This window comes from Thunnus thynnus, chromosome 7, assembly GCF_963924715.1.
Source record: "Thunnus thynnus chromosome 7, fThuThy2.1, whole genome shotgun sequence".
Lineage (NCBI taxonomy): Eukaryota > Metazoa > Chordata > Actinopteri > Scombriformes > Scombridae > Thunnus > Thunnus thynnus.
Window position 1 is genome coordinate 7675060 of NC_089523.1, and position 71790 is coordinate 7746849.

Below are 71790 nucleotides of genomic sequence, written 5' to 3' on the forward strand. Positions count from 1 at the left end.
CAATATTCACTCTCCTTCTGGCTCTAGTTTGGTCTCCATCAACTCCTGAGGGAAATGTCTGTCTCTCTAGCTTCTAAATATTCCACCATGTTCATCAACAAGTCGCTATAACTTTGTCTGTCTGCTGTTTGGTGCTGGGCAGGTATACAGCAGGTATTTTGCTGAAAACAGATGCCTGCTTTGACTGGAAACTATGGTATGAGAGCAATGGGAGTTCAAGTTGACCAGACAACCACAACAAATCAAACTCAAAGACGCCCTAAAGCACTGAGGAGAACTGCAGAGTAGGGTAATTATTCATCAACTCATCCATGATTCATTCTTATTATAAAAATATTGATTATTTCTGCTTTAAATTAACAATTTAAGAACAAGACATGTTCAAAAATGTAATACCTCCAATCCTCATACTATACTGTTAACTCTTTGCTATGTGTCGTGTGAAGCACATATCAGTTTCAGTCATAGTGTGTGATGTACACTTCACGTAAAGCTCTTTACTATGTGATGTACACATCTCACTTAATATGTAATGTAGAGTGCGTGTAAGTCTGAAGCCTGTGGCTCAGTGGTGCTTGAGAAACAGGCCAGACATACCATTGAGGGCCTGCCAACTGACCTGTGTGTTTGACTGTGTGTGTTTGTGTGTATGTGTGTGTGTGAAGACTTCATATAAGGTCCCACGAAGCTCCTGCCAGTATGTGTATGTGGATGTCTGTGAAGTGTGTGTAAGTATAGTTGTGCCAGGATCCCCTTCAATGCTTCATAACTGTGTGCGTGTGTGTGCACGTGTGCTGGTATAATGTATGTGTGTTTGTGCTGGCGGTCAAGGAGGGCGCCTGGGAGGACTGGTGTTTGATTGGCGCGTGCCGTCGAGATCTGCTCCTTCCTGTTAGCGTACGCATCACTTCCTCTCACCCAGCCCAGAGCTACTGCCTCGCTGTCTCACAGTCACTCTGACACGATTCCCTCTCTTCTCCTTATTTTTCCTTCCTCTTCTCTCTCTGTTCCTCTCCGTCCCAGACTTACTGTCCTTCTTACTTTGTCTTTCATTGTCTTACTGTTAAGCATTTCTTTAAACTGCCTCAGGCATCTCTGCTCCTATTTCATTATCTTCTCCCTCTATCCCCCTATTTTCTTTTACTTTTCCATATCTCCTTGTTTCTGTCTTTCCATTTTAGTGCCACTCTTAGGGTGCTTCTTCCCCCCCAGTCTTTCTCCATTTGTCTCTCTCTGCTCTCCCTCTTAACTCTCAGAAGGCCACTTTTGTTTTAACAACTTGACAGCCAGTTCATCATCCTCAATGAAGCATGTCTTCGCCTCTTGCTCCCTATTTCTCTCACCTTAATCCCTCCCCAATTGCTCCCACTCCTTCCCTAACCTCTTTGTCTTTCCATATCTGCTCTGTATTCAATCCTAGAGCAACCCCCACTCCTCTTCCCCTCTTCCTCACTCTCTTCCTCCCCTCCTCAGCTGCCCTCCCTGAAGACAGAGCAGAGGCAGCCAGGCAGAACAGCCAGCATGTTCCCATGTTCTCTTACTCCAGCTCTGTGGCTGCCGCAGCCCTCATAAGCCTCTCTATTTCTCTCTCTCCATCACCCCCTTTTCTTCTCCACACCCCCTTTCCTCTGCACACCTTCGGCTTTTCACCCTCTTCATTCTCTTTCTCACTTTTTCATTTCTTAATTAACCAACTTTCCTCTTTCTTCATTCATTTTTCTGGTTATCATTCCTTCCATGCGCTGTGCTACTCCTCCTCCTCTGCCTCCTTTCCTTTTCCTTGCCTCTGGGCTTTATCCTTGGTCTTTGCGTCTCTCCTCTATCTCCTCCCACCCTGCTAAACATTGCTCAAGGCCATCCTTGTCTCCTTTTTCCTCAAGCCTTCTTCTCTAGTCTCATCTTCAGCTGTTTTCACTGTTGACAGTATGGCTCCTACAGTATACGTCCTCTTTCTCATCTTCTTTGCTTCGTTTCCACATAGCATCACACCAACTCTCCACCACTCCTCCCCTTTGCTCTACTCAGTTTTTATTTACTCCCCGATTCTCCTCATCTCCTCCTTCCTTTCTTATGCACTTTTTATCAGTGTCGAATATGGGTTCATGTTTATGGTAATGACTTTCTTGCCTCCTTCCTTCGCCTACAGCTCTGTCACATCATGTAGAGCAGCAGATTGAGGGGCAGAGCCTCAGTTCAGAAAATAGAACATGTTAACTTAACCAAAAGATGCAGAGACAAAAACACTTACCGGAGTTAAAGTGTGTTGTAACTGCTTGACTGATATTTCAGTCATAATAATTCATCTGTTGGCTGGCTGCTGATTTGAAGCCAGTTTCCTTCAGTTGCCTCTCTCAGCTCTTTGTCTCTCCGCCTCTGTCACCTCTCTCTGAGGTCATAGTCACTGCAAACAACGTGCAACAAACTTCATTCAGGGAACAATTAGCATGCAACTTATCTTATCTTAGAAATATTAGTACAAAGTAGGGCTGGGCAATATCTCTATCTTATATCGATATCATGACATGAGACTAGCTAGATATTTGATATCGTAATAACATGATATGGCATAAGTGTTGTCTTTTCCTGGTTTTAAAGGCTGCATTACAATAAAGTGATATAGTTTTCTGAACTTACCAGACTGTTCTAGCTGTTCTATTATTTGCCTTTACCCCCTTAGTCATTATATCAAAATTACTGATGATTATTTATCAAAAATATCATTGTGTAAATATTTTGTGAAAGCACCAATAGTCATCCCTACAATATTGTCGCAATATTGATATCAAGGTATTTGGTCAAAAATATTGTGATATTTGATTTTGTCCATATCGCCCAGTCCTAGTACAGATGTGTCTAATGACATTTCATGAGGTCAGTAATGATGGTTTTTCATTGTATAGGCATTTATGCAAGAAATTATAGAGGAATTGAAAAAACACATTACAAGGACTTAAGTGTGTGGCCAATGTCTGAGAGGCGTACAGCAAATTCATTTTTCAAAATCCCCACAAAAAAGGTGGTGCTGGAAGCTTGGTGACGTAGTTGTGGATCAAGCAGTAGCTGCTGTTGGCTGCAAAATGTATATGAAGAGGAAAGTTCTTTTGGTTTGGCTTTATATTTAACAGAGCAGGATAGTATGAAAATGGATGGAACAACACAGCTATTACAATACCTTCTTCATTTTGGACTCCTCTTCTCCATCCCTTCAGTGTCCAGCACCGTTTAATCAGTCTGAAGTTGCTAAGTGGTTTCAATTTGTGTTTTGTGTCAAATTAATTCGTCTCTGTGAGCGGATCTACTGATCGTTGCAAATTCAATGAATTGACTCGGATTGATGAGATCTGGAGGTTCCCAGATGTTGTTGTTATAAATGCTGATGTTATGAACCCTAACAAGTACTAAATCCTGACCAGATACTGTAATCAAACTACTAATACAGTAGATTAACAGATTAACAGATTAACTGATTAATGAGTGCTAATTAAGAAACAGTTACGTTTATCTGTTGTTTCAGGCAAACATGCAAACTAATTATAACTACTGAGTAAATCAACTACTTAATAATAAAAATCAACTGACAATGTTTGATAAAAGATCTTAACCTGAGGTCTACTTATAACTTCTTTCCAAAGCTTTCAGCTGCATCTCACAGTCTTCATCAATGGGTGCAGTTTTCTCAGATTTCACATCATTTCACATTCAACTGACAACATTCACACACAAAGAAAAAAAGGGGAGGAAAATGTGGTGTTCTTGGTCTCTTCTCCAGAAAAAAATGTCACTGCATAGCACTATCCAATGACAGAAGCAACACCAATAATGCTTGTTGTAGTTATTATAATAATGATTTTTTATCATTTGGTCCAGGAGACATCTCAGCCAAACATGGTAGTTTAACCTCCACAGCAATTACACCTCTGTATGTCTCTGATGTTCAGCATGTTGATGCATGTTGCATTTTGTTGCATCAGACACTACAATAGACTGTTAGAAAACACAGGACCCACCAACTGTCTGCTTTATGAATAAACCTGTTAACTTTCAGCAGAGGCCGGCATGGTCAAAGTGCAAAGATCTACATTTGTTGAACAATGAGCAGCAGAATTACACATATCCAGGCAACTAGAGATGCTGCCTGCTTTTTTAAAATCTGACTACAATCTGCACACAGGTTCAAGGTTCACAGTGATTATACACACACGTGTGTGTTTCAGCATTCACAATGTAGCGTTCTCACCTTTGAGCTTATGGAAATTCTCAAGAAAGTAAATCAAGAAAACTTTGGGCGGATGAGGTGCAGGCCCTGTGAACCATGAACTAAGGTCCTGCTTCTATTATCATGAGGCAGCGCTGATGAATGAGCGCGCTGCGTGGCGAGGCACACAGTGTGATTGCTGTATTGATCCTCATGGGATGAAGGTGGTTTTAGGTAATGACCATGGTGTTTGAGATGATAGTGGTGGTAATGGATATGATGATGAGGCAGAGAGGAGAGGTGGCTGTGGCGAGTGAGGATGAGGATGGTCATGATGAGGATGATGAGTAATGATGGTGATGATGAAGGCTGCTCCAGTAATGATGATAATGATATAAGTGATGCATCCCGGGGGATGGCTTCTATAATAGCGCTGGTGTGAGGAAGATGATGATGAAGGCAGAATAATGGTCATACACAGATGCTGGCCTTATTCTTTGCATAAGTGTGTGTGTGTGTGTGTGTGTGTGCGCACGGGCACGCGCACATATGTATACCTTTGCATGCAATGGGATGTGATGGTAATATTTAAGGATAAGAGGACAATGATGATGAGGATGATGATGGTGAATATGAATCCCGTGTGTGTGTGTGTGTGTGTGTTTCAGGAAGTGACGCTGAGCAGCCAGCCATCTGTCGGCAGATTAATCCTGCCTGTGCTTAGAGATATTACCGGCTGGCTTATCGCCGTGGCAACAAGCCTTCAATCCCAGTCCAGCGTAGCCACCATGTGACCTTGCTGAAGAAGGTGGGTGGGGATTGGACACATGCACACTGGCGTGTGCACACACTCACACACACACACACACACAAACACACACACATAATATGCACACACCATAACACAAAAAGGTTCAGTAAAATGATGCATGCATGCATATCAGTGTTTCAGGGACACACACATACTGCTGCATGCACATAAAGAGTGCACTGACTGTGAGGGGGGTTTAAGAGAAAATATTACTACACACACACACACACACACACACACACACACACACACACACACACTTCCTATCCTCTCATCAGTGCCATGGTCTAAAGGTTTTAATCCTGCTGAAAGGTTTCAGTGTCACCTATTGAGTTCAGAAATGTCATTACACCAACCAGCTGGGCTGCATGCAGCTCTCTGCAAATATTGTTTTCAGCCAGCTATATATAGATCTGTATCAATATAACTTGTAGCCACCTTTGTTCAGTTTCCTTCACACCACAGAATGATTTTTTATTTGATAAATTCCATTAATCCCACGTGCACAGATATCCACCTGTTCATGTTTGCCATACACATTGCATGTACAGGAAACAATACACACAGATGCATGAACACACCCGCTTACCGGTCATAAATCAACAGCACAATACCAGTTCAGGCTTGATGTAACATTCAAGGTTTTATTCAGTCTTTACATACAGTACACCAGTCAGAAATATACAGTGAACCTTCAACAAAGGTTCATCAGGTACACCATAAAATCTGCATTCCGAAAGATTTTCAGATGAAGTTTACAAAGCGTGAGTGTGTTTGAGTGTGTGTTTCATTGTTCCTGTTTTCAGTCCATGTTTTTTCATCCATACAGATGTCACAGATAACTGCAGAAGCTATGCTGACACTACAACAAGTTTCTAGGGCTAAGATCGTTAATTATTGTCCCTTTCTGATCCCTTAAATATTGATCACCAACCAGGATGCCAAATATTGGCTAAAGTTGATGTTGCTCCCCCACTCCCCTGATGCATCACTATTCATCTCTCTCACTGTGACAAACAGCTTCTCACACAGTTTACAGACGCACGTCATGACGTAAAGGTGATTTGGTCTGAGCTCATGAGGTGTCTGTGGAAAGGTGAGAGGTGGACTCGAGGTTTGTGTTATGGCTAAAAGCCATTGTTTCCACTGTCACACTTGTTCATAATCACCCTATTTCCAATTAAACCTGCCCAAATCAACCTTGTACATTTGGAATTTACTGAATTTTAGAGACAGAGGCTAAAGCCAAGTCAGGTCATAATCTCACATCAACAAGCTCGCTGCCAGTAATGGTGGCGGTGCTGCTAAGAGAGAGAGATGCACAGGGCTGTTTGGTCAAATCCGGATGGTGGTTTAAATTCCTTTCTGCATGGATCTGCCACTCAACGTAATTAGATGAAGTAATCATGATTGATATCATGACAGATTAGTGAGAGGTTGAGAGGTCCTTTCCTGAAACCTGAAATGGTTATAATCTGGCCCACAGAACAGCAGCACCAGTATCAGACAGGGCTGGAGGGGGGAGGAGGGAGCATTTTATTTCAGTTCACAGAATAAAATGAAAATGGAAGCTGAACATCTGGGAGAAGGAGCTTTAAAACTCCCATTTTTTTCTCATTCAATTAAACACAGTAAAAATCTTTTCATGCAAAACAAGTTGTCTAATTTTCAATTTAAATAGAAAATGGCCACCTAATTGATTATGTATAAATGAGGATCATCTTGGCCCATAAGTGCACAATGTACTCTTTCAAAGAAATGCACAAAGTCAAGTTTGAAATCTTTCTTTTTTTAAAACTATGGCTTTTTGTTTTGTAATAAGTATAAGCCCTTGAATGTATAAGAGGGGCGTTTCAAAACTTACGCAAGGGCCACCAGCCCTTTAGGATTGGCTACATAATGTCATTACTAAATTAATCTAAGGTCCTTGTGGCAGTGCTATAAAGAGTAATCTAGTAGTTCAGTGAGATCTGTGTTAATGAATGGAGCAGCTCAATTACAGGCTGCAATCCTGAGGAATCAAACTGTTTGCTACTGTACTTTAGTACAAAGTCATTGGAGCGTTTCATGAATATGATATCATTAACCGCTGTAGGCTTTTCCGGACATGCCCATTTGTTAGTAACAGTCAAGAATAACAGCTTGTTGTTAAGGAGACCTGCATTGCTACATGACCTGTGGTATGTGGGACAGTAGTGTGCTGGACAGAAGGGAATGTATCTGAATAAATGGTTTTGGTAAAGAGTCCAACCTCAATAGCACCAGTAGGTAAATAATCAGGCTCAAAGACTATTTTCTTGGGTGGGTTTTACAGTACAAGGTAAGATGGTGAATGGAAAGTATGCTGACATGTCTTAGTACCATTTCTATAAAAGCATTCTTGTGTGTTAACTTAGAAACAGCAGTTTCACTACAAAAGATTGTTGTAAAAGATCAGCGTTGTTTTCTTTCCTGAGTCTGTTGTCAGTGTACTGTACCCAAAAATAAGTTGTGTCTTAAAGGAGTCTCACTGAGGATTTAATTATATTTCACATACTAAAAGTTTGTAGATTGTAGGTTAATTAGTCATTGTGCTGGGGACTAAACCCTGGAATGTTGTGATGTCTGACATCTCATGTTGCCAGCCTCTAACCTGCATGCTTATATTCCTGTGTACCCTGTGTTTTACAGTAGATTGTTTGACTGATTGGCTTGTAAATCAGAATATCTTCTACAACATCTTTTAAAGGTATATATTTATGTGCAAATTTCTTAAAGTAGAAGATTTACTGTATGCAGGGGTCTTCAAAATCTTTTGGGAGTTGAAACTGAGACTGATAAACCATAATAGGTAGTTTGAACATTGAGTTGGTATTGTCTGCCTGGCTCTGTACCGTCTGAAGAACTTAATATACACACTTGGCATCAAGACGTAATAGCTTCGCTTGAAAGTTTGGGCTAAAAAAGTTTTTCTTTAAAAGTTTCTGTTGGAGAAAACAGCGAAACATGCTTATTCTATCAATTACACATGCAGTTAAAAAATCTTTGAAAATCAATTGGATTTTGCATATCACTTTGGCAAGGGAGGAAATATAACATATTTTCTGCTAGTCTTACATTTCAGCTCTCTACCCTTGATTTTACACATTGAAATAAAAACTTTTTGTTCCTTTACATAGAAAAAACATCTTTCTTTTTTGATATGTCACTGCACAGAAAGAGCAACAGACAACAAAATGAATCCACAAGTCAAAAAGATAAGCAAATGAAAAAAAAAAAAGTTGCATAATTAATTTCACATTGACAAATAGAAAAGTAGACTATGGAGAGTAGTGGACTGCTGGAAGAACTGGGGCCTGCTTTTACTTTGAGACGTTGTGCACCACGGACTGTATAACTGCAGCTCATGAGTCATTAATGAATGCTAGATAAATGTAAACCATAGAAAACTAGGACACATTTATGGCCCTCTACGTCCTCACACTATGTGTATGTGTGTGTGTGTGTTTCTGACCTGAATGAAACCAGACATAACGACAGGAAAACCAACTTAAACTGCTGTCCCCACGTTCAGATTTCCTTGTTTTTCTAGAATGAATATATGTTCAGCATGTGTGTGTCTACTATTCACCTCACACTGGCACTGACCTGTGCTCTGTGGAGATTAGATCAGTTCTGTACTGCGCAGTGACTCTCCAACAGGAGCTGTGTATAGCACAGGACATTGGCTTGGCCTTTAAGCTCAAGGTCAGTGTTTAAGCCTTTGTTAGAAGTACAGGTTCTCAGTAACTAAGGGGGAAGCCAAGACTCAGACTCTATTATTAGGCATTCTGGTGTGCCCCATCAGCGCCTTTGTCCTTGCTAGCATACTGCATACCGCATCGATCCCATTGAGCCCCATAGAGATCCACAGAGGAGTCTAAATCTGGGGATAATCACCTGTAAGAATCACAGAGATTATGACAGTGGGAGTGAATGGAGAAAGAGAGAGTTGGGGGGGGGGATTTCTTTGGCTTCATAAGCTGTTGCTGTAGCTCCAAGACCTACTGCAGCTCTGCTTACAGATTGTAAGATGCTTACACAGTATTGTTTATTGTCATGACAATTCCATGTCCTATCAAGATGTTTTCCATGGAGCTACAATTGTATTTATGACACATTTTGAAACAAAGGCGATCAAATCAGCTCTAGATCCTTAGTGAATTTGTAGAAACTGCACTTCTGAGTGAATGTAAAGTAATCTAGTCTAATAAAAGTTTGCCCTTTACTTTTAGCTGTGCTAATGCAACGCATTTTCTTTATAAATGCCCTTAATGACCTGGGAGTTGTCCAAAGGCATTGTGGGAAATGTAGGAAGTCACTGACTGAAGTACAACAGATAAGGCAAGTCGAAGGAAAGTGAATACAACAAAAGGTTCAATCACAAAGGTTATATCTAAGTTACTGTATATCTATACAGGCGTTTTTTCCTTCACATTTTGAAAAAATGATATCCCAATCTGGAGGAATAATATACTTAAACTGCAATCTGATGTAAAATACTTGCCATTTGGTTAATGTTTAGATATAAATATGTCAACCTCTATGAGACAGGAGCATTTGTGCACGGGTGGTCTCCTAAGAATCAAACCCCCAAACATGGCAGTGATAAGCTATCGCTATGTTCCATGTAAGCTACATAAGGCAATTCAGTTTGCAATTGTGGATAAGATTCCCAATTGACACACCTAAATGTCCGGGCTAAAGCACAGAGCACTGATCTGTTTTGTTCTCAGACTTCTGTGTACTTGGGGCAGCATTGGCTTCAGAGTTCAGTCTCGGCTATATTTAGAGCAGGTTAAAGAAGCATTTGTGGAGTTTTTCTCCGTTAGCTCATAACTGATACTGTCACTGTACGGAAACATCCTCATATCTTTGTCTCTGCACCAGAATGAATGAAAACAGTTTGAATTGATCTGAGTTTGAGTTTGGCGTTCTTCACTTTGCTTTCATTTACATGTCCCCGTCACACAAGCCTCCTCCACACAGATGAACAGGGCGACAGCATGCTGATCCAGTTAGTTTTTATGTGTGTGTCCATGTCAGATAAATAATTTAATTTTCTTTTACCACATGTAGTTCACTGAACTGTCCCTATATCTGGTTTCACAGGCTTACAGCACTCTGTTTTAAATTATGCATTTGTGTACTGTGTTTATGTGCCCAACAACACAGCCTTTATCCCAATAAGAGTTCCTTCAGTCTGCCACTCTCCCACTTGTCTGCGTTAATCAAGGTGCAACACTCTCTGTCATCTTTATCTTTTTCTATTTCTGTCATGTCATTCTTTTACTTTTCTCTTACAAGGCATGCATGCTGAAATCCAGTCAGGAAAGAAATGCAAAATGAAAACCACTGAGATTCAAAAACACAACTGTCCCTAGAGAGTTACTACTCATCGGTTATATAGCTTGATCATTCAAGAAACAGCGTCGTGTAAACATGCCTTTTTCAAATGGCTCACAGGCCTTAATTTGCCCGAAGCTGTGCAGCTGATTTTGAAGAAAACTAAGACTATCTGTAGAAAATACATATAGATGTTGAATCTAACTGCTGCATTTTGAATGCAAATTAGTTACAAACTTTAGTTACCTTTTCCTAAATTGTTGCAAATAAATAAATCTGTTGCACAGCCTCAAAGCGTGTCAAAAACAAAGCTCTCAAGCTTATCCCTTCCCTCCCCATACATGTCATTAATCAGTTCCATCAGTGAGAAATGCTTTAGATAAACAAAAATGAAAAAAGACAGACAGTTTATACATTTGAAAAAACAGCAACATGATTTCCCAACCAACCCACCCACAAAGATAAATAAATCTATTTGGATATATTCTAAATGGATAAATAATATTAGCGTGATATACTCTATATAACTTTTCAACATTAATTAAATATTTCAAGGATGGCACCATCGCTTTCTCAAAAAAAAAAAAAGAAAAAGAAAATCATAACTCATGGTGATATATTTTATAAAATTTGTTTAAAGTGATCTGTTCCCCTCTCATTCCCTTTCCGTCTTCTCCTTTCTTTCTGTCTCTCCTTCGTCTCTCAGCGCACTGGAATGCTGGAAGGAGGGACGTTTGGTTTGTGCTTCAGAGGAGACTGACGTTTACACACTGTTTGTCCATTTGTTCATTAGTTCCTCTCCAAAGTTTACGCAGAAGGGGAGCAGCAATGGTCATTACTGTCATCCGAAGCCCCCGGGGTCTATGTAGCTGCCAACCGTGGAGCAGAGAGAGTGAGAGATAGGGAGGAGGAAAGAAAAAAAGTGTTTATGGTACTAGCTGTGTGTTTGTGTTAAAATCATCTTTTGCCAAGAGACAAAACATAAACATCGTCAGTCTTTTTCTCTTGGTTTTGGCTCGTGACGATGTTCCAGCAGCGGCTGACAATGATCAGAGGCAGCCCCTTCTCTCTTGGCTTCGGTCTCAAGTCTCCGGCAAGGAGAGGAAGCAAAAGAAAAACGTCCCCTCTCTTCCCTCCCTTGCTCGGTTGTTTCATATGTTTTCCCAGAGTGTGAAGTCCTCCTCCTACTCTCTCTCACAAACTTGCCTTCGTTCTCTAGAGTCTGTCACGACTTTGACAGTTCTTCCGTTCCTCTTTTAATGATGTTGCTTCTCATCCTCCCTGTCCCATCCCCTATCCTGTCCTCCTTTTTACATTGAGGCTGACACAGTCCAGAGGAAAAGCACCATGGGATGCATCAAACACCGCCATCATCTTCCAATATCCCAAAAGAATACAGAACAGCCTCTCCTCTGTTGTCCTCTCCCTCCCCCTCTTCTTTCATCTCTAGTCCTTCGTTCTCCAGCCCCTTGAGGATTTATTCCTCCCATTAAAAGAAATGAGGGGCGGAGGATAGGGTAATTAGTAAAAAAAAGACAAAGTATAAAATGGCAGTTGGAATAACTCCCCATGAGACCAAAATATGTTCATCGTGTTAGTTTGCACAACAGAACTTTTTGTCCTTTTATGCTTTTTTAATGTTCTTCCTCCTCTACTCTCTTGACTCTCACAGTGGTAGAGCAGGAGGTTTGGTCTTTTTACATTCTGTTTCTTTCCATCATCACAGAGGAGAGGTCATCTTGTTTTATCTCCACACCATCTTCATTAAATTAAAATCATAATTAATTAATTTTTTCTCTCTTGCACATTCATCCCACTCATTCCTCCTCTTCTGCGGCGCAGCTCCTTCTCTTCATCATCAGACGTAGGCTGATTCGCTGGACTGTGTGCGTCCCAGGTTGGGTGGCTGGGACAGATGCGCCATGTCCTTCTTCCTGATCTCACAAATGGACTTCCTGCGGGCCTGGACGCCCCTGATGGCAGCCTTGATCTTGCGCCAGCCCAGATGGTTGAGCTCGGCCAGGTTGAGGACCACACAGATGCCGCTCACCGCAAACATGAACACCAGGAAAACCGTTTTTTCTGTTGGGCGGGACACGTAGCACTCCACCTCCTTCAGACATGGGTAGCGGTCACACTCGAAAATCCCTGGCACGCTAAAGCCGTAAAGGAAGTATTGACCCGCCAAAAAGCCGATCTCCAGTGCGTTTCTGAACACTACCTGAATGATGTAAAAGCGGGAGATCCCTTCTTGCCGACGAACCTTGGAGCTCTTCCCATGGGTGAGGCCCCGCGGAGCGTTGGGGATCTCCTTCACCTCCAGGCAGTCAGGTTCCTCCTTCCCTCCTCCGCCATCACCACCATGCTGAACTAGAATTCCATTTATGTTGCGGAGCTTTCGTGTCCCATCCCTTCCCCCGTAGTCCCTCTCCATGATGGGATAGAGAAATGAATAGCGCCGGTCTTTCTGCTTGGCTGACTGGTGGACTGAGTAGGTGATAAAGCAGAGGCTGGGCGTGCACACCAATATGATTTGGAAGACCCAGTAGCGGATGTGGGATATGGGGAAGGCCTTGTCGTAGCAGGCCTGGTTGCAGCCTGGCTGTAGGGTGTTACAGATGAACATGGTCTGCTCATCCTCGTACACTGTCTCCCCCACGATAGCGACGATCAGGATGCGGAAGATCACAACCACTGTCAGCAGAATCCTAAAGGAGAAAGAGAGAGATAAATGGGGTTCATACACTCAGAGACATTTAGTGATTTACTTTATTAGGATGAGATGTCCTGAGATATCCTTCCCAGCAAAGGTTCTAAAGATATGCTGAGTATGAGAGGAGAGTGTGAGAAAGCAGGAAAGAAGAATAACGGAGATAAGGAAGCCTATGAAGGCTGAATGGAAATGTATGGCTTGAAGATTTTTAATCCAGAATTTTGAAAGATCAGCTTTGAAAAGAGTAAAGATGCCCAATACGGCTGCAACTAACATTATTTTTATTATCAATTAATAATTTTTTCAATTAGTTGTTTGGTCTATAAAATGTCAAAAAATAGTGAAAAGTAACCATCACAATTTCTGATGAGAAAGCTGTTTTTAAATTAAACCAATAGTCCAAAACCTGTGATAAGCGATTTACTATCACATAAGACATAGAAAATCAACATTTTTTTCCTTGAAAAAAAGCTTGAGTGATTAATCAATGACCAAAATACTTGGTGATTAATTTTCTGTCAATCAACTAATACAATGATTGACTATCATTTAAGCTCTACTGCACAGTAAAACACTATACAGTGTCAAAAATGTCAGTGGTCACATCGGCATTTAAAGCTGCCAAATTTTGCTATAAATCAATTCAATTCAATGGAATCTGTGGATTCTGTCTGTGGGACATCTGTGGGAAAAGTTAAATAAATGCATGAATGTTCTGTCTCGAGTTGAATTTTTGTGAACTTTGACATGCAAATTTGTGCTGTTGACCAACACCATCTATAACCATGTTTTCATCACTGAGCTTTGAGGAAACGGAGAGCAGGAGAGTCCAAAATGGAACAAGCAATTGAAGCTGTGTCACTCCATCTTTTATTTAACCCTCCTTTGTTGGAGTGTAAACTGCTCCACTAAAGAGGAATAATTTGCAGACAGTTACGTGACAGAAGTCGATGGTACAAAAACAACTTTTGAATAAACAGTGTGAACATATTGGCCCATTAGTGACTGAGCTAACCAGCTTTTTTCCTCCTAACTCGGCCAAGTACAGAGAAAATAGAAAGAAGGTTGAGGAGATATTGTGACTGACTAGCACCAGCATGTTTCCAGCTCTCGTTGTTCGTTCTTGTGTTAGCTGTTAGTTCACCAGCAGTTTTGTCCCTCAGTCACCAAGCTTATAGTCCTAAATATTTTTTATGAAAATGTATCAAACAATTAACTAACACAACTACAGAAAGGACAACTGTACTGTGCTGAACTATAGATAACAGAGATTAAGAAGTGAACGAAAAAGGGAATTGCATATCACCTTCAACTGTACATAAAAGGGCAAGATAATTACGGAGGAAACACAGGAGAAATCCGATAGAGGATGCAACATATACATTTTTAAGAAGTCAGAATCAAGGTCAAGGAATGAAGGAGGGAAGTGAATTGTCAAATCACAGCAGGGGGCTTTGGGAAGGATTTTGAACTCTATCAGAAAGAGAAGTGAGGAGTCTCCTCAGCCAGCTGGTCCTGAGGCTCACCTCCTCTAACAGCACAAGGCCTCAGGACAGCCCACACACAATCTGGCCCAACCAAATTATAGCTAAAGAAAAAGACAAGTACATTAACTGTTGGACATCTACCCACAAAAACTCAAAGCAAATGTCAATACTATTTGGCTCTAAACAGACAGTACACAGTAGCAGACTATCTGACCACTGTGACTGATCAGAAACTAAGAACGACATTAACTAGCTCGGTCATAGAGACTGGCTGACACAGGCAGACCTGGCTGCCTAGAGAAGACACATATATGAAGACATTAGAACAAAGTTCTTTACAAAAATTAAATGTAAATTCCAAGATGCAAAGGTTATGCACACACACAATCTTCAGTCATCAAACAATCTTTCACAAACACACACACACACACACACACAAAAACCACACACACGCACAAAACACATTTACTGTTTTCTGCCATTTTATTGTTCTATTTATTTATTTTATGTAATGAATTTTTTTTCATCTCATTATTGAATTGTATTATCACTTGGTACTATTGTTCATCAGACATTCATGCTAATAAAGCATACTGAACAGAACTGAAAAAAATGAGTCACAGAGGCAGAGAAAGGAGAAAAAATTGTACTAATGACAGAGAGGGACACTGTCAACGTTTAGTCACTGATCATCCTGATAAGAACCAGAGAAGAAGGGTGCTCCGAATCCTTTTTATCAGCCAGAGTAAACACAAATAACAAGAAGAAAAGCAGTTAGTATAAGTGGAGCCTCGATGTGTCATCAGTCCTCATAACTCACAGCCCTATTATCTGTGACTTAAGATACAGTTTGTGTGTGTGTGTTTTGTAGGAGTTTTACAGGTAAAAAAAAGAGGTGAGATGACACATTTCATCTTATTTTAGTTTCTTCTGCATCATTAGGCCCAGTTAGCATGGCAACCTCGGTTTAGACTCATTCAAGTTCAAACTGTTATCTGTTCCTACACACGTCCAAACGCACATACGCAATCATACAGAGTAATCTCAGTTGTTGACTTTGTTTTGAACAATACCTGCACTCTCTGTCCTTTCACTGCCTTAGCAACAGGTGAAACTGAGTTGAACCCTGCAGATTAGGTGCTATTTCTGTGTGGGGTGTGGTAGGAGAGAGAGAGAGATTGTAGTTGTTGAAATTAGGTTCACTTCAATTCACTCTGTGTGTTTTTGTGCACGTTAATGTGTGTCTACCCAAGTATATGCTGCTTACATGTGCTGACTTTGGTATATCTGTACATTTAGTATATCTGTGTGTTTCCATGATGTTAAACATAAACAGCAGATAGACGACAGGTTTCTATTCCTTCCCTCTGCTCTGCTCTCCTCTCTTGCAGACATCCTTCCCTTTGTTCTTATTCATCCCTCATTTATTTTTCAGATCTGAGAGCAAGCAAGCACTTTAGATAGCGGGCTTCTTGCTTTTCACAGTCTGAGTGAGCCTGCTGGCTGTCTCATATTGTAATCTATGACTAAACTAAGTCTGGAACAAGGCTGCAGACTGCAGACAGGACTGGACATTGCTGTTAATCTGTTGATTGATTGCTGACTTGAAGTTGAATCCCACAGATATGAGGGAGTTCAAGCCAAGTTCCACATAAGATCAACTCTCACTAATCACCACCATTTATATTAATGATAATCTCATAAATAACAGTATGATAAATCACTGTCATTATTTCATGTGAACCCAGAGTACATGCCATTACAGTGGCCCATCAAAACCTGACCTCATTACATTTATCATGGATTTATGGGTTTTGTGTGCATACAAGTCAATAGATTGTGACATATAAAAATGGCTTTGCAGGCAGCGCTGATGGGCAGTACGGCGTGCTGCAGAAAGAGCAATTTGTTCCTGAGAAAAGGTCAATGTGCATAACAGAGAACATTTAAATTTAAAGAGATAAAGCTTCACAACAAATACATTGTAAATGCCTTTCAGACTTTAACAGTAAACCATAAGTCAAGCAGTTTTACATGATGGTATCATGTTTGAGAGGTAAATGTTTTCCATAAAATTTGCTCTGGCAAACTGCCTACTTAGCACCTAGTAATACTTCTGTAACATTTTCTACACAGCTGAAGTGTACGTAAAAGCAGGTACATTGCCAGAAAAACATGCAAAAGAATAGAACATTCTGAGGTTATTGCATATATTGCATATATTACATACTGCAAACCAATAACAAGAAGCAATGAAGGGGCACTTTAAGGGCTGTCTGGTGATTACAGAATCATTTCAAAGGGGTAAATTGACTCTAAAGTGAGATTTTTGCGAGCTGAAAAAGCCATACTACTTTTGTAGAAATGGCTGGAAATTGATTTGGCATCAATAACCAATATTAGTGATTTGCTCTCACAGAAAGTCATGAATTTTAGATAAAGATAAGATTGTAATGTACAATACAGAGTTTACATGGTAAAAATGATTAAAATATCTTAAAAATTTTGCACAAAAGGTTTAGTATCAGTCCCTCTCAAAACTGATCAACAGTCAAACCAGGACATTTCTCTTAACGCTTTTGCATCCTTGAGACAGTTTCCATTTAAAGTCCCACCATAACCTCCATTTCACTCACAACTCTCCCTCTAGATAAATCTGAATTTATTAGATAAAACCAACAAGAGACTGTGTCAAATTGACCTCAGGCCAGTCCACTGCGTTTCATAGAAAGAGAAGATGATCATACACTATGTGTACAGTCAATACAGATTGATTAAATAAAACTGACTTGTAAAATCTGTTAAAAGTCCATCTGGACAGCATTGTGACGGGACAGTGGCTCCAGGGGGAGGCCCATGCCACTGCACCTTAGACGTTGCCAGATAATCATTAGATGACATTTGGCTGTGTGAAGGGTAATCTACCAATCGCACAGTGGCTTTGCCAGTCTTGTGTGGCGCAGATGTGGAGTCGAAGGGCAGAGTTAATCCTTTCCAGAGTCTGACGGCGTGCGGTTCACATGTACCTTTCATCAAAACAGCAGGTCACCAATGATGAACTCCAAAATGAAAAATAAAAGACTTATTGCCAGTCCGCCCACCTGTGATCAGCCCACCATGTGGAAGTGGAGGGGAAAAATAAATGCAAAAAAATGAAAATGCTTTTGCCCTTGTAGTGACTCCATTAAGGAGCTTAGTGAGCAGAGAATTCACAATACCAGAGTGAGAGAGTGCTGCACTAAATGTGTGCACGTGTGCACATGTGCACATAGCCACACACACATATATATGTTTGGCCACACACATGCATGCTCGCTCACATATCCATGCAGCAAAACACCATCCAAACAGTGAGTGGAGACTGTTAAAAAGTGACTGCATGGCTACTGAAAAAGACATCAAATTACTGTTTAAGATGAATTAGTTCCAGACAGGGATAAAAAGATTATAAAGTCACTAAAAACCCCCAGCGTGGCTCGGACATCTTCTCCTTAAATTAAAAGAGGAACCTGCCAGTGCTGGGACAGAGTGCAAGAGATAGAGGGGGGTAGTGAGGAAAACCAGCAATGGAGGAAAATCTCATCATAGAGAATGAATTATATAATAGCTTCCACACGCAAACCCACTGCTGTAATCTGTGGCTGGGCCAAGGGAGGATTCTTGCATTAGGTTTTTTTTTTTTGTTAATGCCATCGAATAGCTTTAGATTATCGTACCACACACAGCAACCCCCACCTGTTTTTTCTCTCCTCTCTAGTGTATCTTTCTTTCTTTTTTCCCCTTTCTTTCATTTGTCCTCCCTCTTTTCTCTGCGAACAGACAGAGCAGGCATTTAAAATGCCATGGTGGTTTCCCACTGAAATGGAAGACACCATCCCAAAGTCCACATAATGCACTTTTGTGTGGAAATTGCGCACACACTCTATACTCACCAGTTGTCTTCACTAAATTGTACAATTACACTACATTTGTGTTGCAGAAATCTAAATCACAATAACTTGATTGATCATCATTTATCAAGCAAAAATGGAAAATATTTGCTGACCTCACCTGGCAAATGTGAAGATTTGCAGCTTTATTCTGTGTCATATCATTGTAAATTTGATATCTTTAAAAATATTTAAGATTGGATTCTTGAAACTTGTAGCAGGTATTTGTCACTGTTTCCTCACATTTTATCGAATAAACAATCAGTACACTGGCAAAAAGAAAATAATCAAGAAAATCATTAGTCTCAGCCTTACGTTGTGCACATATGCTTCAGATATATACGGCAGATATATTAGCACATTTCAACACACTCACACCTTCTGTTCCCAGCAGACATTGTTTGTTGTTCCCCTTGACTAATATGTTGCCAGTGTTACCACACAGGCGGTGGTGATTATGCAAAAACATTATGTCAACATAACTCAAAAAAAACGCCTCTTCTCCTCCAGCAATTTTGTGTCCCCGACCCGCTGTCTTTCTCTCTTTCTCTTCCATCATTATCTGACAGTGGATATCTTGCACTAAGGGGGCGTTTGTTATATTCAAAGCTCTCATTACGGATGTGCAGTTAATTGTCAAAAATTAAACATGTGCAGTAACGTGAAAACATATTCATAGATTCTGCCTCTGACAGGAGAAATCCAGTTCCATCTGCCCCCTCCATATGCATGCACATGTGTGTAGACACGCACATGCACACACACACACACACACACACACACATACACACAAACAAACAAACAAAATGTTGCTGTTGCCCCTGCACCCTGCATATTCAACTTCAAGAGAAATTGAAATGCCATTCACAGAGCAGTTCCCTTAATATTATTGAAGATCCTTCTGTATGTTTAATGTCAGCCTCTTATAATGAAACCTTGAATGTTGTTTACGTGGCAAATGGAGAGGATGAGATGAATAAAAATAGAAGTAGAGGTAAGGTGGGAGTTGTTTGTGGCTCAATATGGCTAGAGCTGGAATTGAGTTTTAGGGGTTAGTGAGGAAAAGCATATGAAAAATGCCCACACTTGTGTTGCTGTAAGGCATTCTGGAGTATACTGTTCACCAAAAATGCTCACAGTATGTTGTTCTCTGTGGAGATGTGGATAGAGACAGGGAAAAGCAGAAAATTTTGGAGCAGCAGAAGAAGACGATTTAACCAGGAAAAGGCAAAAATGTGGGAGAATAATGAGGAAGAGGAGGCAAAGGACAGGAAATGACTGGCCAGGGATCGATAAGGAGCGAGATGTTTTGGAGAGATAAGAAGATGTAACAGTGGAGATTAAAAAAAAAAAAAGAAAAAAAAAGCAGTGGCTCCTTTACCCAGAAACCCGACACAACCCCCCCCCTGCCCCCCTTTCCTTTTCTCTCATCTCTCCTCCCTCCCTCTCTCCCTTCAATCTCCCCTCCACTCAGCTTCCCTCTGCTAGTTACCACGGCAACAGGCGAGGGGCAGAAGGGAGATGGAGAGAGAGAGAGAAGTGTGCCGACTAGCAGCTAAGTCAACTAAAGAACAGCGTATTTCTGATGAAGAGTGGAGCAGATTTGTTGCACCGGTTAGAGGATGGCTTGGGTGCCTTCAAAGAGCCTGCTAGTTTACTTTATGCAAAAGCCTGAAGAAGAGTTCACTGAAACAGCAAATTATGCCAAGAAGGCAAACTAAATTATGCTGCTGTGTGGAAGTTGCTTAGAAGATAATTCAGAGGGGAAAACAAGAACATGTTGGCCCTCTTTTAAGAGAAAAGAAAATCAGCTGCTACTCTTGTTCAAAAGCCACCTAAAAGAACGAATGTTGAAAATACGCTCTTGAAAATTAAATACAGTTTATTGTTATGTTGTTTTTAGGGATGATAGGTTCAGTGATAAAAAGTGCAGCTCTGAGCTCTGTCTTTGCAGGCTGAGGAGCCTGTTAGCTGCTCTTGACTGTGATGTAAACAAGCCCAGTGTTGTGGCTGACCTGCTAATCCTTTTCAGAGCCTCACCTTTAGCCTTTATCAATACCTGTTCCCTTACTGCTTAGCCCTGTCTTTTCTCTGCACTGCTCCCCTCCCCCACTTGTATCCCTGCTGCCTACCTCTGCCTCTACTGTTCATTACATCTCTTACCTGTATCTCTCTGTAATTTACCCCCCGGTCCATGTCTCTTAAATATTCCCCAATCAGCCTCCCATCTTAAATCTTTTGTTTACAGCCTGTGCTTCTCATTTATCCTAATAATAAGACCGAGCTGCAATTTCTCTGCAGTGCAGTTTCTGAACATATCAGAGATGTGGGAAGTCAAAGGTCTGGAACTAGGTTAGCCTCTCACTGCAGTTTCACACCAAATTCAATTCCATGAAGCAAGCAGAAGTCAGAAGACCTATAACCATGTGCACACAGCATGATGGGTTTGGGATGAAGACATGAGCCAGATGTGCTACGTACAGATTTGAAGCTAATGCTAGCTAATTAGCTCTTCCAAATTGACTGTTACATGACACTTTTGACATGACTTTGAAAATGATTTGATCTACCACCACACAAAGACTGTTGTTTCTCTAGTGAGTAATATTACACGAAGTAGCCTATACTGTTTTAGCCGCTACTTTGGTTCTGCTACGCTAAATACCAGCGCTAAATACTACAACAATGTTAAATTACGTAAAAAAAAAATGTTCCTTCAAGCTTATGTTTTCTTGTTGCCATGCAAAACCTCCTACTAAAAGTCAGCACTGGTTTGTTTTAACCACAACATTTCCCTAACCTTAACCAAGAAATTTTAGTTGCCTAAACCTCAACAGACCTTTGTGGTGGCAAATCAGAAAATACTCATATGAATCATTTTATTGTTTAGGTATGAGGAGAAGTTAAACATGCAATACCCATATATACAAACAAAAAAATCCAATGACTTCATGGTGTGAAGCTGCATGTAATTTGCAGTAATGTTTAGCCATCAGTGTTCGCAGTAATTTATTTACTCCTACAGTACTCTATCCTGCCTTTCTTCTCCTTATTTCTTTTTCCCCTCTTCACATTTTGATCTTCTGTCTGCCCTGTGTGTCTTAAGGGTGCCAGTTGGTCATCCAAACATACCAGCGGCTCTGACAAATCTAATCCTGTCACATCAAACATGGACACTTGTCATACTCTCTTTCTCTCTCAGTCTGTGTTCCCTTACTTAGGTTTATCAATAGCTCATAGTTCATGGCGGGTCACCTGGCACCAAACTGTATCCAACCTTACACAGGAGCCCTCACACACACACACACACACACACACACACACACACACAGACACACACACACAACACACACAAGCACAGACACACACAACCAGAAGGGATGTTCCGGTGCTTCAGGCCAGTGACATAAGGACTGAGGGGGCTGCACTCTCCCCTGCTGACAGACCTTTATCCTGCATGGCGCACACACACACACACACACACACACACACACACACACACACACACACACACACACACATACACACATACACATACACACTCACAATCACACTCAAATGCTAAGGCAAATGTGTGTGCTTGCATCGCACAAGAAGAGAAGGAATACTCTCGGCTCATGCAAGATAAGAACACCTCTCCATCCACATGTGCACATACACACATTTTAATCAGAGACACACACACACACACACACACACTCTTCCAGCTGTTGCGGGGCGTCACAAAGCCGATTGTGTCTGACATTGCCTGGGTGTTAGTTCCATCCTCTTGGGAGAAGATGAAGATGAATTTCTGTCATACCGACCAGTAATAATGGTTTTACCCTCATTGTCTAGTCCAGAACCCTTTGATCTCCAATCAGGGGGCTTCAGAGCTTCTTGGGTTCAATTTGGTTCAGTTCAGGTAAATCACTAATGACATTTACCAGTGTAGCTTATTTAGATGAATATTCAAGGAGCAATATTTCCAAAGCAACCAAATACAAATAATCCCAGAAGCATAAACATTAAGATATTTGAGGGCTCATACTGTAAACAGTATGTGGGTGGTGAAGAATTGGTAGGGAGGTATTTACTGTAGATAAATTAGTGAGCAGAATCACTTTTGAATATTATTATTTGTATCATTTCCAAACAGTTATGCAGCTATCTATTCTTCCTCTGCATGCACTGCATTTGCACTGTATGTACACTATATCTATTTCTGCTGCATTGGTAAGGTTGTTGGTGACAGTGCTCTATTTATTATAGTATAGTCTCTGTGTGTAATCCTGCATCTGTAAGCTGCTAAAATGGAAATCTAATAATAATATATTCTAATACTGTTCACTTATCCATATCTCTCCCTGTCTCCCTCTGTCTCCCTCTCTCTCTCTCTCTCTCTCTCTCTCTCTCACACACACACACACACACACACACACACACACACACACATACACACACACACACACAGGTATTTAAGTGCTGTTGATGAATGTGAACTGACTGGCTGGCTCTGGAGATAAATTGAAGAAGATCAGCCCTACTGAGGCAGACAATAACTCACATCTAAGACAGTAGTAGCTCACATAAACACACACGCATGCATGCACACACAAGAACACACATGCAAACATTTTATTATTCTTATGTGTTAATTAAAATGATGTATACCCATTAGAAAACAATTTCCCATTGTATTTTTTAAACACTAATAAATAACAGATTGATCCTGAGAGAGGTTAAGTGTGTCCCATTTTCCTGCCAGTACACTGCTACATAAGTGTACTGTATGCAAGGATCTCCATGACGATAATAACTGTGGCAGTTACCTTGGCAACAGATTAGGCAATCAAGTGAGAGTTAAATAGGAACACAGGCATTAAAAATAGACTTTCTAAAATCTACTCTGAGTGATCATTCAGAAATGGATCAATGGCAGGAATGGAAAGAAGTGACACAAGCGAGCGGTCACCATGGCAACAGAACAGCCAGCAGGAGCTTTGTTTTTTTGGGTACGGTTGTAAGGTGTTGATGGAGGGGTGAAGCATGAGCAGGAGAAAGAGCAGCAGGAAAGAGGAAGAGAGCGAAATGCGTGGGCGGGAAAGGAGGAGAGGGGGGTCAATGGAGGGAAATACAGAAAGAGAGAGAAAGAGAGAGAGAAACGATGGGCATAATCCGGATTAAATCTGTGGGTTTTGGACAATCCCGAGTTAGGGCCATCACGTCCATGCCAACTCCCCACCCACAGCGGCTCTCCCGTGCCAAGCCCCAACCCAAATCAGCCGCTCTGGCACATGCAGGGAGCCTCCATGACACACAAGCAGACAGCACATGGCCGTGCAGGGAACATCCCAAACACACTCAAATATTTTTATAGTGTTTTTTTATCTACCACTGAGGCTACAATAGAAAAGAAATCAGAAATATGATTGAGAAAGGTCCTTGTTATATTTTGTATTAACACATCTCATTGATCTGTATATAGTTGGATTCAATTTACACACTAAAATCTTGCTGTATTTGTTTTTCTTGGATAAATATTGTATGTAAATGTAGAAAAGGTGATTATTTATTATTGTTTATCATATTATATATATTATACAGTTATTATTATATATTTTATTATTATTATTGATACATTAGCAGTTAAGCAACATTTTCATATATATGAATGAATATTATAGCTGTTTGAGGAGCCATCAAATTTTTATAGAGTTCGACTGTTTATATGATTCAACATTGCATCATATTTTATTGACTGATCGTATGTTTTGTATTCTAAATCTAATGTACTATTCAGCTCATATGGGACAAACTGACATTTAAGCTTACCTATATTTGAACAATTCTGCATTTTTATTGCTTTATTTGCTCATTTTTACACTTTGTAAGTTATACATCTGAGTTCATTTGAGATCCAAGGTTCATTCTTGACCATGGAAATTCCCATTTGTCATGGAATTGTACTGTATATGTTTAATTGAACATGGATGTCCTTAAACAAGCTAAAAATGCATGATGAGGAAGACTGTGTGATTTGATCAAAAGCTTCAGAGCAGCTACTCACTGGACTTTGTGGTGAGATATATTTTATAATGTTATAATAATATTTTAATGTCATTCCCTATACTTCACTACCATGTCTGAATTCCAAATACTGTATCAAGTCCATCGAATACCGAGTTCACACATAATATTTACTATCTGAAAGCTTAGTAAAGTGAATAGCATTTGAAGTGAAGCTCTATCTCTACCATCCACCATCTGATAGGACGTGAATGCTGCATCGTCATTTCATAATGTCACACAGATGCCTGTTGGGAGATACAGCTCCCTCCACTAAAATGGCATCCAACACTATGAGTCCTGCTGTTCTCATTCGACAGGTTTCGAAGGCTAAATTTATCTGCTTCACATTACAGCACTGTCTACCAAGAAGCCTTTTCATAATTGGCTAGGAGAGCGGTGTGAATGTAGCATATTGCCGAGAGACAAACACACTCCCTGCGGCTCCACTTCACTGCTTAATTGAAGAATCTGTGAATGAGATTGTGTGTGGAGCGTATGTGTGGTGAAGAATGAATGCATTGTCACACATTATCTGGTTGCTCATATGATCAGCTGCAAAGACGCAGACTGTGAATTTTGGCAACATGCACGTGTGTGTGTGTGTGTGTGTGTGTGTGTGTTTCTACCCCTGAGTAATGAATAAATATAGTAACCTCGCTGCAAGTTCGCTTACGTGCATGTTTGTATATTTGGATGACCATCTGGTTATGAGTGCATGTGCACACGTGTGAGGGAGCAGTGAATCAGATGTCTCCTTACAGTATGTTGGTGTTGATGTGTGTGTTTTATCAAGGTATAAGGTGCTTGACTGGTGTACTCTCATGTTTTTTTTATTCATGTTGAGTCAATAACGCTGTGCAGAAGCTGACACTACCTCTGAGGAACAGTCATTACTAACACACACTCAAAAGTGCTCAAAGAGACGAGCATGCCGTTCAGCAGTCTAAGTGACTCTTCACCCTCACCTTGTTCATTAGAGACCCCCAGTAAAGTGTGAAGATGCAGCCAATGATGGGAGCTCAGGCGGGTAGGGATAAGGAGAATAAATCAATGGCAGAAGACTGCGTCCTTTTCATCTTCAAAGAGTGAGATGGAGTGAGATAAAGTGCGGAGGCAGAGTGAGAGAGAACAAGACAGAGAGAGAGAGAGAGAGAGATGTGTAGAGGAACGGTTTTATCCTAACATAATGATCAATCAAACAAAACAAGAATGTCAGCTTTATGATCCCCGCCTAGAAATGCTGTTAGTCATCTGTAATAAAAGCAGATTGTATAAATAAGACAAGTTCACAGCCACAAGCTCACACAAATAGAATCAACTGAGAAGACTTCAAAAGCCGCTGCATTTCTCTGTACCAAACAAAGATCAAAGTTGGCTATTTGTATTGGTTGCATTCCTCATATTTTATATAATTTTGTTTATTTCACTGCACAAGAGAGTCAGATATTCTGTATCAGTGAGCACAGCCGGTGCAGCATGAAACTGATTACCATCCAAACATTTCTTTACCAGCAAACCATATATGTACTGTGTGTTTTAGTAATCACACTTCTCAAAGATCATCTGCTAGGAATGTTTGCTTACATTTTGAGTTACCATAAGTCCTTTAAAGGGCACTCCACCTATTTTAGACATGAAGTTCAGTTTACTCCGTCTGAGGAGTGCTAAGCATGTGAAAACAGTTGTATAATCACTCCTGTAGCGCCGAAGGGAGCTTTCCAGTCTGAAAAAAATGACCCTGATGATGTCATAATGATGTCATCTGGGTTGTCTTGGCTTGCTTGAGAGATTTATCAGAGCCTGCATTGAAAACTGGAGGTGTGGGGTTTGAAAGAATTTGGCTTTAATGTGGCATGGGGGTCTAAGGAAAGGTAACCAATTGCATTATGGGAGTTGTAGGATCCAGTGATTTTGGAGCTTTCACCTCACTCATTTATGTTGTGTAATTATGCTATATGATATACTATACTGCATGTTTTACCTGAAATAACAACATTTTAATTAATATAACTCTACTAAATATTAAATCCTCTGTAATCTGCCTTATTACCAGGTTTAAAAGGACTGACAGCCTTGTAATAAAGATGGCATGTAATGTTTTTCATTACATCATTAACACATCCATGCATTGTAACACCCCACTTTCACTCCACTAGAGACGGTCTCCATATTCTGTCATTGAGAAATCAGCTCTCTGTATGACAATGCCGATTCATGTTACAAGGTAAATTCCCCCTCTAAGATAAAGGTGATGCCAACATGGCAGAAAAATCTAGTTGCAGAGATGTGAAACGTGTCTGAGGTAGCTAAATCCTGACATCGCTCTTATCATCATGTGGTAATGCAGATGAGAGCAGGGACTGCTTGTCAGGTTGGTGTGTTCAAGTATTGATTTTTCTGACAACATACTGTAGATCTCAGCAGGTGATTCTCAGTCTTTAGGTGTCAGATCTGTCCTTGAAAGCACCATCAGGGATGAATACTCAAACTGTATCATGCTTTCAAACTGCATTACCACTTTAAAAATAACTAAAAATATAAAGGCAACAGATTGATCACAGTGATTGATTAACAATTTCAAGTAAATGTGTGTAGTGCAAGTTGATTTTCACTGCCCTGTAGTCAAATGAACTGCAAAAATGGCTCGTTTATCAATCTAAAACACTAATGAGGACTAATAGCGCCGCTGGAGTAAAATATATAACTACATTTTTAAGGTCTGCTACAGTCGGCCATATTGAAGCTTTAAAAATAAAATATTCTTTACATATGAACATATGACTGGCGGCTAGTGTTGCAGGGTTGCTCTCCTGTGTTTTTTTGTGTGTATGTGTGTGTGTGAGATAATGTCCGGGTTAAACTAACCCCCCAGTATCATTCTAACACTGACCTGCTCTGTCCTCCAGCGAGGTGCTAACACTAAACCTATAAGCCTGCTGAGTCACCCTGCCAGAGACAGCTTCTCCCCAAGGCCCTGCAAGGTGAAATCTGTCTGAACTCTGACCCTTTCACCTGCTCATATCTCTGTCTTTATCCATTCATATCTTTCACTCTCTCCCCTCTCTCTCCAAATTCAAGTTATTGTATTTCAGCTGGGTCTTACGTGTCTCTCTCTTACTATTATCTCCACTCGTATCTTTGTCCTCTTTTCTCTTTACTATAGTTTTTGTATTTTTTTTTAAATCTAAATTACTAAAACACCTCTCTTTTTGCTCTTCTCCTGCACAGCCATGTATTAATTTCCATTCTCTCCTCCTTCTTATTCTTTATTGATGTGTCCTTCATTCATTTCTATATCTCTCACACACAAGATTCCCTGAGTTTTTCCATTGGCTAGTGTTTCCTCCTCAACGTATAATGTAATAAATGGTAATGTTGCACATTACCAACATTTATCGCAGATGTCAAATTGATGTAAGATTAGCAGTAACACAGCGTTTAAAGATGAGGATGTAGGGTTTATCTTCCAACATAATGTCTGATGAACACACACACACTTGCATTAGGAGCTTAATCGATTAATCCATGAGCCAAGTAAACAGCATGTCAACCCTGACCTTAGCATATGTGGATTGTGAGGATGAAGAGAGGGAGAATAAGGAGCCGAGACACATAGGGAACGAGGGGGGGGCGAGTGGATGTGAGGTGTAAGCAGAAAGAAATGAGAACACAAGCTGCATAATTACATGCAGTTGCTCTCTCTTTCTCCTCTGGCTACAACTCGGCATCTCCAGCAGTCCCTATGGAGATTGGTTGTAGTATTCCAGTCGTGAGAGGCTGTGAGCAGCTACAGAGCTTCTCTCCTCTGCTCCCGGGGCTCATTTTCCAAGATGTTTGTAGTACAGCTAGAGTAGATCCGTTCCACTATCAGTGCTGATGTGAACAGTAATGCACACTCAGGGAGCATCTTCAATAATAAACGTATCTTTGACATTATGATTATTTTGCAGAGTGTTGTTCATTAATTTGAAGTTTTATCAGCAGATGGATGCTATATGTTTGATATGCATCTGCCTCCCACCAGTGACTCATAATCTCCCTATGGAGCATGTGAGGTCATTTTAATAACCACCTTCTTATGGCAGCACGGAGAAGGCACTGACATTACAGCTGACAGCATCCCGGAGGTCATTACATATAGATGGAGGAAGTGTGAAAGCAGGGACAAGGAGGGACAGGATGAATAAATGTCAGAGGTCTCACATGGCCTTCTGTAAGTGTTTCTTTTTAACAATCTCTCAGGGGACTCTGCCGCAAGCCAGGCGATATCACAGCCTCTTTCTCACTTTCTTTTTTTCATTTTCTCCCCTGTAGTATCGCATACATTTGCTAGATAAGCCTCATACCGTACAGACAAAATCATCCATCACCTCCGTGCGGGTTGCAAGCGCTCCATGGGGATTTGCTAAATAAAAGCCTAATGATCTAAAGGTCATGTGACGACAGAGCCGTACCTGTCAACAAACACAGGCACGCTGAGCCTCATGTAAACACTGCTCACTAATAAATATTGGTTTTGACTCGGTGGCTTGTGACTTGCGTTGTACTGTGCTGAAAATGTGGCGCACACACGTGCTTTCCTAGACGAATGAGCTGACAGCATCTGAGTGACAACACTCATTTGACTCAGGAGAGCCATGCTGAGAAGTCATGCTGAGCAGCTGGCCTACGTTGAGATTGAGTGTATGGCTCCTGATCACCTCCTGTAAGGTGTACACGTGCAAAGGCATGCTGTGATGCAAAGAAACCTTCAACTATTTCTTCTTCCTCATGGATTCCACCACCTATTCCATATCTATTGCTACTCCTGGGACTTTTTGTGTGTAAGTGCAACACCGTAAATGCTTTAGAAGAGAGACTATCCAAAAGTGTAAGCTGTTATCCCTATTTGTACGATTAATCATGTCAAGACAACACAAGCTCTTGGAGAGAGATTGGGGAAGCAGTGTGATGCAGCCAGGACAAGACTATGATGACCAGCTTTTCACCCTGCCTTTGAGTATGGCCATTCGGAACACGTATAAACACTTTTGCCGTCAGACATGGTCAGCAACACATTGTGCAATCTAGTTGGTTTGACACATACGGATGCCTCTCTATTACCGTATTGACCCTATGTAAGACAATTTCTTGTCCAGGATATGTGACAAGAAATATGTTTGAAAAAGTGAAGGATGTATATTTGAGGACTAGACAATTGCATGTTTACAACATCAGATATTCTTTTTGAGGAGAGAGAGAGCAATATGGGTTATTAGTTGCTAGGCTAGTGAGCTTCTTTTAGTCTGTTTATAGCAAGTCTTTTGGTGTTAAGTCAGCCCTAAAAGAGTTTCGGAAGCCCAGTTTCTGACAACTTGTGTAACATGTTCTTTTGCCACAGAGGACATAATTCCTGGCGAAGCATCTAACAATGTCTGTACTGAAGAAACAAAGAAAGCAGCCAAAAATCATAGATGCCAGAGAGTGACATGATAAGCGGCTCAAAAAGACAGTCTGAAATCTTCTAACAGCCAGTGAAACTTGCCAGAGCCTGACAGGAGAGTGTGTGTGTTCTGCTTTTTGCGTGTCACTTTAAGAAGAGAGTAAACATCAAGGATTCATCTTTAAGTGTTTTCTAGCTTCAAAAACTTTTCTTCCAAAAGCAGGTTTTGGAAAGCGGTCTGCATCTTCTTTTCAGAGTTATCTTATGCTTGAGCCAATACGGTAGCAACACTGATTCAGCAGTGTCGCTTTAACTTTTGTTACATGGTGCTCAAAGTGTTTAACCACTGGTTCTGTCATTGAGAAAGATATTGCAAAAATAAATATTTGGTCTGCTAATTACTGTGATGGTTTATTTTAATGGGCACAAAAGTCAATGAGGTACTTACAGCTTTAATCACTCACTTAACATTCCAGTCGCTGCGACCCATGAGTCCATTTGTATTGCAAATGGACAGGCGTAAAGACTGTTTCATTAAGTGCCCCGTCTTCTATCAAGCTCCACTTCCTATTCCATTATTGGAGATCAATATCAGGGTGGTGGGAGGATGGACTTGCATGTTTAGCAGTCCCACTCTGACCAATGGCAGCTCACAAATGGGACTAGAGCCTATGGGAGCAGCAACAGCATGAGTGATGTGTTGACAGTAGTTAGGTAGAGAGTGCTTCATCACGGTTCATCCTCAGAGGCTGTGTCCCAACGCGGTCCCACAGTCCATCAGATGGTCCCAGGGAAGTCGATTTACACCCGGCCCACTGCCAGTAATGGCAGGAATAAATCACAGGTAGCAGGTGAATACACAAAGACACACACACACACACCTCACAGACAGGACCAAAACCCATCCAAGCAAATGTGATATGCCCACAAAGTACACCGAAGCTCACATTTTACACACAGTCTGAGTATCTGTGCAGATGCACACACACATACACACACACAAACCCTGACGGTGGAAGGGAATCTCTACAGCCGTCTGTAATCTTACACAAACAGCGAGTGTTATATTCCCACTAATGTGTGTGTGACTCATGTATGACGAATCGACTCGGGCCTGCAGGCTGTTGTCATGGTGGGCTCATGAGAACACATGCTGGCATGGCCTCAGGGACAGACGCGCACACCACAACCTATCCAATGCTTCCTCCTGCAGGACGGCACCTTCACTGGCCAATAGGATGCATGAAATTGCAGTGCAGGGACCAATAGGTTTTAGGATTGAGGGAGTATTAGTGTGCGTTTATAAAAATTCATGTCAGCAGTGATGGCCCAGATTAGATGGTTTTGAGCTGTAGAAAAGCCAGATGCAGGGAAGGCACTTTACTGTGGGAACATACAGACTGTCACACAGAAAATAAAGCTATAAATGGTTGACTGGCTCTTTTCATATTATCAGTAATCACACTAAGTAATTAAGAGTTTTAATAAATACTATTAATGACATCCTCAAACAATTTATCCCAACAAATATACAAGAAATAACTCATGTACCATGAAAAACAGTAAAGTAATTCTCTTTGTAGAGTTAGTAAGAATCTTCAGAAGGAAAGGACAACCTATACTCAATCAAGTAGTCAATTGGACAGTCAATCAATATGTCAGTCAATTCAGTTTACAGCTGTAAAATTGAGAGGGAATACCAGAGTTACACTTGCAGCTTTGCATTATACTGTACCTTACAAGTACTACGGGGTACATTGGGTCAAATCATACTTCACGATTAATTTCTTCAATCACTGTCTAGCTCACATCAGTGTCATATATGCTTTCTGTGTATTGACGTTGATTAAGACAAGCGTCTACAGACATGCTCGGAGCTCTATGAGGCTGTACTGAGGTGCAGTGCTTTGAGCTTAGCACCAACCATAAAGTACAGTTATGAGTTGATGGTCATTAGTCATCATTAGGTTTGTAGGTATTTGATCATAAACCCAGTATTGGACAAATTAAGATCTTGACCTGATGATGGTTGTGACAAAACCATAAATGTCAACCTCAAGGTGGCACTAGAAAAAAAGTCAGGATCTCCAAAATCAGTAGGATTCAGGAGTCTCTTTCTGGGAACTATGAATGTAAATGCAAAATTTCATCTCAATATATATGAGATATGTGACACATCCTTTAACGTGTCGACCTTAGTTCAAGCCACTTGACAGCAAACGTTCACTCTGTTGAGGGTCCTTGTGAAAACCATTGAATAGCTTCTACTAGCTGAAGAGATGCTGTTGATCTAAACCTGATCTCTACACTAAAAAACTTTTATGTAGTTTTCAAAAATGCGCAACCTCAGTTTCCTCAGAGAGAGAGAGACTGTATATAATGGCTTACTGATATTTGAAAACATTTCAAAACCTATGACTCTTTGGTTGAAACAGTCTATATTATAAAATCTAAAATATTATTGTAAGTGGCTCTGGAAATGGAAACCAAATGTATTGAGGCTAAACAAATACAAGTGAAACTATACAAGGCTGTTTATAAGACTGCGTGCAAATGTTGATATTTTGAAAAAGTTGTGGCCGCTTCCTCTTGTGGATTCCTGTCATCTGAACATTTCAACTGTCTGGACAACAGATATAATCTGTGAAAAGATGATCTGAGGCTTTTTGCGGCCGGGTGTCCTGGGTGCCCTGCTAAGGTCATGACATGCAGCACCATCTCGTGACGAGACAGTCCTCTTGGCTTCCTACCAATGCCCCGCAGGCTGAGGCCATGTGTCTGCTCGCTTGTCTGTGAATAACTGCTCCTCGCTCACTTTGCCTTCACTGTCTTTTTACTCTTTCTCCGTCATCTGCTTCGTGTCTCCCACATCTTGCACTCTTATCAGTCGATTTCTGCCATTAAACTTTCTTGCTTTTCCACTCTCTTTTCCTCGAGTGCCCTTGGATATTTCATTTTTCTTCGTGCTTTTCCTCCTTAGCAACGCTCCCTTTCTCTCTCTTTGCTTTATCGCTCTCGCTGAGACCCTGCAGCCAGTATGACTAGTCCAGTTGATGAGTGACACTGTGCTTCCAGTGTCTCATGAATGAGGGACAACAAACACTGACCAATCATTTATCATAATACCAAGGGAAAGTCTAACTCACTGGTTCCCAACCTGGGGGTCCCAACCCCAAGTGAGGGTCGCCAATGCTTCACGGTGGGTCGCAAGACCTTCTTGGTTTTAAGGGGTGTAAGAAAACTTAAAAATATATATATATATAAAATATATATAAAGTATATCTCAGCATTTCATTAATTTATGTGAATAAAATAACAAAATGTGGTTGTTAATTTTAAAGTTTAGATGTTTTTTTAGGATATAAACGAGGATAAGGGCGTGGTGAAGACATGAACACAAGCTGTATTCACTCTCTGCTAAACAGCCTCGTCCTGCATTAGAAAAGCGTGCAGTTAAAACAATAGAACAACAGCAGAGCGTCAGGGGATGGAAAATACTGAATTTGTCTGAAATAAGCATAATAAGTATGTATGATAGTTAAAAATGAATAATACAAAGAATTGTATAAAACGTTCCTAAAAATATCTGCTTGTTTTATACAAACTTCCTGTGATTATTGCGTTCACTATTTGGGTTAATTGTACACTTGACAGTTGTTCTGTGCTTGTTATTTTTATGCATTGAATATGAAATTGTATGGAATAGCCATAAAATATGTCACTTCGTCAGGGGTCATCAGTTTACTCAGTGATAGAACAGGGGTCCCTTAAGGAAAAAGATTGGGAACCACTGGTCTAATTGACCATTCAACCGACAGACTGCTGAGAACAAAGCTCAAAATCACATCAGTTTCATAACTCGGCATGACAAAATTCACATTCACAGCTTTGTCAGGAGAGGAAGACTCATCTTCTGCCAAAAAAAGAATATTCTACACATCATTTACTTCTTAATCTGGCTGACATTTATTCACTCAATAATTCAAGAGTTGCACTAGTCAGAGTGAGTCAGAATAGCTACAGGGGATTGGTTTAAACTGCTAATTCAGACAGTCTCTAATGAACCCATGCTGAACCTGTTTTCAAAGATGTCCTAAGAAAACCCCAAATCAGCAATATGTCTTTTACTAGATGTAAAATCATGTTTAATACTGTCTACAGTGCTGATGTACCTCTGTGGCTAAAACTCTCATGAATAATTTCCCATTCTGTGGCCTACGAGAATGAGTTATTCAAACTAAAATACACGACATCCTGGCATGTGGAAGAATACATAAATCATAACCGTCGTGACACTGCAGTAGTGACTTGTTTTTTTAGGTTGTGGTATGACTTCATACTTGACAGAGAAAAAAAGAGAGAAAGAGAGATCGGGGGGAGTGGGGAGTGGGGAGGGTAACTGTGGGCACACTTGTGTAACGTGATGGCTTCCAAAGCAGACTTGACGAGAGTGAGGGAGGAGGAGAGGGGGGGAGTGAAGTCATCAGCACTAAGAGGTACAGTAGGAAATAGTGAATGGAGGCAATGTGGACTTTTAAGGGGAGATGTCCTCACACTGCTCTGGCAGCTGTGATATCCAAAGCCTCTGTGTGGGCTAATAGTGTCCCTCCTGGTTCTCTAACCCTCCCATCATGTCACTCAGAGAGATTAAAGAAGCTAAAGCCCCCCTCGCCCTGCCATCAGCCACTTTGGACCAGGAATCACTGACTGGAAGCGGGGAAGGATTCATATTCAGCATTTTCAAATTCTGTACACAAATAATAGGAATATGCATCAGTGTAGATACATGTAAAGAACAGTTTGTTCTTATTTCTCTATTTCATTTTAAATTTCCACCATGCAACAATCATTCTGGAGACCACAATCGCACGCTGCGCTCTGACGAGAACTCACCTTCCAATCATAGTAGAGTGCTGCTGCACAGCGGCCTCCAGGAGGCGCTCCAGGATGGTCCACTCTCCCATGGTTGGAGTTTGGAGGCATCCACTGGGCACAGGAAATCAAGGCTGACCCCACTTCTGGTGGGCTTCCCAGTCAGCAGGACACCAGTGCTGGTGTTAAAGTCCCTTTTTCTGACTCTTCAAGTCAGGGTCAGGCGAGGTAGGGAGCGGCTTTGGGTGGTGTGCTGAAACTGGTGTAAGACTCAAGTTAAAAGGAACCTTGAGGAAGCTCAGAGACACCCCATCGTTGCTGCTGTGATCTCCCTTTCTTCTCTTTTTATGTCTGTTAGGTGCTATAACCGAACACACACCCTCAAATGCACCTGAGATGGTTGGACAAAAGCTTGTCTCTGTGCTGGCTTCGCACACACTCACTCTAAAGTGTGTGTGTCTGTGTGTGTGATTCTTCGTCCATGCACGTGCTCACGTGAGCGTGTCTTCCCACTTTCCTCTGATTACACCTGACCCTGTTTACTTCCTGACACACACACATACACACACACACACACTACACACAACTGGTCTAACGTGCACACACACCAGTGCTCATCTACTTCTAGTGAGTTTCGAGGAGCAGCCACAGCTTGTGCAAACAGACATCCATCACCTGCACACTAACACTCCGCCCTCACACACTCGTTCTTTGACAGCATCTTGTAGTACTCTGGCCGGGCTCAGGTCCATACACTCATGTGAGCCTGAGTAACCAGGGATCTGTGTCTCTGCTCTTTCTCTTCTCCTCCATCCTCTTCATTTCTTCCTCTTTCCTTCCTCCAGCTATTTTTTCAAGGGATTCCTTCCTCCTCCTCCTCCTCCTCCTCTCTGTTGCTCCTTCCCTCTGTCCTGGTTTGGCTCAGACAGCACTGGAGAGAAGCATTGCACTCCACCACCGTCTCCTCTTCTTCTGCTCCCTCCACTTGAAACCGTGCGAGAGCCGCTGGTTTCTCCACTCGTCCTCCACCTCACTGCCTCTCTCTCTCTCTCTCTCTCTCTCTCTGTTTCTCTCAGCGTGCTTTATGAGAGGCAGCTCTCCTTCCTTCTCTTCCCTTCATCTTGTTTTTCCTTCCCACTTGGTTTCTCTCCCTGTTTGCGCTCTCCACCTGCCTCTGTCTCTCTCTCTGAGCAAGTAGGCAGCCAGACCGAGCGTGTGTGTAGAGGATTAGAGAGAGGAATCATCTCTCTGCTCCTCCCCCCTCTCGCTCCCTCTCACTCACTCTCCATCACTGTGTTTATCCTTCCCTCCTCCCTCTCCTCTCCATCTCTTACTGCTCTACCACCAACAACGCTACCACCACACTCTTCCAAAACACACATCTCATGATTTTTGTCGTCCATCTATGTTTTTTTATCACCTTCTCTCTTGCTGTGACGTGTGCATTCATAGGCCCACTTCACTGCAAGGAGGATCTGTGCTGTTTACACACACACACACACACACACACACACACACACACACACACACACACACACACACACACAGAAGAGACATGAGAGACAGTGCCATGCTGAGGCTATGCAAGGATATTGAGTCGACACAGAGGAAGTGTGTGACAGAGGGAAAACGTGATGGAATGACTGTGTGTGTGTGATGGAATTAGCGACAGTCATCAAGATTTAGTGTAATTACTGGGAGGATGCTCTTTCCCTCTTTCACATACACTTTGTAATTATGCCTCTTTTTTTGTTAAAGGACCGAACATCACATGGTACCACTGAGAGCAGGCTCCCACATAACAATAATCATTTTCATTCTCTACTAATCTTTTTTTTTTTTTTTTTTTGGATTTATCAATTAATTGTTTAGTCTATAAAATGTCAGAAAATAGTGAGAAAAGCCCCTCAGAGCTTGCTTGTTTTGCCTAAAATATAGTCTAAACAACAAAGAGATTCATGTTGTGATGATATAAACCTGAGAAAATCTGCAAATACTTACATTAGAGGAGCTGGAACCTACAAATGTTTGATATTTTTGCTTAATAACTGACTTAACTCACTATAATCAATATTTTTATCGTAGTGGTGAACCCACCGAGAATTATCACCCAACTCTTTCTCTTAGGTCTACTGAGTGTTTTAGCGTCTTTCAGCTCATTGTTTTGGTTTACGGCCTAAATGTTTCAGTTCCCTCTCACTGCTCTCATGTCGTATTCTGCTGCAGCAGCTAGCAGCTGTTTTCAGTGAAGAATCTACAAAACCCCACTGTACACTACCCACACAGTACCTAACAGTAAAGTTAGCAACTAGCTGGTGAACATAGTGGAGCGTTTCACAGCCAAAGAGCCAAACAAAAACAGAGCTAAAAGAAGAGTGATTATTGGACTTACATTCATCAGGTGCCCAGAGACACAACTCAAAAATAACCAAAACCAGCCAAAATTGCTTTGTCTCTGCTAAATGTTTTAAAAGGCAACTGTTTGCTAACAAGTCATAGCACCTTTGTAATGTCATGTTATTTTCACCGCCCCCAACAGGCCAAACAATCAGTTATTGCAAGTTTAAACAATCGATTATCAAATGATATCGACCTTTACTTGTTTCATCTTCTGCTGATAGACTATTCTATTCATCTTTTCAGCTTTATTTCCTTGTATGAATTTTACCTTTGTGGAGTGTGTTGCTCTTTATAACCTCAGCTAACTACAGCACAAATCACATCTCGAATCCACGTGCCTCTCTGTGAGCCCAACACAGTCAAGAGGTGAGACAGGCAGGGGGACACTGGGCCGCCACGCAAAGTCCTGTCACTTTGCAGCAGACAAGTTTGGGATTAGTGGCTTCCTCTGTCGCTCCCCAACTCCCCAGAACAGAGGAGTGAACTGTTCTGAAGGAGGTAATGAGCGACTGCACACACACATAATCTGTCCCACCCCATGCCAAGACAATCTGGCAGCACTGTCTCACACGTGAAGAGTGTAAGGCACAAGGGGAGGAAGACAAACAAACAACTTGGCTGCAATCTGTCTCTGTCTGGCATGAGTGAACAAGAAAACACTTTCTCTAACCTTCACATATATTTGTAGTTGAATGGTAGCTCATATATTTTGAAGGTGCACAAGAGGTGCATAAAATGGACTTCATAGCCAAATGACTATTACTTCTATATTACTCCTGAATGTTCTTACAGAATGTACATTTTTAGCTGTGCTAGCTATGTGGCTCTAGGGATGGCCACCACTTTAGTCCAGACTGAAATATCTCAACAACTGTTGGATGGATTGATGAAAATGCGTACAGGCACTCATCCCCAGAGGATGAATCCTTGTGACTTTGGTGATCCCCTGACTTTTCCTCTAGAGCCACCATGGGGTTGACATTCATGTTACCTCAGGATTAATTTAGATAACGTTTGGGATTCCCTTGACTTTTAAATTGGCACCGTTGCCAGGTTTAAGACAAAACATCAGTGTGTTGGTAGCGTTAGATATTGTGAGCATGTTCACAGCCTCACAGAGCTGTTAGTGTGGCTGTAGATTTCAGTCTTCCCACTGTATCTTATTGCAGTTCTCCATATTTTTTCATCCTCTATAATATCCTGTAGATTTGCTGTTGTATGTCTCTAAATCTTAAAGGTGCAGTGTGTAGAATTTAATGGCATTTAGTGCAACAGACTTGGCAGAAATGGAATATAATATTCACAAGTTTTAATTGTTTTAATTAGCGTATAATCCCATGAAAATAAGAATCATTGTGCTTTCATTAACTTAGACTGAGCCTTTTATATCTACAGAGGGATCGGGCCCTCTTACATGAAGGCTGCCATGTTGTGGCTCTAGAGAGGGCCTTTTGCATTTTTTGTGACCACCATAGGTTCTCCTACATGCTTGGAATGGGAGGGGGAGGGGTATTCAGTTGGTTGCAATCTGCACCCTAACTGCTAGATGCCACTAAATCCTCCACACTGGACCTTTAAGGGTTATTACTTATTTTTGCATAGGGCTCTGCACAGATAAAAAAAGTGGAAAGGCAAATATCCAGAAAAGTAAGCTTTGTTAGTCAAACACAAATTAAATTGGTATTGGGTTTTACAGATCAGTATGATCAACATTAATAGTTTAATATCACTACTACATTCACTATAGAATAGCATGACTACTGATGTAGAGGACAGTAAAGTCGTGTGTTTTAGTGTACTCTGCTCTAAATCCTTTAAGTAGAAACGTAATGGATTTGGTTCCTTGGAGACAAACTGTGGCTTTACGAGTCTGCGGGTTAATTCATCTGCAGGTGGTTGGCATAAAGACGTTGATAAGCTGCTGAAATGGGAGGTGGTCCACATCTTGTGATGGAGGAGATCAACCAATTTAGACAGATAGGTGGGTGAGGGGTCTTCTGTGGACTCCGAAGGTAAAAGATTACATTTTCACACTGATTAAGGGATAAGAAGCTTTGGTGTAGCTCCAGGCACCATGGGACGTCAGGAGTGTGTGTGTGCGTGCTTGTTCACACCAGCAGGACACTGAAGGCAATTATGGTTTTAAACCAGCAGGTTGGAATCAATTATCACATGCCAACTTCCTTAATCCCATCTGTTTTTTTTTTTCTCCATCTCAAATAAAAAAGTAATCTACTTCAATTAAACTCCACTTATCCAACTAATCCAATATAAAGAGCATAGATTTTTTTGTATCAGCTGCCTCGTCCCTACACTTTTTAATAATTGTCTGGTACTTTTTTATTAATTAATTAATCTGGGTGTCTTGGCATCCAATGCAGAGACATAGAAAGTCTAGAGAAATGAGAAATACTAAATGAATGAATTCAGCACCTGTAGTCACGCTGAATTACTGATGAAATTGCTTTACAAAACTGAATGTTTTATTAAACATTTCCTCTCGATATATTTTCATGTAAACCCTTTTGGACTTTTTGGACACATATAAAGTTTACATATTTAGTGTTGCAGTAATCTGTAGAAATATCAGGCGGATATAAATCTGACCAATATTCCTGCAGTTAATAGTGACACTTCATGTGGCTGACCCTGTTATTAACCTAATCTGTAAATCTTTACTCATATATGACCAGAGTAGTGACACACTGACACTTGGCCTCAGCAGCTGTATACTATAAACCCTGACAGCCTTTTCTTGATAAAGACTCATTACATAACACACAGAGAAACATTACCTTAATTTAATTGTGAAATATGATTTTAAAAAAATGCAAGGTAGACACCAGTACAGAAATACACCACACTGATAACCAGCACTTCTCATTTCAGTTTATATCACTGACGTGACATAATCATTTCTTAGCAGTTGTAACCATCTTTGAGGGTCAAGCAGGCCATCAGAAGACATGAGGTTGTATATACACAGTTCCATTATGTTGTAGTTGTGGCTTTAAATGTTTCCCAGCTTCTTGTGGTCTGTGGCACTAAGTGATCTCTCTAAAAGCCCTCTTCTCCACATACTTCACCTTGTGTCTCCTCTTGAACCTAAGAGAGCGGGGGAGGGTGGAAACAGAGAGGATATGTACATTTTAATCAATGAACACCTTATGAAGCTGTATATTACTGTTGCCCTTTGATGACATGTTACATAACAGTGAAGCAGAGGTTCTTACTTGGCTCTTTCTCTGGGTTCGATCAGGTTCCTCTTTTGCAGACTCTTGAAGCGGTCCTTGAGGATGCTGCCCTCTGGCTGCAGAGTCACGGCATTGCAGGAATTGACAGGGGAGAGACAAGTCCAGACAAATCCATATGAGATGAGTGTCACTATGCTGTGAGTAATATTCTATTCCCACCCAAATTATAAAATCCCATTCACACCACAAAGGCTGATTTAAGTATTATTCAGAGATATAATAGCTGGAGATAAGAGAGAAGAGCTAAAGATTTTCCACTGGCAATTAGATCAAACGAAGCTGTAATGATCCCTGTGGGAAAAGTGGGTTGTTGTACTATTAAGCCTCTTTCACATATATTTCCCCGTAAATTACTGGGATAACCTTTCAGGCTTCGCTAGCAATTTTCACTATTCACACATGACCTCATGCAGGAAATGCTCCTGAACAATTCAGGGATAGACTGCATGTATGAAAGGGGCCATAGAGAATAGAGTAAAGCTTAGAATAAAGACAATACAGAGTGTTGAAGATAATACACCCACTAAATGAACCAAAACTCATTATAGATAAAGACAATGCCCTCATTGGCAAAGGTCAAAGTGGATGAGCAAGCACACATTACAAGTTATTCATGTACCTTGAGTTGTCGTAGGGAGCCGGCCAGTTCATCACTTAACTGAACCTCCATGTCCTGAGCTTGAAACCTGCAGATAAGGACAGAAAGCAAACATTTACCCATGTGCACATAAACAGGAGCATCTGCATACTGCCCCCTGCTGAAATAACCAGAGAAGAGCTTTACGTTCTTGTCCACATCTTTGTATTTTGGAATTTAGTCACTGGAAACACAGTAGGTTATTTCAAATGTGTCAAATTAATTTAGTGAAAAAAACAAATAAAAAGAAAACTCTTGACAGAAATGAGTGCCAGAGGAAACACAAAGATGACTACTGTCGACAGAAAACTGATTTGTAATCTGTAGAACAGTCATTGATGGACAGATTATGAGAAAACATTGTTTGCCAATTAAACTTTTCTCACTTATAGAAGCTAGGTTTTGTTTCCCCAGCAGATAAAATAAAATACTGGGAATATAAATTTGTGGGAGGAGAGCGTTAAGTTTGTACTTGAGTCTGCCGAGGCGTCTGGGCTGAGCTTTCTGCGCCTCCTTCTTGTCGTTGCGTTGTTTCTGTTTTGTCTTGGTTGTCTGTTCCTGCTGTTTGATGGACGCCTTAATGGAGCGAAGCTGGAAAAGCTGCTGCCGCTGGTTAGTGTGGTGTCTGTCGGCCTGCCGTCGCTGCTCCTGAGATGGGAAAAAAGAAGAAGAAGGGGGGGTTTAATACTTGCTAGAAGGCTTTAGTACAACTAGCCATTTCACACGGTCTTATTTTGAGTCCCCTAGTTTTGGGATCAATCTGGAAATGCAAAGCAAAGTTTTTTGCTACAAGTGTGCAGTTAAAGGTTATTTGATTTCTAAGAAATTCATCCAGGATCTACAGTCTCAAACTTGTCAGTGAAAAGTTAACAGTCTTTTCCTCAGCTTTAGCAGTCAAACAACACCTCTTGAGCTCTTGGCTGATATTAATAAATGTGACATGAATAAATTTTGCACTGTTAGGTTTGAAGAGTCATATAATCAAAACACTGCAGTACATTCTTAGAAATGTGAGGTTTTCAAGGGAGGAATAATTTCTATTAATAGAAACTCAACTTGCATTGGCATTCACAGCTGCTATCACGCCATTGCTCTTCATCATCAGTGTAACAGTCCAAACTTATCCATGAATGATCACTTCAGTGTTGAAAATCTCTGAACTAAAACATTTCCGAAGTTAAACTCTATAAAAAGTGCATATCTCTATAGTCAATGTACCTTGATTTTGTCTGCCCTCTCTCTTTTCCTCTGTCTCTCAGTCTTCTTCTCTGCCAGCGTGATGGCTCCCACCACCACACTCTCCCCTTCCTCATTAGGAGCTGCTTCTTCTTCATTCTCCTCCTCCTCCTCCTCTACCAGGCCTTCCACCTGCTCCTGGAAGACTGTTTCCTGCAGAACACACAAACACACATTACAAAAAAATCAGAGATGGTAGTTTCCACTGCATTGAGAATAGACCAAAAGATGATGGAAGAGCTGGAATGATCATCTGTACCTCTGTAGCTGTGTCTTCTTTGTTGACAGCCAGCTGTCTCTCTATTCTGTCTTCCGCCTTTTGTTTCTTTACCTCCACATCATGGGCCTCCTGCAGCAAAGCCTGGGTTCACCGGGTGAGTGAGGGAGTAAGAGAGAGGTTTAAGAAGTTGCACACAGCAGCAAGACGATACACAGACTACTTAACAACTGACATTTTTGTTATGGTTGGCTCCAGTCTTCTGGGACCAAATGATTTTAAACAGCATAATCTAAGTCTTAAGTTAGTTTGCTAACGTAAAAAAAAAGGTTAAATTGTACTGGATATAGCTCGTACAACCTGACCTCGTCCTGAGAGGTCAGGTTGTATGAGCCTACTACTTGCAGCCATCAGGACGTCTGTAGGGTGTAGGCATGTGCGTTACCTGGTGGGAGAGGAAGTCTGGGTTGTAGGAACCTCCAGGAGCAATCACCTCCACAGCAGGGAGCACAGACGGCTTCTCATTCAACTTCTCTGGTCGCTGACAAAACAATGATACAGTTAAGTCATTAGTCATACTCAAACCACCACACACAGACACAAACACACCATCAAATATTAGTCAAACTACCACTGCTGGCAGCTCATTTGATTAAATCAAATTGTATAAAAGGATTTTTACGTTAAAGCTGTCACTTAAATGTCTTGAAAATACATTAACACTTTTTCTTACCTTGACAAGCTTCTTGCCAGTCTGTTGAAGGTACCATGGGTCTGCTGATTCTTTGGCTGTTTTAGAAAGAAAAATATGAGAATTTACATGTGTTCATTGTCAGCTGGTCCAGACTCAAATATCTCCACCACTATTAGATGGATTGCCATGGAATTTGGTACAGACATTCATGGTGTCTAGAGGATGAATCCCAATGATTATGGTGATCCCGTCTTTTCCTCTAGTGTCACCATGAGTGCCTAAAGTACAGCCTCACAGAGCTGCTAGAAAGGCGGTAGACTCTTAGTCTTGTTTCATCTGAACTTTGGCCCACTCCATTACTACAGCACACTACTGCATGGATTTGTTGAAATGTTTGTTGTTACATTTTTCTGTAAAACCTTCTCATTTGATTTGAGCTAAACAAGACTGGAGAACAAACACTGGTGCAAAAGTCCATTTTCAAAACTATGACTTCAAAATTAAGATGAACCTCAGATTCTTGTTGTAATCTTCCATGTTTTAAAGTTTCCTGTCATTATTCTCCCTTTCCACATTTGGTTGGGGTGGCCTACATTGGGACCACATATGGATACATCAAGCCATGTGGATTGCAATGAACTCTCCAAACAGGCTAGCATCCATCAATGCAGAAAATAAAAGAAAGCCCTCATGGATTCCTCTTTTGGAAGATGATCACCATCACCTGGCAGAGACCAGAACACTTTGAGGTTTAGTTTAGTTGAAGAAATCTTAAAAAGTGCATCTATTTGCACTAGAGCTGCACTATTAATCATAGTATGATCTTGATTTAGACATGGCTCTGCTCACCACTGTAAACAATGCCTTAATGCTTTGCTATACAAATGTTTGTCACTGCCTTCCCACAACTGGTCTCCATGTTGTGCTGCCTGTTGCAATGTTATACTACAACATCCTGTTTAAGTTCCACATGTATCCTCAGATCCCAGATGACCGTTCACACAACAGTCATCTGAGCTCCATGTTGGTCTTCACATTGCCATAATGGAAATACTGGGAGCGCAAGGATGGGATCATCACTGGACAGACACACACAAACCAACACAACTCACACTCTTGCCCCCATATGTCGTAATACTCTCTATCTGGGTTGTTGTTGGCCTCCGTCACTGCCTTCTTGGTCGTCCTGTCGACCGGCCGTCTGTTCAGCAGCTGTTTCTGCCTCCGTGGCACCACGCCTTTAGCTGCTAGCTGCTCGGCCTTCTGGGCAATACGACGGAGTTTCTTGGCATTTGGTTGCTGGTAGGACAGCACACTGGGGAGGAAGCAGAAAAAAGATGATGAGCTGATTATTATGTGGGGCAGGAGGAGGTAAAGGAAACAGGTTAACTTGACATAAGATGGAGAGGAGTTGACACAAGAAGTCAAGAGGAAGTGATGAAGTCCAAACACCAGAAACTAGGCTACTGTATGTTTAGATCCATTTGATTTGACACTGTCTACACTGTGGTGTGTGTTTGCAAATCCTCAGATCCCAGGACACCGTTCACACAACAGTCTCCTGAGCTCCTCTGTGTTGGTCTTCACATTCCCATGAAGGAAATACTGGGAGCGCAAGGATGAGATCATCACTGGACACACACAGTCCTCTAACATTAAAGTAAGTTAGTTCAAGGCTGATATTTCAATATTAAAAAAAACAAACAACAAAAAAAAAAGAGATACACAGGTAACAGATAAATCACATAGAAATTTGCTCCAAAAATAGGGAGCCTCTCACCCTGTTCCTTCAATACATTCAGCACTTTAATTACCGTCAGTTAGAGCCATTATTGAGTTACATAGTCTTGACTTTTAATAAATCAGATAATATAGGACTGTGTTAAAGAATGACCTGCAAGTTTGTTAACATGATAAATTATGGTAAAAGATAATGAAACAAATTCCATCATCAGCATCTATCGATTCATCTGTCAATCATTTTCTTGATTAATCAATTAGTTTGTTTTTTTGGGGGTTTTTTTTAGTCACACCCCCAAAAGACTTCTGAGAGGAAATTGGGCTCTGTATTTTCTGACAATGTCTTTACAATTAAGAGTAAGTCTAGTTATAGAGGATGGGCAAAGCACAAAGGGCGATGACGGATACTTACTCTTTAGGCGGTGGGACGAGGGAGTCGTGCTGCAGGATCAAGTCTATCCTCAGAGGACGTGATGCTTTCCCTTTCCTCCTCTTCCCCTGAATGGGTTCCTCTACTTCATCTAGAAAAACAGATCATTCAGATTTATCACCAAACTCAAATTTACACACATATCTCTTTACATAAGGATGTCACAAAACAAATAAGTAGTATCTAATATGTACATGTGTACCTCTGAAGAAATGCAGAGGCTACGTATTTGTACTAATCAACAGTTTCTTTCAACTATAGCTAGATACTTTATTATCCAAAAGGGAAATTAAAGTGTTACAGTAGCTAACAATGGGGTAAAAAACAATGAGTTAAAAAGGTAAAAGAAACAAATGTAATTAAAAGGTCAAATTATATAGAGACAGAGCACAACTAAGTCCCACCCACCCCGGAGGGGACAACAATTCATCGCTCTCCATTGAGTTTGTATTGCATGAAAGTGCCTCATTGTCACTTCTGTCTGCTAGCAAACAACAGACAAATGCCTAAAAGCTGCTGTGTGGTGGGATGCACTACTAACACGGTAGAACTAAGAAGTAGAACAACCACAACTAAGTTTTTATGAGCTGCTGAACAAAAAACTGAAACTTTAAGAAGACAAAAGTGGATACACACAATAAGACGTGAGTATGCAACTTGTGTTATAGTGGAATATGGATAAATTAGACAGCTATGCAGTATTATGTTTGCAGGCAAGGTAAGGAGCAGGGACACTGAGATAGACCGACAATATTGAGTTTGTCAATGTACCTTTTCCTCTCTGGTAGAGACAGGGTGCTAAAATAATCCTTTAACGTGTTGAAATCTAATGGTATTTTGTCAGCGTTTCAGCCCTTGGTTGCATGGCGGCGACTGTTTTCATTTATGGTGAGAGTGGTTTTCAGAGTATGATGCGTTGCACTCTGTCTCTATACAATAACTAGATAAAATAACTCAAATATAAACAAAAATACTTGAGTTGTTTTATTTAGTTTAGTGTATAAAATTAGCTACAACGGGTCTCGGGAAGTGTCTACTTGGTGTTTAACAGTTGTGTAGCAACATATTCACCTTTCTGTTCAGCTTTCTGTGGTTGTCCAACATCCAAAAAGAACAAACTGTCATCTGGTTTCTCAGACAGGAGACCCCTGAAATGCACAAATAAAAATTATGTCACATTTTAGTTTTAAAGCACAATTTGGGGAATTCATGTGATACACTATATACACACACAACAACATGATGTAGAGTATTTCATTTATTTTATGTTAATTTGTATAGGGGACAAATGTATCCCTACATGGACTTCTTAAAATACATAAAACTCAACAGTAAAATATATTTGAAACTGCACAAGGCTCAATACACAATCATACAAAGCAGCACAAAACAAACAACTCACAAACAACAATATGATAACGGTTTCATGAAACAACAAGCAGCAGATCACTCATGACTGGTCCATCTTTAAAAGCTGATTCAGTTTGAGTTTAAAATGTTGCCAGTCAGTATCCATGTTGACTTCTGTGTGTAAATAGTTACACATGTTGATCCCCTATATAGAAAAAGCTGTCTGTCAAAGTGAGGATTTATCAAAGGGCTCCTTACAATTCTCAGCAGATGCGCCTCATGTTACTGAAACCCTGAGAGGAAGCACCAGGTCACTGAGCACCTGAGGAGCCTGCTTATTTAGGCATTTACAGATGAGTTAAAGGTTAGCAAAGTTAATAAAATTACCAAAACTTAACATATTAAATTTCTTAACATGGCATGGTTTCCTGTCCAGAATTTTAATTGATTGATTATAAATCATCATAAGAGGCTTGATTGTTGTAGATGTTGCCTGTGACCAAGGAGTAACACAATAACTTAAAACGTGAGAAGATCATGGGGTGTATGATTTACAGCATGATATGGTGAACAGTCTCTAATGAGTATAAGTTTGCTTTTGCAACCTTTAAACAACATGCTTCTTAAATGTTTAAAGTTAAGTTTTACAGACAGGAAAAACAGAAAATAGAGAAGGCCCTCAAGCTACACCAGCTGACCAGCCTGCACTGAACACAAGCAAAGCCACTATATCTACCTTTGGATACAAGACCAAAGATGCGGGAGACATCCACAAATGTTCCGCACAGAGCTGACCTTATAGCAGACAATTTTCTGACTTAGTTTAACTTTCAGCCAGTATCACGCTGTTCTTCCTCCCACATGAGGCTAACTCACCCCGTGGTCCTCTCCTGGTGTCTGACGTCTTCTAAAAAGTCCTCGACGTCATTAATGTCACTGTGTTTGTTCCAGTTTTTTTTCTTATTCTTGTTCACACGTTTTCTCCGACCGCCGAGCAGGTCTTCAGAGTTAGAAGAGCCCTTTAAACTTAAAAACCCTGGCTGAGAAGCCGCCACGCGTTTCAGCCTCCTTGCAGCCGCCATGTTGGAGGCTCAGGTGGGGGAAAACACACGTCTTTTCTTCTTCTTCTTCTTCTTGATGAGGAACAGCTGGTGGCGCCGCCTGCAGGTCTGACTGTGTAACTCCTGTTTAAAAGATGAACATATAAATAAAAGTTTAAACTTGTTTTCTGTCAGTTAATCATATTTATCATTTTTATTTTCAACAGAGTGACTATATTTACACAGTTTTGCATGATAGAGACGACAACGAGAGGTCTTATTATAGTGGTTTAAATTATCATTTTTTAAATATTTATTACATAATAAAATAAAAGAAAAAAGGTGAATACAGTATTAAAAGTCTGACAGGCTGAATGTCACTCATTATATAGTCTCAGTCCAGTGTTGGCAGTGCCTTAGCTGCCTTTTTTCTTTCCAGGTAAAATACCTTTTTTTTTTTTTTTTTTTAACTCAACAAAACCTTAACTAACAAATCGTTCAATAATCAAGATTAAGACAAACTTGTTGCACCCGGATTGCACAGTGAGGGTGCTCATGCAATTGTTTATCATGTTGCAGCATGTGTGTAATATGTTTGTCCCAAATGCATCATGGGAAACGTGTCTCCTATTGCTTTCCTATGTTCTTTCCTTTTTTTTCCTCCCTTCGTTTTATTGCGAGAACAACGCTTTAGAGAGACTCAAGAATAAAATCCTAATTTAAACCTGCAATCTTTCACTAACTTTTCAAAGGTAAGTATCACCATTTCTGTAAAACTCCAGTCTATCATTTCGTGTTATGTAAGTTGTCGGATGGACGTGTTGTTTCGTTTATTTTCGATGAAAAAGAAAACGCAGAGCTATTATCTGCCTGCTCGGGGAGTCAGGGACCTAAAAAGCACTTGTGATCTGGTCGAATTTGACTCGGAAATGCGCCTAAAGTGAGGGGTCATCTGACAAAATATTGTTCACCAATTGATCCCCTGACATGTCTAGTGTCGTCTCCAAAAAGTATATTCCACTTTCATGCCGCGGTTTTTATACTCTTCGGTCGTTTTTATCATCACCTTCTTCGTTTGCTACAACGATTTTTTCCTTCCCGTTTACATTCTTCTAGCCAGCAGCCAGCCATCATCTTTGGGTGTGTTAGTTTGCGGACACGAGGCAGCCGGTGGGGGCGGTGTCGCTTGGTTTTCCTGTAAAATAGCTCATTCTGAATAAAAAAGCAAGGCTTGTGTGGAACCGGGGCGTGCACTGTGAAGAAACGAGCGAACCCACGTTCAGTGCGCAAGGGGCGGGGTTTGTCGGACGGATCATCATGCTGTGATTGGTCGAAAGGTCCATAACATCGTTCCCCTGTGGGTCGTATACAGAAGGCGATTGGCTTACGCGATAAAAAGCTCTTTGATGATTGGATGTCTTCGCTGTCTTTCATGCTACAGTCATTGCATAAGCTGCCTAGGATACAGTTTGAAAATATTTTAGACTCCTGATACAGATTTATTTTCCAGCCGGCTAGGAGTAGTGTTCGTCATGTTGTAAAGTTTTAAATAACTAAATAAACCTGTTTTCATCCTTAACATCCTTTATTTGTGAGTTATTTTACTTCACATTAGACGTAAAAATGTACTTTTACTGAAGCAAACTTTGTTATCTGCCCTCAGGTGATCTGTACTAGCGATGGCCCGTACCAAGCAGACTGCCCGTAAGTCCACTGGAGGCAAAGCCCCACGTAAGCAGCTGGCCACAAAGGCTGCCCGCAAGAGTGCCCCTTCCACCGGTGGTGTGAAGAAGCCCCATCGTTACAGGTGAGAGCCCAGGTTGCCCTTCTTTTAGCTTTTGGAATAATATATAAGCCCCTTGTTGCACATGTAAATTCAGCAGACTTACAGATTGATTCATTAGTTTTCCCTCAACCTCAAAGCCCCCAGTGTGGATATTTTGTTGTTTACTTGTTAATGTACTTGTACATCTGTGTAGTCAGTGTCTATTGTGTAGTTGGACTGTAATATGGAGAACATCCCTGGTGGAGCTGATAACCTATTCTGTGATTTCAAACCCTAAATAGTGAAAAAAAGACTGAAACTTCAGTTCACGTTGTCTCAAACAAACACTTGTCCTACCAACAGTAAGCATATACTGAAGGTGCAAGTTCAAGGTCATGTTCAAACGGCTGAGAGTAATTCTGAAATCTACAAAGATGAACATACATCCGTGTTTAAGCATATCCCTTGTAATAGTTTGTAAATTTTCCCCATATCCTCCCCACATGACACAATTTTTTACTGTATTGTAAAGGCCTGGTACTGTGGCTCTGCGTGAGATCCGTCGTTATCAGAAGTCCACTGAGCTGCTGATCCGCAAGCTGCCCTTCCAGCGCCTGGTGAGAGAAATCGCCCAGGACTTCAAGACTGATCTGCGTTTCCAGAGTGCAGCCATTGGAGCTCTGCAGGTCAGTATACCTCACAATATAAAATTCTTAATCTTTTACTGTGTTTGTATTTTTCCACCTGAACATGCTCTAAATGTTTTACTCTGCCATCTGCAGGAGGCCAGCGAGGCCTACCTGGTGGGTCTGTTTGAGGACACCAACCTGTGCGCCATCCACGCCAAGCGTGTCACCATCATGCCCAAAGACATCCAGCTGGCACGTCGTATCCGCGGGGAGCGTGCTTAAAATGTTTTCTGATTTATTATATGCTGTTCTCTTGTCCTTTCACCTCTCTTTCCATCCCTTTCCTTCCTCTATACTTAGTTAGTAGTTTGGTTTGAGGTTCTATATATATCATATGATTGTGATAACCGTAAATGTGTGATCATGTCTTCTTTGGTGCTACTAGTAGCAGAGTTTCCTTCTTAGAGGTATCTTCATGTATGTTTGAAACTTTGAATCACAATTACACTCCTCACTTCTAACTAGCTAGCTCACAGGAATGCCTTGTTATCTCTATGAATAAGGTGTTTTTGCAAGCCAGGAATAATGTGTGATCTGGAATAAGCATAGGAAATCGCATTAAGGCTGAGACATTTTCATCTTCAGATGGACATATACATTGATATAATGGGTCTTCTGATTATTTTTTTAAATAGAAATTTGTTGTAAAACTAGTGGTTTTTCTTTTATTTTTTACAATAATGGTGTATTTCTACTGTTTAATGTATCAAAATCCAAACGTTTGATTCTGGTTGTCAATTACAAATGTCATTGTGCTATAATGACACTGCATGGTTTGACAGACTACAGGCGGCATATATGTAGCAGACCTATGCTGATCATATTTTTGATTTTCAGCCACGTTATTATGTCCAGGTAATGTTATGACTTTTTGTTCCTCTCTCAGGTTGGTATGATAACCTATTTTTTTTCTACTGTGTTTTTGATTTATGTTTTTCGGTCATTTTTAAAAGCAAAATATTTGTACTCCGAAATTCACATACAAACATAATAAACAGATTCTTGTGGTTAAATTATTTGAGTTAATATATGTATGTTAAGATTTATATAGAAGCCAACTCAACTAGTTAATTGACAGAAAAATAATCTACATATGTGAGGATCAAGAGTGTCAATCATCTCTTCACTCAAGTTTATTCTCTTTGCTGTGATCCTAAAATGAATATTTTGGACTGTTGCAATTAGCATTTTAATTTCCCTTTTGGATTAATAAAGTATCTATCTATATGTCACGTTGGGCTTTAGGCAATTGTGATGGGCATTTATCACAATTTTCTAAAATTGTATAGATCAAACAATTCAATTAATTCAATTAGTGATTAGCATAATAGTAAAATAATCAGTTGCTGCTTATTAAAATTCTTAGACATTTCGTCAAATTTGATAAGGACATTTTAATAAAATCCAGGGGCACAAAAATTAAATGAAACAATTTTTATTGTAAATTAAATCCAAAACATTTCTGTAAAAACAAAATTACCGGTAAAAAAAAAAATTGTTCTAAAATGGTCACAAAACAACCAGCGTGAAAGAAACATTTAATCCTTTAAAAAATATGCCAAAACAGACTCATAGCATTAGTTTGTTTATTCGTTACAGCGCATATAAAACTATGTCGGAAACAACCACTAATAGAAACTTGTTAAACACTTTCTGTGTCGTCACATTCACGTCGAGCGTTTAAAAACAAGACAAAACACTCTAAACAGCAGCAGCACACTTTACGGTAACACTCAAAACTGCAAGAAACAACTTATTAAACAAGACGGACAAAACACGGTGAAAACTAAAGACTTGTGTCGATCAGAAAAAGTGTCAAAGTGACAAAAGTAACCATAGAAATGTTGTGCACGCTGTTGCATTGTGGGGACAGATGATTGACGCGGCGGCCATTTTCCCGCTGGACGCTGCTTCCCATTGTGGATACGAAGAAGAAAATAAAGAGACTAGCGGAACATTTCTCACGACTTCTACTCACTTTTCCCCCCTAGGTAAGCCTCTTAAAAGCCGCCATTCTGTTTGTGAATCAACTTTGTATTTTTCAGTTGTAAACTGTTCCATTTCTGGGCTCATTTAACAGAGAAAAAGCTGTTATTTTTCGTCGTGTGTGAAGATAACAAACACGGCTGAAGCGACGGTGAAATGCAGTCTTTCCTGCAGCCGTTCAGATGACGAGAAATTCGGTTTCAAATTATGCGCCGGTTCAGCTCGGTGCTACGCAGCCGTTAGGGGCCGTTCAGCTTCCCGAAGCCTATCTATGAGTTCCTTGAAATGTCTGCTTTGTTGTTCTCTCATTTTCCGATACACTGGAACAGCGGTTATTCGTAAAATCTAAGTTGTTTAGGTGCTACTCCTTAGCTCTTCTGCCCTGGGTCTTTATCCCGTTTGCGCATCAAACCGCCGCCATCATCAGAGCGGGGTAGGCGGACCTAGCAACAGTGGAAGGCAGCTGTAGAGCCCGCCCACTTTGAGCATTCGGCATACTGATTGGCTAATATGTTGTATTTATAGGAACATATTGGTCTAGCAGCCAATAGCATCGTCGTTCTTCTTTGATTGATGGTTGTCGGATAGGGAAGGTCTTGTATGTTTACTAACCCAAAAGTTCACTTAGTTCAAGCTGTGTTAAAATTTAGAAACATTTTGTATAGTATGTATCCCCCTGTGTCTGCCACAACAGCAATGTCACCTCAAGGTGTAGGTACCAGAACTTTAAAAGTATGGTAATGAACACAATATTTTGCTTTCTGTATGTTACCCATATTTGCATATTTAGTGTTAAGTAGACAGTCAAAACGTCTTTGAACATGTTGTGCACATATTAATCCAACCAAAAGCACTGATTTTTTTTTTTGTCCCCCCCTTTTTTTTTTCTCCCATCTCCTTCAGGTGATCTGTAGTAGCGATGGCCCGTACCAAGCAGACTGCCCGTAAGTCCACTGGAGGCAAAGCCCCACGTAAGCAGCTGGCAACAAAGGCTGCCCGCAAGAGTGCCCCTTCCACTGGCGGTGTAAAGAAGCCCCATCGCTACAGGTGAGAGGGGCAAAAACAGCTCCCAGACAAGTGTTTTCACTGACTCTGGCCAAATGAAGACTGTATCTCAAATCATGAGTTCTTAATGACATTACAGTTGTACTGACAAAAATCAGAAGGAAAAAAATCTGTATTAAAATGATTAATTTATTAAGGGAGTACAGAAAAAAACTGTCACACAACCAGCTGTAGGTGCCCTGCTTTTTGTAGTGTGGCTTAAATGCAAAGACCACATTCTGTTTCCCATATCCTCCCCACATGACACAATTTTTTAATGTATTGTAAAGGCCCGGTACTGTGGCTCTGCGTGAGATCCGTCGTTATCAGAAGTCCACTGAGCTGCTGATCCGCAAGCTGCCCTTCCAGCGCCTGGTGAGAGAAATCGCCCAGGACTTCAAGACTGATCTGCGTTTCCAGAGTGCAGCCATCGGAGCTCTGCAGGTCAGTATTAAGTTCAGATTCACACTACGGACTCATTGTTTATGAATTGTTAATACTGTGAATCCCAAGTTTACTTTATATTTTACACGGGAACGATACTGTAAAAGCTGGTCAATTTTAAGTAAAGAGATTAGAGCAGGACCACATATTAACACTAAGATAAAACTGAGTAAAAGATAATGTATTTATAATGTGAAAATATAAAAAAAACCCCAACGTCTGCAGTATGATAAGTGAGGTAAAAAAGAAATTATGAAAGTTAAACAGTAACAGTAATCAAGGTGACTGCATGTATACAACAAATATAACCATATGAATGTAGGGAAATAAATAAGCATATATACAGTATACATGGAAAGTGCAAAATGCATGTCGTATCCATATAAGCAGGTCTGCTGAAGGCTTTACTGTACATACAATGTTCATAAAATTCTGCAGATGTAGGGACTGACAGCTAGGGCTTCACATAAGGGTTACTTTAACCATCAGTGAATCTGTTATTTTTGTTGCGGAATCATTTAATCATTTAGTCTAATACATAAAGACAAAATAATAAGTTATAAATTGGCTTTTAAAAGCCAAAAGTGATTGATCAATCAATCAGCTAATCATTTCAGCTCTACTGACAAATGTTGTATATTCTGTGTCCCTCTTCCGCAGGAGGCCAGCGAGGCCTACCTGGTGGGTCTGTTTGAGGACACCAACCTGTGCGCCATCCACGCCAAACGTGTCACCATCATGCCCAAAGACATCCAGCTGGCACGTCGTATCCGTGGGGAGCGTGCTTAAACACTCTCTTCTCCTCTTGATCCTTTTCACCTCCTCCTGCCCTTCCTTCACCAGTCTGTCTCTCCATCCCTCTGCCCCTCACCTGCTCCCCACCTCCCTCTCTCCCTGTGTTAGTAGTGTGTAGAGGAAAACTGATTATATTATGAATAAAGTGTATAGTCGTGTTTTTCTTAGTGCTCTCGGCAGCAGACTTCTAGGATACTCTCTTTCTGTGCATGTACCAACTCTTTGGTGATGAGATCTCCTCAAGTACACACATCTCCTGGTTTGCACTGTTTCTGTTCTGACTCAGACACGCAGATGAGGGGGAGAGGATGATCGGTGGATAGAACGAGTAAAACAGACTAGAACAATGCAAACTGTGGAGGGACAGACAGGAGGAGAGGATGGGTATTTGTCTGCTGGGGGACTCTTGTCCCTTCTCTACAGCAGGGTGCTACAAGAACTTACTTGTTCCTCTTCTCCTGCTTGCTATCCTCTACCAGCCTCCGCTGTCAAACGTGCAGAGATGACAGCGTTAGTCTCTGCTCACGAGGGCCGGGGCTGGATTTTCTGTCCCTGAATATGTCTGCATGAGTGTTTGCTCTCATCACCACAGCAAATTGTATACAATCCATCAGCATCTTTGGAGAAGTTGATTTAAGATTACCATATTGATCATCGCTGTCATTCATCATGTTAGTTTTTTTTTCCTTCCAAATAAGACTTACACATGGGATTTATTTTTCACTGCAATCTATTTGTGGATGAGATGGAGATGGGGGGATGAATCAGATTAAAACACAGAGAACAAAAACACAAAAAAAACAGATTTGAAATATTTTTTTCTACTGAAATGTGAAGCTACTGAATCGTTCTGGCACCAAAGTTTAAATCCTCTTGTAGATGCTCTTTTCCTAACTGACAGAAAAATTTCACCTCACCTGTTTTTGTGGTGTTCTAATTGGTTTATTTTAGCCAAAGCTTGAGCACTCAAGTATGGTGTCAGAGATACTTTTTTAACAGTGGCTCATTTTCTAATAAAGGACCTTTTTATAATAAAGGTTCATCGAGGTTTGTAATGTTCTCCAAAACCAAAAGATCTCAAGATTTTTTAAAACAAAGCAACTGATTAAAATGTGAAAATGTATTGTAAATCAGTGTTACATGACAGGTAATAATGGTCATGTTTTCTGTAAACGTCCCCCCTTTGTCTCTATTTTTTTCTCCAGATCAGTTGATCATCTGTGTACCGTTTCTCAGGTTGGCTCGTCACCCTTTTAACTTAATTTTTATTTTTGCTCAATTTGATTTTCTTTTTTGAAATGTTGAGGATGATGTTTCAATTAAACAATGTTTGTAATTTCCAGATTTGTCATATAAGGTGGTAATAAATGGATGTTACACACACTCCCTTGTTTCAGTGGTAGATGCACTCACTTTATTTTGTCTTACTAAAATAAGAGATTGTTTTATAATAATAATCTGTTTGTTACAGTTAAATAAGACAAAGGCTTAAACAGGGTGATGGTCTTGATTGAGTTGGCTTTGAGAAAGACGATAATCTAGTAATAAACCACATTTTGACCCACATTGTACGTGTATATACTGTACGTAGTACCACAAATACAAACGGTTCACAGTAAATGATTTGAGTTTCAGATATACTAGAGTTCATTGCTGTGGCAGCAACAACCCAGGAAATGCAGAATCAGTGCTGTAAAATCATTGAACCTACAGTTTATTGCCACTAGATAGTTATTTTTATTATCAGACTGAACCAGTAAACATGTCGAAACTATTTCCTGCTTTGGAAGAAATGCTACAAGCTTATACATGTCCACACATCAGGAACAACCACTCTTACATCATCAAAACACAAGATACTTTATGCTACAGTCAAAGGACCTAAGGGGAAGATGACCCATACTTCTAGAAAAAGTATTCTAAAAAACTCAAGTCTATCTCCTGTGGCCTCCATAATGCCCTCATTTCACACTGCCGGCAGTTGTACCACTAGATGGCAGTAAGACACCTTGTTTGTGTTGGTAAAATCAACTCAGAGTGGACTTCCTGCTGACATTACAGTGTGTTTAAAGCTTGGAGTGAAGCAGGATATTACTTATGTGTATTAGATAAATAATAGATTAATAATATTTTGGTTTAATTTGAATGTATGCAACTATGTAGTCAGTCCTATAATATGTTTATGTCTGAAATATGCATATTTGTAGCCTCACTTTTCTCCTTAGACAGCCAAACACACTAACATACACATGTATTATTCACATCCCTCTGACCTCAGTCTTTAAATTATTTTAAGTCAAATTCTAAGAGGCATCGTAGCCTTTACACATTTTTGTTTGATGTTAAAATACGGCCTAGAAGTAACTTCTTTTAATTCCCACTTTCCTGTTTTTGCTGGATGATTTCACACACGCACATAAGAGACTCTGGCATTACAATTAATATCCCTTTCTGGGTTGACATCATTCCCCTCATTAGTGTTTCATTTCATCCTTCTACTTCCTTGATTAAAAGGGATAAAGCCATGCCCTCAGCCATATTCATTACAATGAAAAAAAACACAAACACACACATTCACCCATGTCACTGTGGCCTCAGTCATACTCATTACAGTGAAACACACATAGACAAACAAACATCTAATCAAACACCAGCCTTTAATCCTGTTGTTTTGAATGGGCATCACAGCTACGGAGGTATGTTCACACACACACACACACACACACATACACACATACTGTACATACACACACACACACACACACACACACACACACACAGATGCAATCAAACCACAGTCAGGGTGAAGGCCATCCAGAAAAGTGATTTTAAAATTGATGTCACTTTGCATGCATGGTTCAAATCATCAATACAATAATATCCATCATATATATGTTACAATGGTAAATTATAATGGCGTTCTAATATGAAAAGTATTGAATTATTAGCAAATATTCTCTCCTAGTCCTGTCTCAAATGCCTTAAATTATATTATTTCATTCTTTGGATTAAAAGAAGAAAGAACAGCTAACCATTAGCTAATCTAACTTCAGGATTACATGGCAGGATATCAAAGAACTGTTTCTTTGGATCAAGAGTCAGGTCTTTGTTGTTTTAAAGAGGTCTGAAAAATTATGAATTATGATGATTGCATTTTCTTACATTGTTAGGACAAAATGAAAATATCTTTTCCACCAAGTTTTGAGTAAGATAACATTACAACCCGGAGATCAAAACTTACTTTTTTATTTGCCACTATACTTCTAATTACAACATGAACCTCTCGTCTTTTCTGATCTGTACATCTGGAGCTTATTTCATCAGAAACATGGCATACAGTGTGATTTTACATCAGCATCATGTGGCAGTATGATGATGTGACCAGTCAGAAGCAGCACAGTGCTCTAACTGCTGAGCATATAATGGACTATACATGTCCCTGCATCTAAAGGAGTATGTGCATAGTTTTTTTTTTCTAATTGTATATCTATGTCCGTGTGTGTGCGCGTGTGTGCGCACGCGCACAACTGTGCATTCACCTTCCCCAAGGTCTGCGTAGTGGCGCTCCATCTGTGGCACTCAGGGGATTACAGCCAATCTGTCTGTCTGCCGCTCAAAGTGCTGACCGTCAGACCAGCACCAGATTAACACAGTGCTGGGATTGGTGGAGGGGGTGGGGGGGACAGCGGGTGGAGCATGCCTGAGGGTGAGGAGAGATGGAGAGATTGGGTGGAGGGGAGAGGTGGATGGATGTTGAGGAAGAGAGATATGTGTGTATGTGTGTGTGTGTGTGTGTTGGGAGAAGGTGGGGGGATTGCGGGGGGGCAGGTTGAGAGGCCGACCCTCAGATTAGTACACAACTGGTACAGTGTGTGTGTGTGTGTGTGTGTGTGTGGGAAGGAGGGAGTAGGGCTTACAGAAATAAAGTAGAGAGGGACAGAAGGGGAAGAAAGAAGAGGGACAGATGTATAGGGTGGGTGCATTGATGGGGGGTTGTATATTTAACAGGAAACTCCAGAGGAATGAGGAGTTCCAGAAAGACTTCATGAGTACAGTTGGGTAGAGAAACAGAGAAAGACACTTACAGACAGGTGGATGGTAGAGCCACTGCCCCAAATGCACCTTAACCTGTAAATCTTCCAGCAATTGTTGATTTCATGTGGGAAAAGAAGCTAGAACTATATTCCATATACAGTTAAGTTGCCAGTATCCTTCATTAGAACTGCTTGGCGTATAGTCATAAACTTCAGAAACTTCTTCCCCCAACACATTCCCAACGTTGGAATATAGGGGGGCTGTGTCTGACAATTTCAGTAGCTTTCTGACACTAGTAATGCAACATTCATGCCCATTTTGTGCAGTAATTGACCAACTGTGTGTGGGTGTGAGAGTAAGCAGAGTTTGACCCTGTCAAGCTCTCTTTCTCCATTCTTTACACCACTATCTGTGTCACTTTTCATGTGAACTACTGAGTACAACACTAGGGATGCTGTCAAGGAGAGACCGTCTGAAAGTGTGCATCACTATCCCAAATATCAGAACAACTTCCTTAAGACACAGTGAAAACCTTCCACTACAGAGTTAGTATGGTCAGAAACATTCCCCCAAGTATAGGCAACTGGAAAATAAAGGCCCCACTATGCTTGGAACAAATGAGTTCAGTCAAAAGTGTTTATAGTTGTTCTGAAAGGCCACACACAAAGGCAAAATGAAAAACTTGAATAAAGAAAGGGAGAAGTTGAGGGATGGGTGAAATGGGCATGATTGTCAAATCTTCTGTTTCAGAAAGTTACAAAAATTGGCGAACTCAAGGCTGGGGTACGATTGAAACAAACAAGGTCATATGAAGTGTTGTGTTGTACCTGAATGGGTTCAAAGGTGGAGCATAGAGAGACGAAATAAATCATACAAATAAGGATTTCTCCTCAAAAGAATTCATGGTGTTGCACTTTATTGTACATACAATGTAACAGAGGCAGTTCTGTGAAGGCTTTAAAACTAAGGGATGGATAGAAAAGTTCAAACTCTGCCTTACTTTTACACATCTGCAAACATGACCAGTCACTGCATGACGTGATCTTGACAGTCAGATCGTCTTTTTCAAAAAGTTACAAAATGGGGTCCAGGTAGGATGATCGGAGGGAGATGGAGATTGTGGTAGTGATAGGCGGGAACAGGGAGGGGGCAGGGGGTGAGTGGGTTCAGACTAGATGAGCACACCACCACTGAGATTATTGTAGTGTACTAGTGCACAAAGGGACAGAGCGGGTGGGGGGTCTGGGGAACCTGAGGGTGGGGGTGTGGAGGGAGTCGGGAATTGCTCCCAGGGATTAACCGTGTCCAGCCATTAGCACAGCCTGGTAGACAACTAGCAACACAGCAGGGTTCAGTACAGCTACACACACTGTTTAACAAGGCCTGTAGCTGTTAATGAAACATGGTTCTACATGCTGTTTTGTAAGAAGAAAAATACGGGTTGGAAATACAGTGAGTTTAGTAACAGAATATCATATAAAGTTTTACTTCCCTAGATTAAGATGGCAAATTCTGCAACAAGTGTATTTTGACTATTATGATGCAGAATGACTCAGAAGAATACTCACAGAAACAGTCGATACTATCAGCTTTTCAGGTTCTTATGCGTTATTATGGATCCCACTGCTTTTCTTGGCAACCCAACCAATCTCACTCCTCATGCCTAAACCTAACCAACCCAACCAACAAAGGCAATGAGTGCGAGCCCATCAGAGGTAGAGTAGACCGTGTCTTGCCAAGAAAAGTAGTGGGATCTATAAATATACGGTTCTTATGGCTAACATGTTAGGCTTAGGCTACGCATTCTGCAGACATAGAGCTTGTGCTTCTGATGAATATAAATCCGATATTCGCTCCTTTTAGCCCTGTTTTTGTCTGGGTGGTTAGTGGCCTGCCAGAGCTTGTCTACTTGAAACTTTCAGTTTTTTATGCTGGGTTGGTGAGAGCAGAAAGACTCAACCATACTGGCTATATGATGCTGGTAAACCTAAACAGTGACCTAAAAAAATGGCGAAAGCAGCAAAGTGCTGCATAGTTGGCTGTTATTTAGTGGGTTCAGCAATATAAGCAACCCTCTCACCCTTTTACGCAGAATAATTTGTTTGTCAAATTCTTTGTCTCAGTGTTTGGAGCAGGGCATAAGGGTGAGTTTCTAGTTTTCCACAAGGGTGGCTAGCCAGAGAGAGAAATAAGAAGTATCTGAGACTTATGGTTAGGCTAGGCCGCACCACCAAGACTGTTTATAGGATGTGTTTCCTCTAGTTGACTCAGGTCTTCTATTAGTGGCCGGTGAACACACTGCAAAATTTTCCAGATTTTTCTTTTTCAGGCCACTATGAACCTTTTTCACCTGTTTTTGTGAGAATCTTGTTATATTCTTGGAATTCAAGAAAAGACCCTCAACAAAGGCCACAAAATGGCTCATGGTGTCAGGGCCCTGAGGCAACATCAAAACGGTCAAAACCTTAACATATGCTTTTCCAGAAATGCTTTGAATAAAATGTCAAATTCTCATGTTTATATAAATATAGTGTTTGCATTTGTGTGACATCACTGGATTTACTTTCATTTCACTTGACTCCAAAGCTCAGTCTTTTTTGCTGTTTGTGGCTGTGAGTTGTGTTATTGGGTTGTACTAGCGTGTGTGTGTGTGTGTGTGTGTGTGTGTGTGTGTGTGTGTTTGTGTGTGTGTTCCAGCCTGTGTCTCGCAGGCCATGTGCTTCCCTAGTCACACTGCTACCAGAAGCAAGAGGGGAGGGAGAGGAGGACATACACGAGTCTCCGCGGACACACACACTGTCTGTCACTATGCTGGGTTATTTTTCTCTACACCTCCCCCTAATGACCAGTACTGGCATTACATGACACACACAGTACTGGCAAAAACACAGGTAAATACACTAAACAAATACATTTCAGTATGCAAAAATGTGTTTCCCCCCTTTGTTCACAAAATATAATTCATATCAAAATGACACACTACAACAAACATTTATTTAAATGGTGAGTCTAAGATCTAAGCAGTGATGGTGGCAGAAAAGGCCCTGAAACAGGAAAAAACAAGTACAGTGGGAAAAAAAGCAAAAATATTAAAGTGATGACATTTTTTTCTTATTGTTTGTGTTTGACAGAGCAAAATACATTTCAGCTGGTTACATTTGTAAAAAAGCACATTATAGGTATAGGCTGAAAGAAAGTAAAACATTTTCTGTTATATATGACAAACTAGGAATGTATGTGAATTCATACTTTTTGTTGTTTTTGTTAACTTGTTTTTTTTTTTGTTTTTTTTTAACTTCAAGTTCATTTCTGACACTTGGAAAAAATCCACCAGTTATGATTTATTTTTTATTATTAAGTCTTTTTTAAACACTATGCCATAATTATGAGATATTTGTTTTTAAGTGGCAGAAATGGGCTTCCATACAATTTAGTCACATTTTAGAATATACAGTATATTATGTAGTCTTATATCAAGTCTTACGATATTTTGACATAAAGCCATATGGCCACTCTGTTATAAATAATGTAAATCTGTAGAGTTAGATTAGCAAATTATGTGAGATATAAAACAAATTTTAACTTTGATACCCATGGTATGGTACATAGATCTGTGGTTTGTGTACAAAAAAATAGAAATGCATATATTCATATAGTCACACACAGTAAATATTTGTGAGTGTGAGGCTGTGTATCAGTCATAAACAGACCGGTTGTGTTTGTTGTTGGCAGTATGAAGACAAACGGGCATGTAAATAGCCACTGAGTCACAGAGATGAAACAAACATGTTGACTTGTTGTTTCCAGAAGGGGCGTGTGTGTTTGTGCTCATATGTGGCCGTGTGTGTGTGTGTTTCTGTGCGTTTGTGTGTGTATGTGTGTGACTAATATTTTGTAACTTAATGGAGACACCCCCTGACCCCCACCCCACCCCATCAGTTTGTGATTGGTCTGTGGCTCCAGCATTGAGGATTAGACCATGTTTCCCCACTTTACGTTCCTCTCTCTCTCCTCTCTTCTCTTTTCTGTTTCTCCCTCTCTTTCTCCCCGCATCACATGATCCGTTACATCACGGGATTGAGGTCAGAGCTGGATTAGGGTGAGCGAGCAATCGAGAGAGGCAACGCTGGAATTACTGAAAGTGAGGGAGGAGAAGTGGGAAGGGGGGCGTTCAGATGGCCCACAGATGAAGAGAGGAAGAGAATGAGAGAGAAGAAAAAGAGAGATGGGAGATGGGGAGAGATTGAAACAAAGAAAGAGGAGGAAGCGCAGGAAGGCAGAGCAGGGGGATGGAGATATGCAGGGGTTTACACTAAAAGGGGGATTGAACAATGCAAAGGTCTTGGTGTCATGTCTGATGCTCTAAATGAAGTACAGTGTGTTTGTTGACACAGTAAAGCTCTGTAAGAATAATACATTTGGAAAAATCATTTTCCAGAAGATCAAGATGTATTCACCATGCAGTAAGTCAGATAAAAAAAACAGCAGGGGACATAAATGTAGCGGAGAGATGGGCAAAGTTGAAAAGTTCAGGCAGGAACTCACAGGCTGTACTGTAGGTCCGTTTGTTGCCAATAACAGAGCGAGAATACAAAATACTCCATATAGTTTTCTATTTAGTTTCAGTATCCTGCAATGTAAATGTTTTTTAAAATATTATAACATACTGTATATTTGCCTAAAATCTTCAACTGCATTCTTTATCCATAAATGTTGTGCTAGTAAATAAAAGATGCCCATTCATATTTCTGTAAAAACAAAAACGTTCATTTGGCCGTCTGACTATGTTGAAAGGCTAATGAAGTCAACAGCTAAACTTTAAAACAATATGTCTTATAGGCTCATGTTTTCCAAGTTCATGTCATGGATGAATTTGAGAACTTAATACTGCAGTTCACCTTTTCAGAACTGCTTTTAATTTGTAATTAATGTTGTGTGTTATATATATTTTAGTGTGTTGTTTTCTATCATCACATTAACTTAAAGTGTCTTTGAGTACCCTGAAAGGCACTCTATAAATAAAATGTATTATTATTATTATTATTATTATTATTATTATTATTATTATTATTATTATTATTATTTAATTACATTAAAGTTACCGCCACATTATTCCATATGTTAAATGCACAGCTGGAAAATGCAAAGTGTCTCTGCTTTAAAGTGTCAGTAACGGTAGCAATTTAAATTTTGAATGGCAACATTTGTCAATACATACTAAAGTACAATCAATGACATAAACAAAGATTCCAAGTGCAATTACACACAAAATGTGAAAAAAGTCATTTGTTAGTTTGTTCTGTAGGAATTAGGAAACAAAAAAACTGAGTGATGTAAGGTAATAACAGTGGATGGTGTGAATTAATTCTAGGTGGTATTTCAAAGTTAGCATGGAAAAATAATGCATGGATAACAAATAGTATCTAAATCAATGTTTTCTAACCAGCTTGTTAATATCTACAGTACCAAGCAAAAGTTTGGACACACCTTCCCAGTCGCTTCAATGAGAAAGTGTGTCCAGACTTTTGATTGGTACTGTAGGCTACTTGTGACCCCTCTACTTTTAGATACCCGCAGAGGTAAATTATTCAGTAGTTCAGTAGAAAAATGGAAAAGATCAGAGAAAAGTCCAACAAAATTATTTTCATGTGGTGGAAATATGTTTTCTTCTATCCTGTCATCATCTCGGGAGTCTTGTGAATCACTGATCTAAATAGACCAAATAGATCTGATCAATGAATGAACATGTGCCAACACATATCTACTTCTAGATCCCTCTTCTCTGTATATAGTAACAAACCCTTTCATCTACTTTCATTTACTCTTATCTTTTACTATTTCACCTCATCTAATCTCATGCATAGTTTTCTGTCTCCATATTTTACTTTTTCTCCCTCAGAGGGTTACATCTGGTGTTCTTGTATTGCTATTTATTTTTAAAAAAGGGGGATAACAGAAAGAAAGAGTTTTTTGGTCAGTATAACAGCTACTACTCGACAATACTCTAACATGTTTATATATCCTTGATAGCAGCACGCCATCCAGAACAGATTTCTACAAGAAAGAAAGAAACAAGAAAAGAAAATCAGACACAATTAAATTACATCACAGTGTTTCAGTCCTTGTAGACACTAGGGATCTCACATTGACCCTGTAGAGGCACGGCAGAGTTCAGGGTGAACCAGTGAGAGCCAGACTACAGATTATTCTACATCACACTGGCAGGGAACTGGATGGCCTGACTGGGCCCGGGGTTCCTGCGGCCTGCTGTCACACCAAGGACAGATACAGTCACACAAGCAAAGGAATCATGTTTTTGGCATTGCTCCTTTTGGTGGAAAGTGGTTAGCACTCACCTTTGGTATTATTGTTTAATGTGAGAGTAGAAAGTAGTAAAAAAGAAGTGAATGTATGAAACTCTGGCTGGATCAAAGGACAGAAAGATGGCATAAATGAAACTTGTGTTACACAAGAAATATCACTGAAACTATTCATCTCTCTGCACTGGTTGTACATGCTGATGTTGAGTGGACTTCATCTGTGTTATCTGCAAGAGGTCAAAGTTTAATTAACGATACTTTATGTCCCATGATGCACTGGGCCTCCGAGAGCATCTGTCACCAGGGAACATTGGAACCAATTTGTCATCTGGAAAGGCTTTAATCCTGCCGATGAAAAGAGAAATGTCCAGAGAAAGATGGACATAGAAGTGGAGAGATAGGGGAAGTGGGATGATGAGGAGAGAGTGACAGCACAGAGAAGAAGAAGAAATAGTGGAGGAAGAGGAGGACGACGAGAAGGAGGAGGAGGAGGAGGAGGAAGAGGGAGACAGTAATCCTGTCTAATTCACTTAGTGTTGCGCTGAGGGAGCAGGACACTAAGAGGATTTGGGACATTCTCTAAATTAGATCAGCAAGAATAACAAACTGCAAGGAGAGGTGGAGCGGAGGGAACGAGGGGGCACTCTGGGAGAGGTGGCACGAAGGAAGGGGCGGATGAGGGAAGGTGGCATGAAGGAGGGAACACGTGAAGTGACGGCGGAAACAGGAGGATACAGAGGAGACAGAAAAGAGTTTAGATGCAGAAGAAAAAATGGAACGGAGCCTATGATTGGAGGTCTAGGGTGATAAAGGTTCATTGCCAGTTTAAATCATTTTGACAAGTTTTCCTTGCAGATGATGTTTGTAGTAGCCACAAATGAGCAAGGCCCCAGGAAGTAGGAAAAACTGGCAGAGGTATTCAAAGTGGTCAATCAAAGAGAAGTATAACCCACTGATGTACACACACTAAAACATTCCCACCTGTTGCCTCAGATATCAGCAAATTCAGTCAGCAACACTCCAATTAGCACCCAACGCCAAGCACTCCCATAATCTAACTGTTTCAGTCCAACATATCATTAATCTGTGGCTCTAAACTCTGACTTTTACTATTAGAGATATTAACTAGGTGTTAAGTTGTAATCTGCAGTAAAGCCCTTAGCAGAAGTGTATGCTGAGGTTGACAGTAGCTGGTTGATCCATTCATACTGTAATACTGATCCTGTTACAGCCACTAGCTGCAGATCACTCACACCTACTTACACTGCAGCACTGTGTGATTTAGCAGCATTAATGCATGATTACAAATCTTATTTAATGACTTAACGCAAATTATTATTGTTTTTATAATTTATCAATTTTGTGACAATTCGATGATAGCCGTATATTACAGACTTATATATGACACAGATTTAAAGGTAGACAGATTGCTTGGTTTGCTGTGGTTTAGTCTGCTCCATCTGCCACCCAGGAGAGAGGCACTGCTGTGCACGGGATACCTTCAGTTTTTGATTTTTTTTTTTTTTTTTTTTTTTTTTTTTACAGATTTTAAAAGTGGTTTTAATGTTGGGGAACAGTTAGTGTTTTAACAGCTGGTGTGGATAAAAGACCACTTAAACGTACTTATTCTAACAAAAATTAGAATCATTTTGTTGCAAAAAGTTTATTCTTATTAACCTAGAAATATTGAAAGCGGTATTATAACTGAGAATCCCTGCTACATGTAGCTCTGTAACTGTGCAACCTTGTAGTTTCATGTTGTATATTGTAATTCTATGTCTCTATATTGTAATTTTAATACTGCAACTTTTTTTTAGTTTAACTTTCTCAGGTTTTTTAGTGGCACAAGAAAATGTCAATGTCTTATCTATAACTCAGTTGTTTGGGCCAACACTTTGGTCTAGACTGAAATATTTCTAAAACTATTGGATGTGCTGCCATACAGGTATCCATGCTGCTGATAGGACGAATCCTACTGACTCTGGTGATCTTCTGACATTTCTTCTACTGCTACCAGCACGTCAAAGGTTTCACTTCATCCAGTGAAATATCTCAACATCTACAGGAAGGGTTTGGGACAAAATGTTATTTTCATGGTTCCTGGACAAGAATGCTAACGCCTTTGGAAATTCCATGACTTTTCCTCTAGTGTCACCATGAGATTAGTTTTCAGTGAGATGTCTCAACAACGGATGGATTAGAATACAATTGGAATACAATTTGGTCCCTTTTAGGATTAATATTAACAGTTTTGGTGCTCCTTTGACTTCCCCTCTAGTGCCATTATCATGTCAAGATTTAATTTTTTCCAATACTTTGGTTTATGACCATAGATTTGGGAACATTCCCATCAGCCTCAGCTGCAGCTGCACTTTGTGTTTTAACACTAGTTATCATGTTAGCATGCTAACACACAAACCTCTGATGGTGAACATGTTAAACATTATACCTGCTTATCGCAGCATGTTAACATTGTCATTGTGAGCATGTTAGCATACTGATTATAGTGTTTATCTTGAAGCATTGTTAGGCCTAAGAGCAGCCTTACAGAGCTGCTAGCATGGCTTCAGACTCTTATTTACTGCAACAGGGTCTAAGGACAGAGGATGTTGTGCAGATGATAAAACTCTCTGGCACTTGCTTGCGATTTTGACATACGTACATAAACCTGGTTTGACTTGATAAAAGCCTCACCCAGACTGTGCTTTGTGTACTATAACCACAATCCATTCCCAATACTAAGTAGACTGCAAAATTATTAATGCAAAAAGCATAACTTCACATCCTGGATTTCTTTTTAATTTTATATTATTCTAACGAAAGCAAAAAATACATTTTTGTTAAGCATGTGTGTGTATCTGTGCCATTGTCTGTGTAAATGACTTTTGTCTGTAGCTGTGTTTGGTCATGACTGTCTGTTTGGGTGTGTATGTTTGCTTGTGTGTGTGTGTGTGTGTGTGTTTAATGATGACTGTGAATGTGTTCCTGTACATATACTGTGTGTGTGTGTGTGTGTGTGTGTGTGTGTGTGTGTGTGTGTGTGTGTGTGTGTGTGTTTGGGAGTGTGCTTGGCGCGTGTATGCTTGGCGGCGTTGGGATTAGGAATCGATTAAGAGGAAATTGGACTGCAGGCAGGCAGGAGGGAGGAAGAAGGGAGGAAGGGATGAGGGGAGGGAAGGGGGGAGGGAGGGATGATGGAGAGGCTGGTCAGCTCTGGCAGCCTGTGGCATGATTACAGTGTGCCTCCAGAGCAGGCCGGCCACCAGCTTGTTTGTAGGGGATTAGAGAGAGGAAAGAAATGAATCATATTTCAAAGTCCTGAGTGTATCTGTGTCTGTGTCTCTGTGCTTCAGAGTCCATATGCTGCTGCTGGGGGATTACAGGGCCACACTGCCTGCAAAGCACAGGAGGGGGTCTATCTATCTATCTATCTATCTATCTATCTATCTATCTATCTATCTATCTATCTATCTATCTGTCCATCTATCTGGCTGTTATGAACTTCCAATATATTCAGTTTTTATGAATATGAGTCTTTTTGAATTGAAGCTCCACTCACAATATCAGTGACACTATGAAATTGTAAAGTGTAAAATTGTGTTTGATGCATATCACATAACCTGTGTAAAGGGACAACCATTAGAGCCTGAGCCCGTCAGTGACCATAGTCTACTGCACTTTGTTAATGAGCTTTTGGGCTGGCCAGTGTTGCTGTGTCACCATGAGCTTGAACCCAGCTCTGTGTTCTCAGTCTAAATCCTAGTCAGAAGGTGAGTCTCGCTGTTACTGAGCAGCCTGAGGTGTAAGGTGCAGCAAAGCCAAGTTATTCTCATTTTGCCACAGTGTAAGAACATTCAGCGTTGAAAATCTGTCTGATTTAAATGTGTAACTATTGCCATTCAGCATTTTGTAGAGTGCAATGTGCAACACGCTTAGACATGCAAGATGTGCAGGTTCAACATCAAGTCAAATGTGTGTATTTTTTCTTCAAAGTTAACAATAAAATATCTTTAGAAGCTGTTTTGAAAGTGCTTATTTAGGATATTTAGGTCCTGATTCATATATGGGAGATTGCAGCAATGAGGATCATGATCCAGACTAGTTGTGCCTTTTGCATGCTACCGTCCTGAAAAAGTGGAGAAAGAGAAAAAAGACAGAAAATGGGCTACGATAACTTTGAGGAACATGAGTATCAAAGTGACATATTAAGGAGTTGATGAAGTTAGAAAGGAGCTGCAGGAACTGCTAGCGAGCCTCCTATTAAAAAAAATGAATAATGTTACATTGTACCATGACCACACACAGACAGAGGGGGAGGAATACACTGTAGGTAAGAAAACATAGCATTTGTTTTATTTTGCGGACTTGTCTAATTTTGCACTGATTGTTCCAACTCTTTGGCAATTTATTAAGTTAAGATTTATGTTGACTTACAGCCAAATCAAGTCAGTTCAGTTAATTTAAGTTTGTTTTGTTATTGTACATTTTCCACCAGGGACAATTTTGCTACTAACTGCATATTACAAAGTCACATAATTTAAAGACTTTAATTAACAAGAGTCTAGCACCTCTGTGAAGATGTAATGAGGCACTGCACTGCTTTGAGCTAAATGTTAATGTCAGCATGCTAATATGTTAACATGCTGATGTTTCTCATGTTTTTTTTTTTTTTAAACATTTACTAAACAAAAAGTACAGCTGAGGATAAAGAGAATGACATTAGTTTATCAATCTGTCCAAAAGTTGTTGAGACATTTCACTCAAAACTACAAATCACAACCTCATAGTGGTAGGAGTAGGATTCATCTTCTGGGGATCATGAATATACATATTTCATAGCAATCTATCCAGCAGTTGGTGAAATATTTCAGTCTGGACAAAAACGCTAGCATGGCTAAAAACAACAGCACCAGTTGACAACAGGGTAATACACATTGGGCTGGACTTATCATTGAGAGCAAAACATGTTTTTTCTCTTGAGTGTATCGTGTCATAGTGATTCAAGGCCCTTGTTTCAAGGTATCACGGATCTCAACACACTGTGAGCAAATATCATCCCTAAAACCTTTCATCCAGAGCACTTCACAACCCCCGTGGAGCTGACCCTCTGACCTATCAGTGACAGCAACACACAGTAACATTCAGCAATCCAAAAAAATCTGCCCATCTCTCGTACTTGAGTTTGGTGCTGGCGGAGCGTTGGGACTCAGTGTTATGGTTAGTTCTAATCTCTTTTCTGTCCTCTGCCCTGCTCCCTCTCATCTCTGCCCTATACCCACTCAACCTCTTGTATGGATTAGTGGAACGATCCCAGAAACTGATTCCCAATCTCCCCTCTGTGGATGTCCGACATTCCCTTTTTCTCCTCTTGCTGCCCTAAGGGCAGAGATATAGAGGGATAACACATGTCAGAGGAATACAGTAGCCCTGCCTTGATGCTCTTTGCTGACATTTAAATCAGCAGAGTCAGGCCGGAAAGAAAACAACAAAGAACATTCAATGCCAATGATTTACAGAACACAATGACACCAGAGTTTTAATGAAGTCATTTAATGTCTCAGAAACATCATAGCTATCTAGCATGGTAGTGGTGAGACTGGTCAAACACAGGAGACAAATGAAATATACAAAATAAGAAGATTCATTCATGTCAGAAAAAAAAGCAGAGAAGATTATAATAATGCAAAAGATAAAAGTACAGTAAATGATTAAGAAGCATAAACAGCATTGTATCCTATTACTGCTACTTTTATTGGATAAACCCCTGAGTTTGAAAAAAAAAGAAGCAGAAACCAGAAAAATACAAACAGAAAAAAAATAAAAAGTTGGCAGTTTTCTAGAAATTAAGAAAGAGAGAGATTCTGTTGGGTGGAGCGTCTGTGTAACAACACATTGCTGATACCAGACATGATTGCATTTTTGCGTTTTAATATTTACAAAAGAACGACAAAAAAGTATATTAGCAATATCCATGTCAGCTGAAGACATAATATTAATGATGATAGTAATAATACTGATAATAATATCAACTTCAAAACAAATTACCACAATTTTTACTTTAACGAATCCACAATTTTTTAAAGAAACATAGTAATGTTTAAGTCTAATACAAAAAAAGAAATCAAACGATACATCAAACACATATAGTGGTACCCATCACATCTTTACAGGTTGGAATTGAGAGAGGCACCGAACTCTCTGTGCAAAGGGGGGCTGCGTGGCGGCCCAGTCCCTTCCCTTTCTCTGGTGCAGTCTTCTCTCCCATCAAATACCTTACTGGAGCAGTTTATCAGCAAAAAAAAAAAAAAAAAAGTTTATTATAAAGTCATTTGTAGATTCAAGAACTGCTTCAACAATCAGTCAACCGCTAACCTCATGCAAACACTGTGAGATGGAGTGGGGGGAAAAGTACTCGGCTGCCAATAGCCACAATGCGACCATTGTTGCCCAAATTGTCTGGAGTTGATCCTATTAAACTAACAATGTATGAGCCATTCTGCTAATGATTTCAACCATGCTCAAAGGCAACAGGTTTGTACTGCAGTCACTTCAGTGACTAACTCTACCCCCTCCGCTTGTATCACACACAGGCTGCAGAGGGTCAGTATCACACAAGGCTACTGGGAATCATCAGCTTGTCTGCTATACAGTTTTTACGTGAACTAGTGGCCACCCTGTAAAGACATCTCTTAGGTGTCTTATTTAGGGGAATTGAAATGTTTGGCTCAAAGCTTTTTGAGTCAGTTCGCTGATGAAAAGCAGCTTTATAAAAGAAACACATGACATCAAATACAAGACATGTCTAGAAGGAAGAAATTAAACTTGGGCTCTCGTCAGTTATTCTACACTTTAAATCAATTTAAAGGCTGT

General features: G+C 40.4%; 5 protein-coding genes across 5 annotated transcripts in view; 2 read left to right on the forward strand and 3 right to left on the reverse strand.

Annotated features, from left to right (window-relative positions):
* Positions 1-5630: 5630 nt before the first annotated feature.
* Positions 5631-36271, reverse strand: LOC137185736 (gap junction delta-2 protein). The gene is made up of 2 exons (XM_067594068.1): positions 34866-36271; positions 5631-13078 (listed from the first exon to the last, which is right to left on the reverse strand). Exons 1-2 carry the CDS (start codon positions 34934-34936, stop codon positions 12229-12231), a joined length of 921 nt encoding a protein of 306 aa, XP_067450169.1. The 5' UTR covers positions 34937-36271; the 3' UTR covers positions 5631-12228.
* Positions 36272-40029: 3758 nt separating this feature from the next.
* On the reverse strand, positions 40030-47986 carry nop53 (NOP53 ribosome biogenesis factor). The gene is made up of 12 exons (XM_067594070.1): positions 47679-47986; positions 46524-46600; positions 45435-45543; positions 44395-44597; positions 43322-43377; positions 43034-43129; positions 42631-42732; positions 42354-42524; positions 41608-41783; positions 41118-41184; positions 40478-40554; positions 40030-40349 (listed from the first exon to the last, which is right to left on the reverse strand). The coding sequence occupies exons 1-12, from the start codon at positions 47882-47884 to the stop codon at positions 40289-40291; spliced, it is 1401 nt and encodes a 466-aa protein (XP_067450171.1). The 5' UTR covers positions 47885-47986; the 3' UTR covers positions 40030-40288.
* A 449-nt stretch (positions 47987-48435) lies between these two features.
* On the forward strand, positions 48436-51309 carry LOC137185739 (histone H3.3A). The gene is made up of 4 exons (XM_067594072.1): positions 48436-48594; positions 49506-49649; positions 50140-50293; positions 50390-51309. The coding sequence occupies exons 2-4, from the start codon at positions 49522-49524 to the stop codon at positions 50516-50518; spliced, it is 411 nt and encodes a 136-aa protein (XP_067450173.1). The 5' UTR covers positions 48436-48594; positions 49506-49521; the 3' UTR covers positions 50519-51309.
* Positions 51310-52023: 714 nt separating this feature from the next.
* Positions 52024-55948, forward strand: LOC137185738 (histone H3.3A). The gene is made up of 4 exons (XM_067594071.1): positions 52024-52287; positions 53186-53329; positions 53617-53770; positions 54431-55948. The coding sequence occupies exons 2-4, from the start codon at positions 53202-53204 to the stop codon at positions 54557-54559; spliced, it is 411 nt and encodes a 136-aa protein (XP_067450172.1). The 5' UTR covers positions 52024-52287; positions 53186-53201; the 3' UTR covers positions 54560-55948.
* Positions 55949-70454: 14506 nt separating this feature from the next.
* Positions 70455-71790, reverse strand: part of LOC137185740 (homeobox protein otx5-like) — a 4597-nt gene continuing 3261 nt past the window's right edge. Inside the window, exon 3 of the mRNA XM_067594073.1 lies at positions 70455-71790. This exon is cut by the window's right edge and continues 1306 nt beyond it. The gene's annotated coding sequence lies outside the window, so the exon portion shown is untranslated.

What these genes read in the sequence shown, in the direction of transcription:
- LOC137185736 (XM_067594068.1), bottom strand. Translation starts at nt 34,936, where the DNA reads ATGGGAGAGTGGACCATCCTGGAGCGCCTCCTGGAGGCCGCTGTGCAG. An exon ending in CACTCTACTATGATTGGAAG is followed by an intron (nt 13,079 to 34,865) that starts GTGAGTTCTCGT and finishes TTTCTCCTTTAG; the next exon opens with GATTCTGCTGACAGTGGTTG.
- nop53 (XM_067594070.1), bottom strand. Translation starts at nt 47,884, where the DNA reads ATGGCGGCTGCAAGGAGGCTGAAACGCGTGGCGGCTTCTCAGCCAGGG. An exon ending in CTCGTCCCACCGCCTAAAGA is followed by an intron (nt 44,598 to 45,434) that starts GTAAGTATCCGT and finishes CTTCCTCCCCAG; the next exon opens with TGTGCTGTCCTACCAGCAAC. An exon ending in GCTCCCTACGACAACTCAAG is followed by an intron (nt 40,555 to 41,117) that starts GTACATGAATAA and finishes GTGACTCTGCAG; the next exon opens with CCAGAGGGCAGCATCCTCAA.
- LOC137185739 (XM_067594072.1), top strand. Translation starts at nt 49,522, where the DNA reads ATGGCCCGTACCAAGCAGACTGCCCGTAAGTCCACTGGAGGCAAAGCC. An exon ending in AAGAAGCCCCATCGTTACAG is followed by an intron (nt 49,650 to 50,139) that starts GTGAGAGCCCAG and finishes TGTATTGTAAAG; the next exon opens with GCCTGGTACTGTGGCTCTGC. An exon ending in CAGCCATTGGAGCTCTGCAG is followed by an intron (nt 50,294 to 50,389) that starts GTCAGTATACCT and finishes TGCCATCTGCAG; the next exon opens with GAGGCCAGCGAGGCCTACCT.
- LOC137185738 (XM_067594071.1), top strand. Translation starts at nt 53,202, where the DNA reads ATGGCCCGTACCAAGCAGACTGCCCGTAAGTCCACTGGAGGCAAAGCC. An exon ending in AAGAAGCCCCATCGCTACAG is followed by an intron (nt 53,330 to 53,616) that starts GTGAGAGGGGCA and finishes TGTATTGTAAAG; the next exon opens with GCCCGGTACTGTGGCTCTGC. An exon ending in CAGCCATCGGAGCTCTGCAG is followed by an intron (nt 53,771 to 54,430) that starts GTCAGTATTAAG and finishes CCTCTTCCGCAG; the next exon opens with GAGGCCAGCGAGGCCTACCT.